This window comes from Corythoichthys intestinalis, chromosome 22 (genome assembly GCF_030265065.1).
Source record: "Corythoichthys intestinalis isolate RoL2023-P3 chromosome 22, ASM3026506v1, whole genome shotgun sequence".
Classification (NCBI taxonomy): Eukaryota; Metazoa; Chordata; class Actinopteri; order Syngnathiformes; family Syngnathidae; genus Corythoichthys; species Corythoichthys intestinalis.
Window position 1 is genome coordinate 7,100,539 of NC_080416.1, and position 72,089 is coordinate 7,172,627.

The 72,089-nt window shown below is 38.4% G+C and overlaps 4 protein-coding genes across 4 annotated transcripts in view; 3 read left to right on the forward strand and 1 right to left on the reverse strand.

The window, feature by feature from the left end:
• Nucleotides 1-4,590: 4,590 nt before the first annotated feature.
• On the reverse strand, nt 4,591-11,340 carry airim (AFG2 interacting ribosome maturation factor). Its single transcript, XM_057828569.1, has 4 exons — nt 10,880-11,340; nt 8,503-8,682; nt 8,316-8,434; nt 4,591-8,239 (listed from the first exon to the last, which is right to left on the reverse strand). Exons 1-4 carry the CDS (start codon nt 11,146-11,148, stop codon nt 8,199-8,201), a joined length of 609 nt encoding a protein of 202 aa, XP_057684552.1. The 5' UTR covers nt 11,149-11,340; the 3' UTR covers nt 4,591-8,198.
• Nucleotides 4,846-8,105, forward strand: cldn35 (claudin 35). The gene has a single exon (XM_057828568.1). It carries the CDS (start codon nt 5,769-5,771, stop codon nt 6,456-6,458), a length of 690 nt encoding a protein of 229 aa, XP_057684551.1. The 5' UTR covers nt 4,846-5,768; the 3' UTR covers nt 6,459-8,105.
• Nucleotides 11,341-11,393: 53 nt separating the features above from the next.
• Nucleotides 11,394-18,743, forward strand: cdca8 (cell division cycle associated 8). Its single transcript, XM_057828566.1, has 10 exons — nt 11,394-11,535; nt 11,727-11,828; nt 12,576-12,704; nt 12,829-12,936; nt 13,085-13,152; nt 13,221-13,285; nt 13,364-13,459; nt 15,032-15,161; nt 15,250-15,336; nt 18,164-18,743. Exons 2-10 carry the CDS (start codon nt 11,729-11,731, stop codon nt 18,197-18,199), a joined length of 819 nt encoding a protein of 272 aa, XP_057684549.1. The 5' UTR covers nt 11,394-11,535; nt 11,727-11,728; the 3' UTR covers nt 18,200-18,743.
• Nucleotides 18,744-34,118: 15,375 nt separating this feature from the next.
• LOC130910911 (ephrin type-A receptor 7-like) overlaps nt 34,119-72,089 on the forward strand; it is a 747,396-nt gene continuing 709,425 nt past the window's right edge. The window contains exons 1-2 of the mRNA XM_057828557.1: nt 34,119-34,172; nt 50,238-50,312. The gene's annotated coding sequence lies outside the window, so the exon portion shown is untranslated. The remainder of the gene's footprint in view (nt 34,173-50,237; nt 50,313-72,089) is intronic.

Genomic DNA, 72,089 nt, shown 5'->3' on the forward strand with positions numbered 1-72,089 from the left:
ACGAAATGCATTTGCATCGCTTTCTCTGGAGAGACCATCCCTCTGATGACATCGAGGAGTATGCTATCACCAGAGTAAACATTGGTGACCGACCTGCAGGATGCATTGCGCAACTGGCGATGAGGGAAACTGCCAAGTTACCTGCCTTCTCTCACCTGGTGGAGGAGCGTCGGGTCTTGGAGGAAGACAGCTATGTAGACGATATACTCACTTCCCACAACAGTCTGGAAACCCTCACCAAAATCACACAAGGAGTGGAGGAAGTTCTAAAAGCTGGGGGCTTCCTGCTCAAACCCTGGGTGTGGTCCAAGGAAAGTGGGAGGCAAAAGGGAGCAGAACAGGTCAGCTCAATCAGAGACCTCCAAGATCACAACCCAAGCAGGACCCTTATTCTTCCAAATCAAATGAAGGACAAAGACAACAAGGCACTTGGAGTTGGCTATGAGGCAGAAGAGGACAAACTGTACCTCCTTACCTCAATTAACTTCTCCAAGAAGAAGAAGAAAATGAGAACCGGCAGTAATCTCACTAAAGAGGAGATAAGGCTGGAGACACCTAACCCATTAACCAGGAGGGAGTTATTGAGCCAAGTAGCCGGACTCTATGACCCCATCGGTCTGGTTGCACCCTTGAAGCAAAAGGGTGCTATCCTTGTTAGACGGGCATTCCAAGAAGCTGGTGGTGGAAGGATGACACAAGAAACTTGGGACAGACCACTCTCAGAAGGCCTTAGAGAAGAGGCCATAAAGCTTTTTGAGGAGTACACAGATCTGACACGGATCATGTTCACCAGGAGTCTCACGCCAGCAGACTGGAAACATAAACCGTTAGGAATCACCTTCTCTGACGGAAGTGACAAAACATATGGTGCAGTGCTGTATCTTCGGTGGCACACAACAAGTGGTGTTGAAGTCCACTTTGTAGAGGCAAAAGCAAAACTAACACCACTAGATCAAAAAGGCGAAGCCGTCAAATCTGAAATCTGCGGAGCAGTGTTTGCAGCCCGACTTCGCAAGTATTTTGAGAAGCATGCAAGAATGCAAGTGGAGCAGTGGTTTCACCTCGTGGACAGTCAGACGGTGCTGGGAGCCATCCAAAGAGACAGCTATGGTTACCAAAGCTTTTTTGCTAACCGTGTTGGCGAGATCCAGAAGTCCACGCCTGCATCCGACTGGTGGTGGGTACCTGGTGAACTTAACATCGCTGACATTATGACAAGGGGAGGTTCAGTTGAGGAACTAAAGGAGGGATCTACGTGGCAGAGGGGACCCGATTTCCTGAAACTACCTGTGGATAAGTGGCCGATTAAATCACCTGGAGATGTTGCAGCTCAATACAAAGAAAACGTGGACAAACTCCAAAGAAAATCCTTTGCAGCTGCTATAACTAGAAGCCAGGCCAAGAAGAACCAACAGCAAGAAAAAGTGAGTCCACGTGTCAAAGCAGCAAGACCAACAGGTTGGGTCACAAAACTCATCACAATCGAGAGGTTCAGCACCCTCCAAAAGCTTGTGGATGTTGTTGCCTGGACCTGGCGGGCTGCTCAAACATGGTTAAAGAAAGACGAGGTAGGCAGTGTGGCTAAAGGGAAAATACCTGGTCTAACTGTCACCGAACGTAAAGACGCCTTCAGAGATCTTCTCCTTGCCGCTCAAGTTGGACAAGCATTTCCTGACCCAGCACTAAAAAGGTTGGCTGTGTACAGAGATGAAGATGGACTCCTTGTGTGTGGGGGACGGTTCCAATCGTTTGCCGAAGAAAGAACTGCTGTTCCAATCCTCCCATTCAAACATTGGATTTCCGTCCTACTTGCCAGAGAAGCCCACAAAGTCAACCATGAAGGAATTGCTGGAACACTTCTGAGAATAAGGAACAAAGCATGGGTAATCAAAGGTCGAAGACATGCTAAGCAGGTTGTTGACAGCTGTGTAACCTGCAAAAAGAACAAAGCAAAAACATGTCAACAGCAAATGGGTGACCTACCTCCTGTGAGGACAAACCCTGCCAACCCCTTCGAATACACCACTGTAGACCTCTTTGGACCATACATGGTTAAGGACGAAGTGCGAAAAAGAGTGACGCTGAAAGTATGGGGCATAGTATTCTGCTGTATGGCATCAAGGGCCATCCATACGGATGTTGTCAGTGATCAGTCCTCTGAAGGTTTCCTGCTTGCCTACCAAAGGTTTACTGCACTTAGAGGACACCCCAAAAAACTATGGTCTGATCCAGGGTCAAACTTTGTGGGAGCCAAGCCTGCACTGAAAGAGCTATACAAATACCTTGACAATCTGGACAAATCAGAGTTGGAACACAAAGCTGCAAAAGATGGAACTGAATGGTCCTGGAAGATTCACCCTGCAGACTCTCCTCATCGAAACGGTGCAGCTGAAGCAGCAGTCCGACTGGTGAAAAGAGCCCTGAACAACTTAGCTGGTGAAAACGTATTTACCTGGGGCGAATTCCAAACCTTTCTGTTCACGGCAGCCAACCTTGTGAACGAGAGACCAATAGACGCCAGTGTGCAAAGCAGAGAGGACTGTATCCACTACATCAGCCCAAATAGTCTCCTTTTAGGACGAGCCAGCCCAAAGGGTGACATCGCAAAATTTGGTTTCGAAGGATACTCCTACAAACGGCTTCAGAACATTCAATCAGAAGTCACCAGGTTCTGGAAGAAGTGGTCTGAGCTGGCAGGGCCAAATCTATTCATACGGAGCAAGTGGCACACCAAAGAGCGCAATGTTGCAATCGGTGACATAGTCTGGGTGGCAGATCAGAATGCACTAAGAAACCAGTACAAAGTTGGAAGGGTGGTAAAAGTTAACCCGGACAAGAAAGGAATCGTGAGGGACGCTCATATAAGAGTGTTCCCAAGTTACCCAATCCCGATAACCCCCACCAAGCAAGCCGGGAACAAGATCCCAACTACGATCCTCCAAAGGGATGTGAGGCGACTTGTTGTCCTACTGCCTGTTGAAGAACAAGGATCACCGAACCCCTAAAGAACTGTGTGACCTCCTTTGGTCCCCGCCAGGAGCTCAAGTGGGAGGTGTCGCGGCGAAGAAAGATCCACGGATCCAGCAAAAGCAAATCTTTTCACTTTCTCTATTTTTCTCTATTTTCCACGAATTTTCCTTTCCTGTCTTTACTACTGACTCTCATTTTATTTAGAACTTTAGTGTAGTCAACCCTGGTTCCACCAGATGGAGCCACCTAAGAGTTGGCCTCTAATGATCCACTAATGGGGGATGGAAGCCAGGTGTGTCTGTGAGCAATGTTATATAGGTAAGGGGAACCAGGTGTGTCTGTAAGCACCCAAACAACAGAGCACAGACGTTGCTGGTGAGTTGCAGTTTGCTTTCTAATTCCAAATTATGAATGATCAGGCTACTAGAATAAGCCTTTGTGAATGTAAAAATGAGACAGCTATGAGTTTAGAAGCTGGACAGCTGTATATGTGAATGTTTCAATTTAGGTGTTAATCAATGTAGGTGTTAGAGTGGCCTGAGAGGCTGCCCTTTGTAAGCATTTTCTGTTAGAAATTGAATTTGTTTAGCAAAGCATGAGTATATTTCAGTTTGTAAGTTAAAATATTGACAAGTCACTTCATGTTAAAATAGGCTTGACTGAATGAACTATTATCATTGATGATGATTAATTAAATAAGTAGATTAAGTAATCAATTGGTCTAGTTTAAGATAAGTTAGAAATTGTTTATGTTCATGACACCGATGTTTGATTATTCTGTAAATATTTCACTGTAAATAGTACACAAACATTTTCACTCTTTTTACTGTTTACTTTTTCTCAAGGTTTTCAACCTGCTTTTCTCCTTCTCAATATTCAAACGAATAAAAAATTGGAAGAAGCCGAGTTGGCCTCGCGTCATATGTGCTCGCCGTCCCATCAAGCGGGACAAACGTTTAAAAGAGCTTGACATTCGTCGAACATAACAACTAAGGCATCTGAGCAGTTCCTTACGTTAGCACACAGTACTGTGCGATTGCCTGCTGTTGTGATGTTGATGCTAATGATGCTAACAGCGCACACGCACGAGGTGCATTATGATTTGTAGTGCAGTGCATCGTAAAAATTCTACGCGACATCTTTGTTATGGATTTAAAAAAAAAAAAAAAAACTGTCACGGATATAATTTAGGTTGCACTGAGATGTTCTTCAAAATTAAAACCACGGCGAAAAAATTCCAGACTTACGACAGCTAATCTAATACTTTTAATACCTTTAATAATGGAAAACTAAATTCAATGCTTTTTTAATACTTTTAATAACCCGCGGGTACCCTGACGAGTATGGGCTAAGCTACTAACCGAGCATATATCTTGTAAGTTAATTTTATTGCTGACACATCAACATGTTTTGCCGCCCTCCCCCCTGCCACAAAACTCAAACTCCGCCTATAGTAGAAAGTACATAAACCTCCAAATAAAACCAAAATACAATATTAATTATAAAAGTAGATTTAGAGGTTGTTTAATCTTTGACATAAACCTCCATAGAACTAATCAAACCAAAACGTAACCAACCTGCACCATCACACCCATCCCGCGTCCCCCGCTTGTTGTCATGACCACTGTTACCTCGGTGGCTGCTCCGCAGAAGAAAGGAAACCCGAAACACATCTTGATGCCATTTTTAATTCATTAGCACAATCTGCTTAAGTATACAAAACACAGTAAATTTAAAAACTAAACAAATACCTTTGCGATTTCACAGACTTGTTAAAAAAAAAAAAAAAAAAAAAAAGAAAAAAAAAGACCCTCCCACTTCAAATGGATTGGACATCTAGCACCGTCAATTTCGTGTCTGACCACGCCATAGTAGCAATTACTTTACATTTGAGTATGCAGTAATTCAGAGTTAAAATGTTTTTTTCCCCCCTCCTCTTCGTAAAACGTGGTTTTCGGCATCGACCGATACCACACACAGCGTTGGAATCGGTTTCTGGTAGTCCCCCCCCCAAAAAATGATATCGGTGCAACATTTTTGATGTTGTGATATAAAATTATCCGTATCGTTATACTTTTTCCCAATAAATGCAATTCTAAGCTCTATTTTTCGCCAAAGCAACACCATTGTAGACACTCCCCCATCATGTTTTTGTCAACTGATCCACCGACCATCCATCCATTCCTACCTCCCTTTTTTCCATTCTCCTCCCACCCGCTACACATCTATTTGGGTACACGTTCATTGTTGCTCCCCTGCATCTGAAGACTACATTTTCCACTCTTCTCGACCTTCCAACATCATTTTTGGACGACCGTATTTGCATCTGCGACTGTTAATAACAGGGGGAAGGGAAACCCTTAGCAACAGTTGAAGTGTCCTCATCAAGGCGCCACGTCCACTCCATGTTTTCTCATGGAAATGTCTTCTTGAAGGCAGTTTTTCGAGGGAATTCTACACAAAACCATGTGAATATTTTCTTCTACAAACACGAGGCTTTTTTTTTCTCCTGGTACGAATCTGACCTAGTGAGGTAAAGTGACATTCTGAAGCTATCGCCTACTCAATAATGCATTGAGGTGAGCGCAGGTATGAGAGGGAGGAGAAAGTGTGGTTGTCGATTACCGGGAGAAAGTGGGAACGATTACTGCTTGTGGTTGTAACTGGAGAAGAAACGATCACCTAAGTGGGAGAAGGTTCACAAAAAATTAGACATTTGGAGACTTTAATACTGGAAAAAAGACTGATTTTAAGCTTGAAAGGTGCTGGCTGAACAACTGAATTAATTAACCGTCGCCATGGTGAACACGGGCATGCAACTGATTAGCTTCACCTGCGCGGTGACCGGCTGGATCATGGCGATAGCGGTGACTGCTTTGCCTCAATGGAAAGTGTCGGCCTTTGTGGGCAGCAACATCCTGACGTCAGAAATCAAGTGGGAGGGCATCTGGATGAGCTGCGTCTACCAGACCACCGGTCACATGCAGTGCAAGACGTACGACTCCATGTTAGCGTTGCCCCCTGACATCCAGGCCGCACGCGCGCTCATGTGTTTGGCCATTTTCATGGGATGGTTATCCTGCACCGTGTCTTGCTGCGGAATGAAGTGCACCACCTGCGCCGGGGATGACCGCCAAGCCAAGGCGGGCATCGCGCTGGCCGGCGGGATTCTTTTCATCTTGACTGGACTGTGCGTTCTCGTTCCCATTTCGTGGACTGCGAACACCGTGGTTCAAGATTTTTACAACCCAAACGTGCCGCTGATGCACAAACGGGAGTTGGGTCAGGCTATTTATCTGGGTTGGGCCGCAGCGGTTATTTTGATGATTAGCGGCGCGGTGTTGAGTAGCACGTGCCCGTTGGCGGATAGGGGGGGACGGTATCGCAGAGGATACGTGGGACGTAATTTTGCGAATTCGCCTGCTTCGGCGCCGAATCTTCCTAAAACTATTACATCGACCAGTTTACCGCTTAAGGAGTACGTGTAGAGACTAGAGTAGACAAGATGGCTGCCAGAAAAGAGAATTCTGGTAGTTGATTAATCTCATATTGGTCACAGATTAATCTCAGATCAGTCGGTACTCAAATAGAGATCAATCGTAGTTTAATCTCAAGGTGACTGCAGACTAATTTTGCATCAGTCAGAATTTGAACTTGGATCGAAGAAGATTAATCTCATCGGTCACAGATCAAACTGAGATTAATCGTAGATTAATCACAGAGCAACTGCCGACTAATTTTGTATTGAACATAGTTTGATTTCGGATCGAAAAAGATTAATCTCGGATCGGTCTCTGATCGAAATGAGATCAATCGTATATTAATCTCAGAGTGGCTACAGACTAATTTTGCATTGGCCAGAATTTGATCTCAGATCATTGATGATTAATCTCAGATCGGTTGCAGATCAAATTGAGATCAATCGTAGATTAATCTCAGAGCGACTGCAGACTAATTTTGCATGGGCTAGTTTGATCTCGGAATCGAAAAAGATTAATCTCAGATCGGTCGCAGATCAATTGTAGATTAATCTCAGAGCGGCTGCACACTTTTGCTTCGGCCATCGTTTGATCTCAGATCGAAGATGATTCATCTCAGATCAGTCGCAGATCAAATTGAGATCAATCTTAGTCTGCAGTCACTCAGAGATTGTTTGCATTGACCTTAGTTTGATCTCTGATCGAAGAAGATTAATCTCAGATCGGTCGCAGATCAAATTGAGATCAATCGTAGATTAATCTCAGTGATCCGAGACTAATTTTGCATTTGATTTCGGACTGAAAAAGATTTATCTTAGATTGGTCGCATATCAAATTGAGATCAATTGTAGATTAATCTCAGAGCGGCTGCAGACTCATTTTGCTTCGACCATTGTTTGATTTTTGGATCGAAGACGATTCATCTTTGATTGGCTGCAGATCAATGTCATATAAATTGTAGATTAATCTCAGAGCGACTGCAGACTAATTTTGCATTGGCTAGTTTGATCTCGAATCGAAAAAGATTCATCTCAGATCGGTCGAACATCAAATTGAGATCAATTGTAGTTGTATTGAGTTCATTTTCCTCTCCTCTTATAGATCAATCTCAGAGCAGTAGCAGACTAATTTTGCTTCGGCAATAGTTTGATCTCTTATCGAAGAAGATTGATCTCTGACTGGCTGCAAATCAATCTCATTTAAATTGTAGATTAATCTTGCTTCAACTGTAGAATAATCTCACTACGGTTTTGGATTTAACTCAGATTGGTTGTAGATTAATCTATCCAATTTTGTGTTGATTTCAAATAGGCCGTAGATAAATTCTTTCAATCCATCGACTGTGATAAATGTCCAAGCATGTGGCTCTTTTCTTCCTCCTGCTGTGAATTTAAATGTCATGAGTTGACGTCCAATCCATTTGAACTGGGATTAATTGAAAAAATCCAAGGGGTGACTAAACCTAAGAAGGTGTTATGAAATCTGCACTTTGCTTAATATGTGTTTATCAGTATTTAAACCTGTGCAGGTTCACTGAATTTTAAACCATTTTATGATTATTTATCCATTTATTTCCTGTTGTCTGTATTTTCATATTCCATTGAATTGTGAAATAAAAACATACTGTGTGAATCTCTTGATCTTTTTTTGCTTCACAATTATCAGACACTTAATAACTCTCTCTTTGTTTCACAACGTCCTTTTTTACGTCTTAGTCCTTTGACACTCACTCTTAATATCCTTTTGTCTTCACTTCGACTCCATAAAGAACGACACTTTACAAAGTGCATCTGAAATTGGAACAGGGATTAGTTTGTTAGCTTTACAAGTAATACACTACATTTAACTAACACAATAGACAACAACCTGTGATTTGATCCTCAGCACGTGGATTCTCCAAATCCTTCCATTTCGTGGTAGCGGATCCCAAGATCTTGAGGTTGTCTGAACTGAGCGCGTGAAGGAGAATCTTCCTCCTCATGAATCTGAAGACATGAATTAAGGAAGTGCAACACCTACAAGCATGATTTAATTCCATGAGCAATAAGGATACTGTTGTCGATAGTGGCGCTCGGCGTCCTGCAACCACTCCAGCATGTCAACGACGGATGGGATGACGGCGGAGCGCTCGGTTACGGTTGCCAAATCTAGACTATCAAGGTTCTGCTCGTACAGCTGGACGACTGTTGAGACCTGGTTGGATATGGAGTCTCTCAGAGACTGGAATGAAGCCCTGATGAAACGGAAATGAAAAGTAATTGAGACCATTACACTTTCTTCGTGATGCCGTATATATCTTTTTCCCAATTGTATTTATTTTTTAAATAAAAACATTGTCCGTTTTTCAAACATTAAAGTGCCCATGACAGCAAAAAGCATGTTTATTTCATATTCCACGTGATATTTTATGCTCCTGAATCAAATGGAACGCTTGGATGTGTGTGGAAGTGATCGATATATAGATTCAATTTTTTTAATCCCGCGCCATGAAAACGAGTGACTTCCTGGATTGAGGAGGAATGCGAATATGACATCACCCGGGTCAGCATCTCAAAATACAGCATTGCTTTATAGCATGCAGATGGAGTGCGGATTCAGCCGATTTTGCAGATTAATTTCTTTATTTTTCGCATCGCGCAAGCTAAATATGCTGCTGGGTTTTGTTGCTGCACCAGGGAGAGGCGTGTGAGCCTTTTTGGGTTTCAAAAAGTTCCCGATCACCCCAAGATTGGCCAAAACAAGTCATAAAACTGTGGGATCATTGGACTTACGAGGAAGTGAGTATATATCGTATTTTCTATTTTGTCAAATACTGGGATCATGGCACACGTTTTAATGCTTGCATTTTGTGGCTGACAATACTCCTTGTCCAACGAGAATGCCACTCGGGTGACGACCGGCGACTTGTTGCACCCCCCTTCGATACTCTTCGCGTGCCCGCCGGGAGAGCACAAAACTCTGCTATGCTCATGCGGTTCTCCATATCGTCCAGACTTCCAGCCCCCTCTGCCCTCTTCGTGTGCCTGACAATAGACCACTAACCTCGGGTTGGGCTTCGGCATCTAAGCGCTCTATGACGTCGGCTGGTTTGTCCCGCGGTCATTCTCCAGCTGCTTCCCTGGCAAACGAGCTGACCTGCCCGTAGCAGGGGAACGACGAGCTGTAACTTGCCGCCATGGGGGTTGCCGATCGGTAAAGACAATCGACAACCCCACCGCCTTGTGACGTGATCTGGAGTAGTTTTGTGGGATTTTTCGCTTCGAAAGGAGAGAATGAGACTTTGAAACGGTGCTCGGTTCGGTTAGCATGTCAGCTAGCTGTCACGCCTCCTGATTTGTTCACGCTCTCCGAAGCCAGGGCAGGGAACTGACAAAAGCCGGACTAACCCCAGTGGCATAAAATATCGTTTGGGAGGTGCAAGAAGTCGAAAGTTTTGACCATTATGGAGTAATTTTGTCGTGTTGTACTGAATCAATGCATTTTGCATATTTCATATTCCATTTAGCAATTAGCACAAGACTGTTATTTGTCATGACCATACCATTTATTTAGCAATTGGGGAAAAATACTTTGATAAAAAGAATATCCTGTAAATATATTGCAGTACAGAGATTGAAACAATGAGATTTTGCTGCTCTCTTTGTCGCTTATGATTGTTTTGGTATTATTGTGACTCAATCTTTCTTGTAAAGTTTCTTTGTGTGGCTTGAAAAGCGCTCTACAAATAAAATATATTATTATAATGTATTTATTATTATTATTTTTCCCTCATACGATTAATTCCCCCTCAATGGGCTGAATTCTAAATCAGATGAAATCGTGACCCTGCTGATGTCATCCCCCAGCTGGGGACACTAGAGCGCTATAATGACCGGCGGGGCTAAACGGCAGATTAAAACACTAATTTCTCGTCATCTGCGCTTTGCCAAATTGTTGTACTGTATATAGTTGAATCATCTCAAAATATGATTCTAATGCTATTTAAGATTTTTTTGAATGCTGTCACAGGCACTTTAAAACAAAAATGTTATTTCTTAAAAGGTTTAGTACGTTTTATCAAAAATATTTGTTAAAATTAAAAACATTTATAGCCTTTTGCCTTTTCTAAACAACACATTTAAAAGATAAAAAAGGGAACATTTTCTTTTATTCCTTTTTTAAAAACATCTGTTCATTTAATAGAAACAAAGACCTTTGTTTATTTTTAAAATTTAAAAATAAAAATGAACATGCAGAGTTTTCAATTTAAAAGTATGGCTTATTAGAATCATTGAAATGACTGCAAAAATATAATAATACATACAAATTAAATAGAAAATGCAATGTTGAAGGGCTCAAAAAAGAAGCTTTGGACATCAGTCAACTCTCAAAACAGTTGTCGATTAATTTGCTAGTCAATTAGTTATTGCACATCACTAATATTCACTTACATATTTTGGTGAAGTTTACACAAGACAGTATCCATAGCTTGTGAGAGTTTGAATCGCAACAGATCCTCCACTTCTGGAAAGTCTTTGAGCGGCGTGTCCGAGAGCTGGATGTTTGAAAGCGCTCTCGATTGTTCGGCCAAGTTCTCCAGGGATGCCATGAGAGGTGTACACTCTGCTAACACACTCGCCCATGTTTTTTGGTTGTTTTCCAGATTTTGGAAGCTTTTCCTCAGCGCTTGATGGACGGTTAATAGGGCAGGTTTCGACATCTTGAGGCGGATGTATAGACTTTGAATCGAAACGAACTCTTTGACATATGTAATTAATGTCGAGTTCGATGTAAAAAGTCACAAATCTTTTTAAATGAATTCTTCACTAACAATATTTGTATCATCTGACATATTTTCCACGTTTCCACGTTACATGGCATCCATTTCCGATTATTCATGTCAACAGATGACGTTTTACACGCCCATTGGTTTGTTCTTTATAGGACGTGACGTAAAAATATTCCGCAATCTGATTGGTTGATTTTGGGACTCGCTGCCAACAGCGGAGATTTGAAAACATTTGACTAACCGCCTTTAAACGAACGATTAGTCTTCGAGAAAGCTTTTTAAAAGGAAACAAAAACTCAGGAGTTATCAAGACTTGAGGTAATGCATGTTGAAAGAAGCATACGAACATTTAATATTGCCGTTGGAATGTAAATGTTTCAATCTAAAGTTAAATCCGCTTAAATACAGTGTCATTTAGGTTAGCACGCTGCACAAGCAAGCTACGTATTGTTAGCTAACTTCATTTCTAAGTAATTTCTCATATGTTTCTGTTCGTTTCTTACATTCAGTCATGGCTCCGACTAAAAAAAGAACTAACACCAAGCAAAGGAAAAAGGACCCCAAATTAAAGGCGAAACTCGAAGCGTTTCTGGAGGATTTCGACAGTGAAGGTAAAAACTAGGTCTTTTCAACCAACTGATGTTTTTTATGATGTGTTTGCCTTAACGTATTACTAATATACGACGGAGTGTTGGAGAATCGTAACGTTATGAGACTAAAGTAACGTTTCGAGAATAAAGTCGTAACGTTACAAGAATGAAGCCGTAACATTACGAGAATAATGTAATCTCACGTAAATTTACGTAAAATTACGAGTAGTGTTGCAACGTTTAATCGATAAACTCGAGTAATCAATTAGAAAAAAATACTTGAGTTAAATTTAGCTGCTTCGAGTATTCGTTTCATTAAAGTGGCATTGTAATGGTTTATTTTGAAAGTGTTTGCATTTTTATTGATTTGGGTGGATACATTGCCCTTTTGTCTGCCTCATTTCGTAAGGGTGAATCCAGCTGCTCCCTGTTAAGACCAACATTAGCTTTTATTTGCGCCAAGTTTTATTTTTTTAAATGCATTTGTAATTTTGTTTATAGGTATATTTAGCTGTTTTTTGTGGGAACATGCGGCTGAGCTCAGGTATTTTAATTTTCGTGTTCCTTATCCAATTACTTGAGTATTCAAACTAACTACTTCATCGATTAATCGACTACTAAAATAATCGATAGCTGCAGCCCTAATTACGAGTCAAAATATTACGTAGTTTTACGTAATGTTACGGCTTTAATCGCGTAATATTATGATTAAAATCTAGTTGGCCATTTATTAATGGACCTAATACGATTGATTAATAATTCTTACAGTGAAGACTAGACTTGGACAGCTGCAAGAACTAAAGAGCCAAATGTTAAAAGATGTTGAAAACAGCTATAATCTGGCTCTCATTAAGATCCCATCTTCTGTGAAGAAAATGAACTGGATGGCATGTTTCGGTAAGTATAGCACTCTTTGAAATTGGTCCTTTCCCCCTTAACAAATACATTTGTGTCAGTAATATCACATATCGACAATGATTTATGAGAATATATCGCCCAGTAAAATTTGTTATCACGACAGGCCTTGATAAAGGCCCGCAGGTAAATGACGGAAAGTCACAGAATGAAGAGGATGCTCCAGTCATTGAGAATGCTGATGACCACGCAGTTGTCATGAAAGCAGTCAAAAGTACGTTAGTAGTTTCTTAATTTATTTTTAACCCATTGGCTGTGATGGACGTCCAAATCCATTTGAACTGAGGGGTGGTAGCAATGTCAAATGGATTGGACGTCTATCAATGTACATTCACGAAAACTTCATTTATTCACACTTGTAGTGTCCAAAAAGAAGAGTACAGCCAAATCCACGTCAAATGATGAAACCGTCCCCAGAACTTTGAGGAAGGTAACATCCATTTTGATTGACATATACCGTAAAAGTCATCTGTATGTAACCAATTGTCCTTAATGCAGGGGAGAACCGCAAAGAAGCCCCCAACGACGTCAAAACGTGCCAGAGGAAACTCTACAATAAGAAGGTCACAAATGGGTTCCTTTACTATAGTTCCAAAGAGAAGCTTTCTTCGCTAGTAATGGATTTTGTTTTGTTTATTTAGATCGTCAAGGACTGCCATGGTGACTCCCGCCAGGGCTTTGTTGAACGCATCCATAATAGGCCAGACTCCCCTTATCACGCCACGATTTGACCCGAGGTGATTGCCTTATTGCAAGAATATTGAGTTTTTTTCATCCTTTTTAAGAGAATTTAAAAAAAGGTATTTCCTGTTTGTTTTTTACTTTTTAAGTTCAAATATATAAATTAAAGAGTATTTACTCTAATAGTGTAATAATTATTAATATTAATTTGAAATAGATTTTTCCCCTCGTAATTTAAAAAGAGAATATTTACTTTTAAATCTTTTTTTTAGAGAATTATTTTTAAAAGTAATTTACTGTTAATTTAAAAAAAAAATACAAAGAATATTATTTTTTTACTTTTATGTAATAATAATTTGAATAAGAATGAAAATCATTGGAATCAACTGAATTTAAAAAATCATGTGCCGTTTTTACTTTTATTTCATATTTTAATGTTTACCCCTTTTTCCTATTTTTAACAAAAAAGAAAATATTTACTGTAATTTTCGGATTATAAACCGCTACTCTTTCCCCTTCATTTTGAATCCTGCGGCTTATAGTCCAGTGTGGCCTATTTGTTAATTTATTTGGGTTATTAGGCAACACATGCCTCCTAGCATGCATTGCAGCGCTACAGATATAAATAACAATCAAATTTCATGTTCTGTGCTAATTAATTTTTGAGTTACTGTTCCAGTTCGTTCATTAATTGCTTGTTATGGTATTTGGTTACACTTTATTTGACAGTGGTGTCATAAGACTGTAGTAAGACGGTCCTATTTATGACATGACACTATCATGGGCATTACTAAATGCTTATGACAGATGTCATTAAGTGTCATCCGGCAAATTATGTGACTAACACCACTTATTTCCAGTTTAGATCTTTTATATCCATTCAAAAGTGAAATTATTTGACGGATGACGCTAAATGACATCGGTTATAAGTGTTCAGTAATGCTCATGACAGTGTCATGTCATAGTTATGATTGTGTAGTGACACTCTTATGGCACCATTGTCAAATAAAGTGTTACCAAATGCCATAACTAGCAATTAATGAAACAACTGTAACAGAAACGGAATAAATAATTAGCACAGAACATGAATTTTGATTATTTACATCTGTAGCGCTGCATTGTATGCTAGGAGGCATGTTGGACAACAACAGTGTTGACAGCAAGTGGCAGAAGAGTTGACTGTCTCCTCAAAGGGAGCAGTGATGGCCAGATGAAGCTCCTTAGGAAAAAAAAAAAAGCTTTGCAGCCAATTTGTTCAAAGCTTCATGGTGGTTCATTTGGTCTTATGACAGTCGTATGATGCCGCTGTCAAATAAAGCGATACCGTTTTTTTTTCTTTTCTTTCTTTTTTTTAAAACTCATAAGCTGCTGGCAAACGTGACGGAGTATGTGTTGTGACAGTTAGTAAAACAAGGAAATTGGTATTGAAAGCATCCATTGACAGCAATGGACGTCCAACCTATTTCAACTCTCCCAGTTGAAATGGATTGGGCGTCTATTTCCGTCAATGGCAGCCAAAGAGTTAAAACCTTTTTCTGATTTACCGACTAGCAAATGCACATTGATTAATTGTATGAGCCGAAGTTCGAGGTAAAAAAAAACTGGAAACGCATGATCTTATTTTTAAGGCTACCCAAGACTCCAGCTGTGCGAGGTCCTCGCCACAAGGAGCGAGTCTTCAGCATTTCCGCAAACGGCTCCCCCATCTCGGCAGCCGACGGAGAAGTTGTCTTAAATGTCCCGGTTGGCAACGGCGAGGTGAGGACACTTGACAATTTTCCATTCCTTTTTATGGGGATGATTCATGCTCATGAAGTGGACTAACAGCAAAGTGGTTTGTTTTCAGAGTATTCAGCTGCTGGCCAGTCAGCTGGATTCAGTCGATCTGTCCTTGCTGGACCAAACTGCTTTGAAAAGCATTCGCCAATTGCAGGTATTTGTATTTTTGTGGTGACAATTTTTTTTTTTTTTTTTTTAAATAAATCCTGTAAACCGTCCTCCTTTATCATCTGTATAAACTCTCAACCCTTTACATGGCATTCATTTTACTCATTGGCTGCTTGCTCCTTGGTGTACTCAAATACCCCTTAAAATGACCTAATTAGTATTCAATCTACTGATGTACTCTAACACTAAATAAAGGACAAAAATACTTCTAAAGCTACCAAAATTCGTTCTAAAAGTAATCAGAATACTTTTTGATGTACTCAAATACTCCCTAAGTGACATAAAAACTTTAAAAATCTCCTGCAATACTCTCTAAAAGTAATCAGAATAAACCTGGTTATACTCAAACACTCCCTAAATGACCTAATTGCTCTTAAATCGGCGGAAATACTCTCCAAAGGTAATCTAAATACTTCTAGATGTACTCTGATAATCCTTAAAGCTACTAAAATACTCCCTAAAAGTGACATAAATACTTTCAAATCTCCTGCAATACTCTCTCAAAGTAATCAGAATACACCGGGATGTACTCAAACACTCCCTAAAATGACCTAATTAATCTCTAATCTAATCAAAATACTCCTTAATGTAGTCTAATTATCCTTAAAGCTACTGACATACTCCCTAAAAGTAATGTAAATACTCATTGGTGTGCTCTAAAACTAATTAAAGGACGTAACTACTTCTAAGTCTACTAAAATATGTTCTAAAAGTAATCAGAATACTTTTTGCTGTACTGAAATGCTCCCTAAAAGTGACATAAATACTTCTAAATCTTCTGCAATACTCTCCAAAAGTAATCAGAATACACCCGGATGTACTCAAACACTCCTTAAAATGACCTAAATAAAATACTCCTTAATGTAGTCTAATGGTCTTTAAAGCTATTGACAGATTCCCTAAAAGCAGGGGTGAAAGTGGTTGGAATTTCTTGCCGGAACTCCCCCACGTGAAGGTCGCCACGGAGCCAGAAATGTTTTTTTTATTTTTTTTTTTTGTTTGGGTCAAAACTGCTGAAATTCAAAGAAAACCTTATTGGTCAGTCATTTCTATAACACATACATAAACTGATTTTCAATCAAAGTTGTATTTTTTTTTTTTTTCAATTATTTGCAAAATAAAAGTTTAAAAAACCCCGGCTATAACCCCAACCCCCACCTCCTAATCTCAATTTTAAATGAATAAGTAGCCTAACATAAATGAACAAATATAAGTCCAAAGTGCACATTGACAGCTAAGATGACCCCAGCAGAGCAAATAAAACTAAATATGATAAATAAGCCACTTTAACTCTTTCCTTGCTCTTAAAGATTTGATCCATTTTTCTGTTGCATTGCCCTTTTTTCTTGTTTTTTTGTATTTTTGCTGTTTCAGAAAACATGCACATTTGAACCAATCAGAGCTAATTATCGCTGCTGATCACATGGCAGTATGTCAGCCAATTGAACGGATAAATGAGTCCTGGCATTTTGTTTTGCTGCGTGCATTCGCACATTGACGTGACTCATCAGCGTCAGACTCAGAAAACTGTAGCAGCTGGGGAAACCTCCATGCCGTCCGTGGAATAAAGTAAATAATAAATATTGGTGGAAATGGATTATGCTACACAAGCACTTTATTATGCCTCTTGTTAACACTTGTGTATGTAAGTTGTGTACTGTTTTCTTGGAGATGAAATGCATGTGTGGCAGCTTAGCTTTTTTTTTTTTTTTTTTTTTTTAACATCGTGTTTTGACAGTTGCCGTGATATTTTCGGAATCAAAGCACCGTGTACCGGAACAGCATTGCGGCCCTGAATCTTATACCGGAACTGCGTTCTGGCCCTGAATCTTACACCGGAACTGCGTTCCTGACCGTTCTGGCCCACTTTCACCCCTGCCTAAAAGTAATCTAAATACTCATTGATGTACTCTTAACAGTAATTAAAGGACCTAAATACTTCCAAATCTACCAAAATATGTCCTAAAAGTAATCAGAATACTTCTTGATGTACTCAATACTCCCTAAAAGTGACAAATACTTTCAAATCTCCTGCAATACTCTCTAAAAGTAATCAGAATACACCAGGATGTACTCAAACACTCCCTAAAATGACCTAAATACTCTAAAGGTAATCTTTACACTCTGCAAAAAAAAGCACTTTCCGTCATTGCATGCGGTGTCAGTATAGATTTCTTCTTTTTTTTTTCCCCCCATTTTTTTCGTGTGCAAATGCTCTTAACCAGCGATTTTGTGTTACCTTTTAACTGCAAGTTTGCGTTCTGGAGAAGACTGCCAATGTTTTATAGCAGGTTAAAGTAGGTTGTCTTTTTTCCTCATTAGCCTCAATGGAGCAATGCTAATGCTTACAGTGTTTAATTTAAATGTGTTTCCTTATTTTGTATTTCTGGACTTTAATTCTACGGCGGTTTGATGACCAATAAACATCTGTGAAAGGAATTAGTTTTTTATGCCATCAACACACACGCACAAATGCACGCATGCACGCACACGGTGATAAAACGCAGCCGTGAAAATTACCGCCTTCATTTTTATTTACCGTGCGATAAATGGACTCATTGCATATTGCGACAGGCTTAGCAACTTCAATAAAACATGTTGTTAGTTAGTTAGATGGACTTTTGATCTGCCAGCTTTTGTCTCCTGTCGTCTTCAAAAATTACAACTGGTTGGAAAAAAAATTATATTCATCTTGACTTTAAAATTGGAAAAATTCTGTCAAATTACCCAAAATGGTCACTTGCCCGATAAAGGGTGCATGCACTATGTTATTATTATTATCTTTAAATATCTCAATTTTCCCATTTCAACAGCGTTGTCTCACATCATTTGGAGGACCTTCCACCTGACCCATCAGCTCCTTTGACATCGTTTTTGCATCCCTGAAGTGGAACTCTTGCCTCTCTGTTCTTTTTATTAAAGTCGTGTTTTTTCTTGTGACTCACTTGACAGCCATCCATGTCTCTCCCTTTTGTTGTGTCTAGATAAGGGTCCTAGCTCTTCTTGCAACTTAATCCCTGGGGGCACTCGGCCTTGTCTCTCATTTTTACAAATCCGGATTTTAGTCACACAGCTTTAGATGGCAAACGTGGACATGGTTGCTTGTCAACTTGGATGCCTCTTTATTTTTCATGTACGAAATGTTATTTTTTTGTACATAATACACAACCTAAACAGTTCAGTTCACTTTATTTGATGTGTCATTTGTTTAAGTGGATGACAGTTATTGTCTTGATTATGGTGGGAATTTTTTTTTCTTTTCTTTCGGACAGCTGTTTTGAGCAAATTTTTGGGGTGTTGAACCTGAAATTTTGCCTGTTTTTCTCCAAAAGTAATCATAATGTTTGTATAAACATTATTTTGTTAAATGCACATTGCTGTTTCGTTCATATTTTTTAGAATGTCGATATTTAAACTTTTTTTTTTTAACAAAAGTGGCTCAGACTGTTAAATGCAGTGTTCTACTTTCCTTATTTGTCCTCCCCCCGGTCATGCACTGCGCTTCGCATTCAAGTAGGGGGCCGCCCACATCAAGAGCAGCTATTCAGAAACACGCACGCAGCAATCTAACGCCGGATTGCTGTTGAAAAAAGACAAAAGCTGTACCACATACAAACAGGAAGGATTGTCTCAGCAGTGATTTGTTCGAGGATTCAAGGTAATTATTATATTTTTTCGTACCATGTGTGCATTTTGAAACGTGAAAAAAATGGGATAAATAAGCCACTACTGAATTGGCCTCATAGTTCGCAATATTTACGTAACATAAATGCTAACTGCACGGTTTGTTTGCTTTTAACCAAGAATCAAGACTGTTTCACGTCCATATCTATAAAGAATTTGTGGATTTAAGCATTTATTCACAAGAATTATCACCGGAACAGCTCTGTTTACTTCTGGTGGCCGCTAGCTACATTCACTAACAGACTAGCATTGTACTTTGACACATTCATGTAAAAAAAAAAAAATGCTAACTGCACATTTTTTTTGTGTGCTTTTAACCAAGAATCGTTTTTTTGTTGTTGCTTTTAACCAAGAATCGTGACTGTTTCACGTCCGTATCTATAAAGAATTTGAGGATTTAAGCATTTATTCACAAGAAATTTCACCGGAAAAGCTCTGTTTACATCAGGCGGCCGCTAGCTACATTCCCTAACAGACTAGAATTGTACTTTGACATATTTACGTAAAATAAATGCTAACGGCACGTTTTTTTTTTTTTTTTTTTGCTTTTAACCAAGAATCGAGACTGTTTTACGTCTATATCTATAAAGAATTCGGGCATTTAAGCATTTATTCCGAGAATTTTCACTGGAAAAGGTCTGTTTACATCAGGGGGCCGCAAGCTACATTCACTAACAGACGAGCATGGTACTTCCACATATTTATGTAAAATAAATGCTAACTGCATGTTTTTTTTTCTTCTTTTAACCAATAATCGAGACTGTTTTACGTCATTGTCTATGAAGAATTCGGGGATTTAAGGATTTATTCACAAGAATTTTCACCAGAAAAGCTCTGTTTACATCAGGCGGCCGCTAGCTACATTCACTAACAGACTAGCATTGTACTTCGACATACATATTTACGTAAAATAAATGCTCTCTGCAGGTTTTTTTTGTGTGTGTTGCTTTTAACCAAGAATCGAGACTGTTTTACGTCCATATCTAAAAGGAATTTGGGGATTTAAGTTTTTATTCACAAGAGTTTTCAACGAAAAAAAGCTCTTTGTCTGTGATTCAACTCTCAGCTTTCACGGCCTTGCCAACAATGCATGCCCCCCATTTATCGCCGTGTCCCGTCAATACATTATGAAGTCTATGCTGTATCCCAAATTTAGTTAGTTTTAAAAAAACAGAAGAAAAAAAAGAAAAATGATTTTTAGCTAAATAATTGCACTGAGCGACACATTTTTTTTTTTTTGGAGGTCTGAAAGCTTTATAAAGCAATTTTTTGGGTTCAGGATCCAGAACCGATACGTGTTTTTCATATTTTTTAAGCAAATGGGGAACCAAAAAAGAAAAACATCGAATGTGATTGGGGGAAAAAAAAAAAAATCTGATTAATTTTGGACTCCGCACCCCAAAAATTGTATCATTATTATTATTTTTTTTAACAAATAGTATATTGATTGTTACTAATCAGACTGAGAAACTTTTATTTCTGTTGTGTTGTAGGTCTGACAATAAATTTTTGTGTTTTTTTTTTTTTTTTTTTTTTTTTTGAAAAAAAAAAAAAGTTTTGGAATCCGTACCCAAAAATGTGTTGAAAACTGCTGCTAGACCTAAAACAAAATTATATTCCAAAAATTATCAACAAGCTACAATCATTTTTGTTTCTTGCACAACTTGGTTTCAGTCACAAGAGGGAGCTATTTAAATTAGAATGTATCACCTGTACTGCAACCATACTACCACTAGATAGCAGCATTTTTCCTTCAACGTTTTCTGCTAGGTTTGACTTTCACCTTCATGTATTATCTTTGCTCACTCATAGACGGTGATAGACGTCCAATCTATTTGCACTGTGAGGGCCTGACAATGATCCTCACTGTACAAATGGATTAGACGTCTATTACCGTCAATTAGTTTAATATCTTATTCATTAAACTAATTGACTTATCTCACAGTATCCCAAAATTAAACCGTGTTGCATGTTTTTTTTTCTCATCAGTAAACTTTTGTTCCTCCTCCAACTTCTCTTGTCCTTTCGTGACTTTGTTGGCACAGCAGAACTTTGGCAGGAAACTGCGGCCTCCCCCGCTGCTAGCACAGGAACACGCACTTTGACCTTCAGGGACACCATAAGTGCCAATTAGAAGCTCGTCGGGGATGAGGTGACCATTCTTATGCATCGTATGCTACCTAAACCATCTGTAGCCATCTTAAGCACTTGATCATTTGCTGTCACTCATTGGAAAAGTACTGACAAAAAATGGCCCGAACCGACAGATGTTGTGGTCAGCAGTGCATGGGCTTCAACTCCCTTGTTAGCCGAGTCTTTGCGCACCTGCTCATATCCGAATCTTCACAGTTGGGGCTTTTTTTTTTCTTGAAATTCTCTAGGTGGGTGGAAAATTGCCATATTGCACGGGTGGCTTGGTTTTTAGTAAGCGTGTGGGTAGTGGTGCGGTGACAGGTGCTGGAGGATTTTCAGCGGGTATATAAATCACAGAAGATGAGGGATGTGTAACTGAGATGTTTGGGAACAGAGACTTAATGTTTTTTACGTGAGATAAACACAAAAGGAGCGTTTGGTGCCATTGACGGATATACTGGTCAATTATGGTTTATGACAGGGGTCCCCAAACTACGGCCTGCGGGCCGGATACGACCCGCCTGCACATTTGGTTTGGCCCCCTGAACAATACCAGAGAGCATTTTGAATTTTTTCTTTTTCTCAATAGTGTTATTTATTTCCTGGCCTTTTTCTTTGAGGAACTCAGAGAGGGTTATTTGGTTATTATCTATTTAATTAATAGTGTTATTATTATTTATTATTAGGGTTGTTCCGATCATGTTTTTTTTGCTCCCGATCCGATCCCGATCGTTGTAGTTTGAGTATGCCGATACCGATATTTCCCGATCCGATTGCTTTTTTTGCTCCCGATTCAATTCCAATCATTCCCGATAATTTTTCCCGATCATATACATTTTGGCAATGGATTAAGAAAAAAAATGAATAAAACTCGAATACAGTATTTTCAAGTATTTTCAGTATATTCAACATACAGTACATAAGTACTGTATTTGTTTATTATGACAATAAATCCTCAAGATGGCATTTACATTATTAACATTCTTTCTGTGAGAGGGATCCACGGATAGAAAGACTTTTAATTCTTAAAGGATAAATGTGACTTTGTGTATTGTGACTAAATATTGCCATCTAGTGTATTTGTTGAGCTTTCAGTAAATGATACTGTAGCCATGCCCAAATGCATGATGGGAAGTGCAACCATGACTGTGCTTAGTGCTACCAATCTATATATCTTCTCTGCGTTGGGAAATAAAATATAGTGTTACGAAAAAGATCAATTACTCCCTTGCTTCCCCACATTGCTTCCCACGATATTTCTAATCGTAGGGAGAGGGATTGTAAGGCTTTAGCCATATAAAACAAGGCTCCAAAGGCTGCCAAAATTCACTCTACTCATTTTACACTGCCTTTTAGCTCTCTATATTGGTAAAACGGCGCCATTACAGATTGAGCGTGACAATGTTAAATATTTTAACGTGATACATTTTTTAAAAAATTAATTACTGCCGTTATCGGGATAAATTTGATAACCCTACCTTAAGCCTAAACTAAAGACTCTGGATAAGTGTAACATATTATGTCTGTAACGTTAAATACAATTAGAAAACGATTGAATTCAAAAATATATATATATTAAAAAAAGGCATGTCCGATATTTTTTTGCCGATTCCGATAATTTGAAAATGCCGTGATTGGACCCGATCAATCGGCATCTCTATTTATTATTATTATATTATATTATTATTTTTTAGGTCTGTCAAACGATTAAAATTTTTAATCCAGTTAATTACAGCTTAAAAATTAATTGTAATTAATCGCAATTCAAACCATCTATACAATATGCCATATTTTTCTGTAAATTATTGTTGGAATGGAAAGATAAGACACAAGATGGATATATACATTCAACATACGGTACATAAGTAATGTATTTGTTTATTATAACAATAAATCAACAAGATGGCACTAACATTATTAACATTCTGTTAAAGCGATCCATGGATAGAAAGACTTGTAGTTCTTAAAAGATAAATGTTAGTACAAGTTATAGAAATTTTATATTAAAACCCCTTTTAATGTTTTCGTTTTAATAAAATTTGTAACATTTTCAATCAAAAAATAAACTAGTAGCCCGCCATTGTTAATGTCAATAATTACACAATGCTCATGGGTGCTTAAGCCCATAAAATCAGTCGCACCCAAGCGCCAGCAGAGGACAACAAAACTCCAAAAAACACAAGTAACAAATGGACATGACACTGTGCTGTCATTTTAATCCGTTTGAGCGGGGCATGTGCGTTAATTGCGTCAAATATTTTATTGTGATTAATTAAAAAAAATTAATTACCGCCTGTTAATGCGATAATTTTGACAGCCCTAATTATTATATTATATTACATTATTATTTTTTATAGGGCTGTCAAACGATTAAAATTTTTAATCGAGTTAATTACAGCTTAAAAACTAATTAATTGTAATCAATCGCAATTCAAACCATCTATAAAATATGCCATATTTTTCTGTAAATTATTGTTGGAATGGAAAGATAAGACACAAGATGGATATATTCATTCAACATACTGTACATAAGTACTGTATTTGTTTATTATAACAATAAATCAACAAGATGGCACTAACATTATTAACATTCTGTTAAAGCGATCCATGGATAGAAAGACTTGCAGTTCTTAAAAGATAAATGTTAGTACAAGTTATAGAAATTTTATACTAAAACCCCTCTTAATGTTTTGGTTTTAATAAAGTTTGTACAATTTTCAATCAAAAAATAAACTACAGTAGTAGCTCGCCATTGTTGATGTCAATAATAATTATGGTGCTGACACCCATAAAATCAGTCGCACCCAAGCACCAGCAGAGGGCGGCAAAACATAAAAAAAACACAATTATCAAGTGGAAATGACACTTTGCTGTCATTTTAATCTGTTTGAGCGGGGCATGTGCGTTAAATGTGTCAAATATTTTAACGTGATTAATTAAAAAAATTAATTAACGCCCGTTAATGCGATAATTTTGACAGCCCTAATAGATAGATAATTACCTTTGGTAATTAATTAGTTAACTCCGAGTTAACTTGTCCTGCATTTAAAAAAATGAAACTATTACAACCTTGATACCTATTGAACATAACCAAGTTTTTTTTTTTCCTTTGTAAAGAATATTCTATACCTGAAGAATAAACTCTCACCTCAGAAAATTTCACTTCCACCGGGATATGATAATCACTTTAGTCACTTTAACTTCATGTTCAAATTCGGAATTGTTCTATATGTGCGTATTTTGCCCACTTGTTCCACTTTATACTTTTTTTTCTCCCTGCCGCCATTAAACGTGTATTCCCCCACAAATCCATTCTCTCCCCCTATGGTTAATTGAGCTCCCAACCCCGGGGAAGCTGCCAAATTTCCAGCCAAGACGGATGAACCCGGTGGGGGCACCTTCTCCCGGAGAAATGAATTCTCCGCTGCGTCGGAGGCTCCTACCGAAGCCATCTGTCAAACGTTCCGCTAATCGATTTATTCACGTGCTCGCCGCTGTCTCTCACTCAATTCAAACAACAGGTTGACATCTTTCTTTCCCTGTTTGTCAGCAAAAAAAGCCTCCGAAAATATCACTGGATGAGCAGAAAGCGATGAGGCGGTAAAACACGTGTCGGTCGGGTGGCCGGCGGGGTCCTGATGGTGTTTTGATGGGCCGCCCCTGATGACAGGTGGGATGGAAAAGAACATCTGCCGCCATTAAAAAAAGGCAGCGCAAATGAGGCTCCCAAGGAAGCCGAGCAGGAGGTTTGCTGATGGCACGGGGACCGCCGTTTCCTCGGGCGCCGATAAAAAACCAAATATTCGTCAGGAAAGGACATGATAGTGATTGTTGTTGAGTAATAGAAACATACGTGGCTATGATACTCACGAGGATTTACATTTATACCGTAATAACTTGCGTATGCAATGCCCCTCAAAAACTGTAGCCTATATAAACCTAGAAGATTTTAGAACTTAGAAGACCTTAAAGTACATCAAGGACTTATTGGATTACGTTTATGGAGTATTTCAGTAGATATTTAGGTCATTTTGCAGTATTAGAGTACATTAAGGTGTATTTTTGTTCACGTTTGGGAAGTATATGAGTAGATTTAAGAGTATTTATATTAATTTTAAGGCATATTTCAGTTGATAGGGTATTTCAAGGGGTTTTACAGTATTTAGGTCATTTTTTTTATTAGAGTAAATCAATGAGTGTTTAGATTACTTTTAGGGAGTATTTTTGTAGTTATTAAAAATGTCATTTTAAGGAGTATTAGAGTATATCAGGAGCATTTTGTTGACTGTTCGGGAGAATTTGAGTAGATTAATAGTATTTACTTTACTTCTAAGGAACATTTCAGTAGATATATTACATAAGTTTTAGAGTACATTAAGGGGTGTTTAGATTACATTTAGGGAGCATTTCAGATATTTTGGTCATTTTAAAGAGTATTAGAGTATATCAGGAGTATTTTGTTTACTTTTAGGGAGTATTTGTGTATATATTAAGGCCATTTTTAAGGTGAATTAGAGTTTATAATGAGTATTTTGTTTACTTTTAAGGAGTATATTGCCCCTTTCCCACTGAAACTAGTGGGTCAACGCGCGTTTTTTCCAAGCCGATGCAACCCACTAGCAATTGGCATTTGGCACCTTTCCCATTGACAAAAAAAAAGCCGTGTTTTTTTTTTGTTTTTTGTTTTCCACCCGTCTAACCCCCGACCCCTCCTCAGCCGTGCCTAAGGTGATGTGACGTCACCACGCTAAAATCAACGTCGACAAGTGCGACCGAATTCATTCAGTTCAAGGAAGTAAACAATGCAGAGCATTATGGAAGCCTCCTTTCTGTTTGTGTTCTCTGTTTTCATGCTTTTTACTGCCCTCACAATGGTCGAAATGCGGCAAAGGATCAACACTCTGCTTGTGCTGAGGCAACGTAAATTCTTCTTCTACTAGCTTTGTTGTTAGCATCGACGTAACTACGGTTGTGGGGCGTGTTAAATGGGAGGCGACTGGCATGTTGTTATGACGCATCACATAAGAGCCTACGTCACCACGTAGATTAGGGTGTTGACTGTTGACCCGGGGTTTTACTTTCACACTGCATGACGATCAGAGCTGAGGTGATTTTAATGCGGGTCGGTTGGCGGGTTGATTGACACGGGTCGAGGCGGGTCGCTGCACCTTTCCCACTGCCACCAAAAGCCGATTGTTAGTGGGTTGACACGGGTTTTTTGGCCAGTGGAAAAGGGGTATTAGAGTAGATTTATGAGTATTTACGTTACTTTTGTGGAGTATTTCAGTAGATTGGTTATTTCGAGGAGTTTTAGACAACATTAACGGCATAGGCGGAGTTTGACTTTTGGGGGGCACAACATGTTGATGACCCCGAAACGCACTGTCAGCAATAAAATTAACTTACAAGAATATTTATAATAATAAGTTGACAATGAGCGTTTTTTTGTTTGCCATCATTCTTGAGGGGAATTCTAAATCAGGCTGCTTAGGCAATACTTTTCGCCAACACTTTTTGTCATCCGTTAAATATGGTACGCCCGCCGGTGTTGTGCCGATGTAGTTACCACCGTCAAAAATTGTATCCCCTGAGCGGAGCCATATGGAGGTAGATTTGTGTCTTTATTATTCAATTAAAAAAAAGTTGCTTCAATCAAAATACATATTTTCAACCAAAAAAAAGACTAAAATCGCTTAAAAAAAAAAAAAAACCTTTGAATGTAAAAATAAATTTGAAACTCAAAAAACTATGATGATGACTATGATAAAATATGCATGTGAAAGCTATATTTCTTTGAGTTAAAAAAAATTGAAGCAACTTTTTTGATTGAAGTAATGTTGATTTGTGTTTGCGCCACATTTTGGCTAGGACATTTTTGTCTTTATTATTCAAAAAATAACTTGCTTAAAAAGATATATGCTTAAAAAAAAATCACTTCAAGCCAAACCCGTCTAAGGTGCTAGTCACATGATCTGTTCGAAAAATAATTTTGACCCATTATAGAAATATATATTTTTTGTTCATTTCATTCATTTTTGTTGCAGTTTTATTGCTTTACAATTTTCATATACAGTATATACTGTAGGAAAATCAATTACATGCAATGACACTTTTTGGCCACCCCTTAATTTAAGGGGTGTTTTGGTTACTTTTAGGGAGTACTTCAGCAGATATTTAGGTCATTTTAAGGAGTATTGAGTATATAAGGAGTATTTTGTTTACTTTTACGGAGTATTTCAGTAGATATTTTGGTCATATTGAGGAGAATTAGAGTATATAAGGAGTATTTTGTTTAATTTTAAGGAGTATTTAATTATATTTAAGAGTATTTAAATTACTTTTAAGGAATATTTAAGTAGATTTAGTTTTAGAGTATATTAAGGGCTGTTTAGATTACATCTAGGGAGTATTTCAGGAGGTATTTAGGCCATTTTAAGGAGTATTAGAGTATATAAGGAGTAGTTTGTTTCCCTTTAGGGAGTATTTCTGTAGATTGGATTATATAAGGAGTATTTTGTTTACCCTTAGGGAGTATATGAGTAGATTTAAGAGTATTTCCATGACTTTTAAGGAGTATTTCAGTAGATATTTAGGTCATTATTAAGGAGTATTCAGGAAATAAAGAATATTTTGTTTACTTTTAGGGAGTATTTCAGTTGATATTTAGGTCATTTTCAAGGAGAATTTCAGTATATGAGCAGTATTTTGTTTAATTTTAAGGAGTATTTGAGTATATTTAAGAGTATTTACATTACTTTTAAGGCATATTTAGGTAGGTAAAGTTTTAGATTACATTTAGGGAGTATTTCAGTAGATATTTACATCATTTTAATGAGTATTAGAGTATATAAGTAGTATTTTGTTTATTTTTAGGGAGTATTTAAGTAGACTGGAGTATATAAGGTGTATTTTTGTTTACTTTTAGGGAGTATATGAGTAGATTTAAGAGTATTTCCATGACTTTATGGAGTATTTCAGTAGATATTTAGGTCATTATTAAGGAGTATTCAGGAAATTATTTTGTTTACTTTCTGGGAGTATTTCAGTTGATATTTGGGTCATTTTTAAGGAGAATTTCAGTATATGAGGAGTATTTTGTTTAATTTTAAGGAGTATTTGAGTATATTTAAGAGTATTTACATTATTTTAAGGTATATTTAGGTAGATTAAGTTTTAGATTACATTTAGGGAGCATTTCAGTAGATATTTACATCATTTTAATGAGCATTAGAGTATATAAGGAGTATTTTGTTTATTTTTATGGAGTATTTATGTAGACTGGAGTATATAAGGTGTATTTTTGTGTACTTTTAGAGAGTATATGAATAGATTTAAGAGTATTTCCATGACGTTATGGAGTATTTCAGTCAATATTTTGGTCATTTTAAGGAGTATTAGAGTATACAAGGAGTATTTTGTTTACTTTTAGAGAGTATTTCTGTAGATATTAAGGTCGTTTTTAAGAATTAGAGTATATAAGGAGTATTTTATTTATGTGTGTTTTTTTTTTTTTTTTTTTTTTTTTTTTTTTACTTTTTGGAAGTACATATATGAGTAGATCTAAGAGTATCTCCATTACTTTTAAGTAGTATTTCAGTAGATAGCTTATTTGAAGGAGTTTTAGAGTACATTAAGTGTTTTTTTTGCTGTTTCTCCCTGCTATTTGATCGCTGTCGACCTGAATACATCGTCAACTTGTTTTCGGTGAGCCTTCTTTAAACCTTTCAAAGTGTAGTCAGTACAAAGAGTTAAGACTAAGGTGAACCCGCGCGGAGTTTGGCCTTTTTGCCAGGATGTGGGAGTCCCACCGGCCCGGGTCGTTGGAGCTGCGCCAGCGCGGGTCCGGCGGTTCGGCTGGTGCGATTCCGGCAGTCTGGCTAAAAGGTCAGATTCCTTTATTAGGTCATTTTATGCAGTATCTGAGAACATTAAGGAGTATTTGGTAACTTCAAGGCATATTGGAGTACATCAAGGAGTATTTAGATAACTTAAGAAGTATTGCAGTAGATTTAGGAGCGCTTAGAATCTTTTTACATAGTATTTCAGTTTATTTAAGAGTAATTAGGTTATTTCCAGAGAGTATATCTGTACGCATAGGAACATTTTGATCACTTTTTGAGAGCATTTCAGCATATTTATGCGTATTCAGGTTCGATTACGCAGAGTATGTATTGCGATAATTAGCAGATGCATGTGTGCATCATAAATTTAGCTTTGTTTTGAAAGATTAATTCAAGTCTTCGCAGACAAAATTGATTGGACATCTATCGTCATCAATGACATGAAGCTCAAACCTCAACCAAAAATTCTAGCTAGTGTGACAAAGCGTGGCGAAAAGCAAGTGAATTCTCACCTCATTAATTATCTCCATTACAGAAAGTGTAGGCGCCAGTCCAAAAATGAGTGGCGCTAGCTTGCAAGCATGCACGCCTGGATTGCCTTTGAGAAATAATTAAAGCCTTTTTGCGAGCGAGCCTCTGGAGAAAATCCCCGTCTTCTATACGGTCACACAATTGATGTTTGCTTTACCGGCTCCTCTGTATAAAGCGGACCTTCAATAAACTATATCGCCCTATTTGTGCGAGTAATGCAGCCCCGCGCGGCCTTCAATTAGGTATAAATGACACAGCAAATTGGAAAATTAGGAGGGGAGGGAAGGATAATTTGCTCCAAAACAGGCTCAAACCAATTCATTTGGACTCACTCTGTCCTTGAACACAACACTCTTTTTTTTCTTCCAAGTTCACCTCCTGCCTTATGCAGGTGGATTGTATTTATCGTTTTAGATGGGGGGAAAAAAATGTGCATTTGTCAAATTTTGCTGACACAAGCAACAAAAAACTATAAATCACCAAAGAGTGTAGCGGTGCATTTAATTGCCTATGGATTAAACCAGGGGTGTCAAACTCATCTTTGTCATAGGCCGCACCGTAGCTTAGCTTTTCTTGGGACAGCTAGTTGATGAACAAATGAATCGAGAATTATTTTGATGGTTGATGAATCGTTTAGTGGTATTGACCTAAAAATGTCTGTTTCGGGAGCCCAAAAAATCATATTGGTGTAACATTAGTATTCTAGTAAAGTTCATTACATGTAGGAGTGTTTAGAACAACTTTAAGAAATGTTTTTAGAGATTAATTCGTATTTAGGATATTGTAATGGGTCTTAGTTTGTGCTAAAAGAGTATTTACAGTGGCAATGAAAAAGTATCTGAACCTTTTGGAATTTCTCACATTTCTGCATAAAACCACCATCAAATGTGATCTGACTAGGGCTGCAGCTATCGATTATTTTAGTAGTTGATTAATCGATGAACTAGTTAGTTCGAATAATCGAGTAATCGGATAAGGAACATGAGAAATTAAAATACCTGAGCTGAGCCACAAACCGTATAAAAAAATAGGGATCTATGTACACCAAAAGAAAAACTGGCTAACTTACATAGCAAAATTCCGCTAGCTTAAATGCTATAAAATGCTAACTTTTTTTTTTTTTTTTTTTTTTACAATGCTGCTAACAAATGGTTTAGACACATATCCCCACAAAAAATGGCTACATATACCTATAAACTAAATTACGAATGCATGAAAAAACAAGCGCTCAAACAAAACTTAGCTTATGTTGGTCTGAACAGGGAGCAGTTGGATTGAGCCATGTGAAATGAGGCAGACCAGAGTGTAGTGTATCCACCCTAATCAATAAAAACGAAATGCAAACACTTTCAAAATAAACCATAACAACGCCACTTTAATTAAACGAATACTCGAGTAATCGGATAAGGAACATGAAAAATTAAAATACCTGAGCTGTGCCACAAACGGTACAAAAAAATAAGGATCTATGTACAACAAAAGAAAAATTGGCTAACTTACACAGCAAAATTCCGCTAGCTTAAATGCTATAAAATGCTAATTTTTTTTTTTACAATGCTCCTAACAAATGTTTCAGACACTTATCCCCACAAAAAATGGCTACATATACCTATAAACTAAATTACGAATGCATGAAAAAACAAGAGCTCAAACAAAAACTTACGTTGGTCTGAACAGGGAGCAGTTGGATTGAGCCATGTGAAATGAGGCAGACCAGAGTGTAGTGTATCCACCCTCATCAATAAAACGAAATGCAAACACTTTCAAAATAAACCATAACAACGCCACTTTAATTCAACGAATACTCGAAGCAACAAAATTTAACTCGAATATTTTTTTCCAATCGAATAGTCGAGTTAATCAATTAATTGTTGCAGCACTAGATCTGACCTTTGTCAAAATCTCACAGATGAAAAAACAGTGTCTGTTTTAATTAAAACCACCCAAACATGAAATGGTTTTCATATTTTAATGAGGATAGACTACAAACAATGACAGAAGGGGGAAAAAAATAAGTACGTGAACCCTCTGCCTAAGGAGACTCAAAGAGCAGTTGAAACCAATTTTTACCAAACAATTTAATTCAGGTGTGTGCCTAATCACTGATGAGTGGTTTAAAGCTGCCCTGCCCACTGTAAAACACACACCTGGTAAGAATTGTCTTGATAAGAAGCATTGTCTGATGTGCATCATGGCTCGGTCAAAAGAGCTGTCTAAAGACCTGCGATCAAGGATAGTTGATTTGTATAAAGCTGGCAAAGGATACAAAACCATCTCTAAAAGTCTGGATGTTCATCAATCGACAGTCAGAGAAGTTGTCTACAAATGGAGAGAGTTTGTTGCTTCTCTCCCAAGAAGTGGCTGTCCACCAAAGATGACCCCAAGAGTTCAGCGCAGAATACTCAGAGAGGTAAAAAAGAACCATAGAGTGTCTGCCAAAAACTTACAGAAATCACTGGCACAGTCCAATATCTCTGTGCACACATCAACTATATGTAAAACTGGACAAAAATGGACAGAGGAAGCCACTGCTGTCTAAAAAAAAACAAAAAAAAAACATTGTTGCTTGTTAAATGTTTGCAAAAAGGCACTTGGACACTCCACAGAAGTTAGGGCAAAATATATTGTGGACTGATGAAACCAAAGTTGAATTGTTTGGGAGTAACACACAATGTCATGTGTGCAGAAAACGAATTGATCCGCAAAATCAGCTGAATCCTCAGTCCATCTGCATGCTATAAAGCAGTGCTTCTCAATTATTTTCTGTTACGCCCCCCCAAGGAAGACGTAAATGTTTCGCGCCCCCCCCCAAACTCTGCCGCCACTGTAAATAGTATCATTTGTCTATAATATTACTATTATAAATACAAATAAAAATAAGAGATCAACTTATAAAGTACAACTTTATTAACATTGTTTTGTTTGTAACAGAAAAGACTTAAAGCGCATCATTTTGCCTGAATTAAAAAAAAAGAATAAAGTCACATCCAAACTGTAAAAATACACTCAAGGTACATTTTTTACCATTTGATACTGAAAAATAAAATCAATTAATAATCATAAATTCAAATTGATTAGAAACATTAACTCATGAAGACAATATGCCAAAAAATTTGACCGAAAAAACAAAACTGAATAGAAGAAAAAATAGTGTCTTTGGACAGAAGGACAGTTTTTATTTTCGCTGCTCGCTACTCACAATATCACCTCCAGTTTGCAATGCTATGGGGTTATTTTGCACTGAGCATGCTAACAGTGCTCACTGGTTTACTGATATAACACTGACAAAGCGGGACGATTGTTGACAATATTCGGCACGCTTTCGCTGAAAAACAACCAAGGGGCTTATCAATGAGATTGGGGTCTAATGTCTTTAAATGGCGTCTTAATTTATTTGGCTTCCGGGTGTCCGCTATAATCATTTTTAGACACAGTAAACAGTGGTCTTTCCTCATCTACCACTGTATTAAATGTCAAAGCCAGAAGGCAAACGGCCCGAAAAAAGCGCATTCTCGGCGGCCGAGGGAGAACCGTTGGTGAGGGCGGTCGTCGTGACGATCCCAAGCCGAAAATGGCACTTCTCGGACGGATGCGTGAGAACCGGAGAAGACAGTGGGTCGCTGCGTGAGTCCGGCGGAAAACGGCTTTCGAAAACGGCGCACAGCTCTCCAGCTCTTCACGAGTCTCTTCCGTGTGCTCTTGCTTACTTCAAAAATACTGTGCGCACTTTGAAAATGAGAGCGCCACTGCCACCCACTGAGTGGAAGTGCAAGTACACTTTATTCTAGTACGGCAAAAAAAAAAAAAAAAAGCATGTTCCCCGAGGTCACACGCGCCACCCCTGGCATTGCTCTGCGCCTCCCTGGGGGGGCGCGCCCCACTATTTGAGAAGTACTGCTATAAAGCAATGCTGTATTGCAGGGGTGGGCAAACCGGTCCTCGAGGGCCGCAGTGGGTCCTGGTCTTTGTTCCAACTGATTCAGCACAGACAGTTGAACCAATAAGTTTTCAGCAGAAACAAGAAGCACCTGACTGCAATCCACTAATTGCACTTTTAAGAAACCAGATTGGTGAAAGGCTGTCCTCATGATGGGTTTGAACAAAAACCCGCACCCACTGTGGCCCTTTGTGGAATAGTTTGCCCACCTCTGCTGTATTGTGAGACGCTGACCCGGGTGAAGTCACATTCGCACTCGTCCTAAACCCGAGACTGAAGCCGGAGTCACTCATTTTAATGCCGCGGGACTCAGATTAAAAAAAAATAATAAAATGATCACTTTCACACACATCTAAGCGGTCCATTTCATTCTGGAGCATAAAACACCGCGTGAAATATGAAATAAACATGCTTTTTGGTGCATATGTGCATATCGGGGAGTATTTAGACTAATTTTAGCGTGGATTTAAATGGACTTAGTAGTTTTTAGGTCATTTTAAGCAGTATTTCAGTACATCTAGGATTATTTTGATTGGTTTTACTAAACATAATTGGTTTGTCACTGTCACTGGGAACCAATGAGTTAATTCCCATTCGGACACTAATGCTAGGCGTTTAACGACCGCCACCTGCCTCGGTGCAACACACCTGAGATGACAAGCTTCATGCGTCCATTTTGGCAGCAGATTTCATGAAGTAAGTTCTTTATTTTGTTATGTTTTTTTTTCACAATACGACATAATTATGTTCGCTTTATGTGTGTAAGTTTCCTGTTGTGACAGGAAAAATTGTGTCTAATGATGTTTTACATTTGTGGGAGAAGATGCTTTTGTTTGGGGCAGCAATGTTTTTTTAGTTTTTCCGATTTTAATTTTTTTCAACAAAAAGAACTGAAAATGCATTACATGTTGAAAAAAACTAAAATAGCTGTCATTAAGAAAAAATGTCCATTGATTTTCTTTATCAATCATTAAAATATATTTTTTAAAGAATATTTCTGGGGTGATATATTTAGTGTATGAAAAAAAACTGCTGTACTTTTGTTCTACCATGACCTTTTTTTTTTTTTTTTTTAAAAAGAAAAACACAACTGAATTAAGTATTGTTTCGAAAAACAAAAAAGCAACTACAAAACCTGCTCGAAAGCATAATCGAACCTGCTTGATTTTGAAAAAAAAAACTCAAAATGCGTTGCGCTACCATTGACAGCAATAGACATCCAATCCATTTGAAGTGGGAGAGGCTGGCAGCGGATACTCATTGAACGACTTAAAAGTTGAAATTTTCACCACGCTTGAGTTCCATTCTCCCTTTTTTCCTCATTTTGGGTTGAGCCTGTGGCAAGAGATCTCCCGCAATCATGTCCAATTCTCCTTGACAAGCTATAAGGCTTTTTAATAAATGAAAATAAGAGGAAATTTCAGCCTCCCGACAGGAAGCCGGAACCTTTTTGCTGCTTGCCCGTCCAAAGTGTCTCACTCTGTATTATAGTGGCGTTTTTCAGGGACTGCTCCAGATAAGAGTAAATAAAGCTTTTATTGCCTTGATTCCTCCAAAGATAGAACCGGCGGTGTAATATAGCCACTGGGATATCAAGGGATTGCTGAAAAATAAGGACAAGGTATGATGATTTTTTTTTTTCCTCTTTCCTGCAGCAATACGGAACATCGTTTTTTATTATAGTGAGCACACAAATGTTGTCGATGATCATTTGAATGATGTTTGTCTAATTAAAAAACAACTCTCAATAAACAGAGCTCGTCGGAGTCTCCCGAGATGAGATTTAATTGAAAATGCATTGAGCCGGATGGTAAACATACAGCAAAACTATTAAATTAAGGTCATATGTGACAGTGTTGACATGTATTGAGCCGGTATTCAAAGTGCTAAAGACCTAGAATGTGATCAATGCTTTTCTGCTAATTCCTTTTGCTCAAAGATGGATTGCTCAAGTGGTTTGAGTCATTTCTGACAGCACAGCTGAGTGCTTTTTGAAAATATTTGAGTTTTCTGATATTATAGTTTGATAAAAGCATTTTAAAATGCTTTTCATTATAATTTTTGGGCTGAAATGCCTTCAAATTTAATGTAAAGGCCTTCTGACTTTGTACAAGGGCTGGTCACAGTTTAGCACAGCAGTTATGCTTATTGACCATTAGATGTCTCCAACATAAGATGCTTGCTTTTGTTATGTGAGCATTATTATTTAAGTATCCAGTGAGGTATTGCAATACCAATGAGCCTTAAAGTGCTCAAAAAATAGCATTATTATGTGAATTAAAATCATATTTTGAGACAATTCGACTATATGCAACAATTTGGCAAAGCAGAGATGACGAGAAATTAGTCTTTTAATCTGCAGTTTAGGGTCGCCTGTCATTCTAACGCTCTAGCGTCCCCGGCTGGTTATGTCGGGCAGGGTCACGATTTCATCTGATTTAGAATTCAGCCTATTGAGGGGGAATTATTCAGACAGAGGAAAATGCGACGGAGAGAGCCGCAAAATGTCGTTTCAATCTTTCCAATATTTTTACAGAATATTCTTTTTATCTAAGTATTTTCCCTAATTGCTAAATAAATGGTATGGTCATGACAAATAAGTCTTGTGCTAAGTGGAATATGAAATATTAAAAATGCATTTATTCAGTACCACATGGTAAAATTACTCCATAATGGTAAAAAATGTTGACTTCTTGCAGTTCCCGAACTATATTTTATGCCATCGGAGTTATTCCGGCTTTTGTCATTTCCCTGCCCCGGCTTTGGAGAGCGTAAACAAACCGCCAGCTAGCTGACATGCCAACCCGAACCAAGTGGCGTTTCCAAGTCTTATTCTCGCCTTTTGAAGCGAAAAATCACACAAAACTACCCCGGATCATGTCACACGGCAGCTGGGTTGTTCGATTGGCTTCATTGATCGGCAACCCCCCGGTGGTGAACACGTTACAGCTCGTTGTTCCCCTGCTACGGGCAGGAGTGCACGTTACTGGGGAAGGAGCTGGAGAGTGACCGCCGGACAAACCGGCTGACTTCTGAGAAGAGCGTAGCTGCCCGAGCATAGTGGTCTATTGCCGGGCACACCAAAAGGGCTGAGGGGGCTGGAAGTCTGGACGGTATGGCGAATCGCACGGGCATAAGCTGAGTACAGCGCTCTGCCGGCAGGCACACGAAGAGGATCGAGGGGGGTGTGCGACAAGAAGTGTACAGCAACAAAATGAAAGCCACCTCCTTATTAAAACATGTGTCATGATCCCAGTATTTGACATATTACAAAACGCGATGTTTACTCACTAAATCCAATGGTCCCACAGTTGTCAAACTTGTTTTAGCCAATCTCTAGTGGTGAACGGGAACTTTTTGAAACTCAAGGCTCACAAGCCTCTCCCTGGTGCAGCAACAAAACCCTGCAGCTTGTTTGGCTGGCGTGATGCGGAAAATAAACAAATTAATCCACAAAATCAGATGAATCCGCAGTCCATCTGCACGCTATGAAGCAATTCTGTAATGTGAGATGCTGACCAGGGTGACGTCACATTCGTATTCTTCCTTAACCCGAGACTGGAGCCGGAAGTGACTCATTTTCATGGCGCGGGATTAAAAAAATTGAATATATGATTTGATCGCTTCCATGCACACCCAGGCAATCCATTTCATTCAGGAGCATAAAATGTGTGAAATATGACAAAAAACAGGCTTTTTGCTGTCATAGGCACTTTATTAATATGTTAAGTCCACAACTGCATACAGTGATCCCTCGGTACTTTGCGCTTCAAATTTTGCGCCGTTAGTCCATTGCGAATTTTTCTTTCAATAAAAAAAAAAAAAAAAAACAGTATTTCATAGATCTGTCCCGATCCAATCACGTAGTCTCATTCTCCCTCCTGCTGCTTTTCTTGGTCAGGCAGTGCACTGGAGTTGCTTGTTAAAGTTAACGATGATTGACAGGCATTAAGGTTTGATCTTGCCGGACAAGCTTTGAAGCGGAAACTTAAGGCGTCGCATGCGTCAATCATCGCTTAACTTGTTAAGCAGTTGCTGTGGCAACTCAATGTGAGCCGCGTGAGCGGATTTGAGTGGACTCATTCAATGAAGTATTTAATAAAGTCAAGAATTTTTCTACGTTATTGTTTAGAAATAATTCGGTGGGTCAGTAACATTTAAAAATTATAATTATTACATTTGAAGTGCTTAATTAGTATAAATATATATATATATGCAAAATTTTAATGAATGTTTTTTAAAAAAATTTGGGGGGGGTCGCTACTTTGCGGTTTTTCACTTATTGCAGCAGGTTCTGGTCCTTATTAACTGCAAAAAACGGGCTCACTGTATATTGGTATCAAATTTTTGGAGTTGGACAATTTCAGGATGTTGATTATCGGTTAAACGTCATTATCCGAAACCCAACTTTTTTTTTTTTTTTTTTAAATTATAGGGCAGCTTTGCGTACATACATTTTTTTAGCTGTTATTGGCATTAATGTTATATATGTTTATGGCATTGACCTACATGGCCGTCTTTAATGAAGTACAGTGGGAAAACATGTTTTTGGGTAATTTTGATGAAACCCCCCCCCCCCCCCCCCCCCGCTAAAACAGTGAAAACCTTGAAAAATTGAGAAAGCACAAAAACTGATAAATTGAAAAACGCGTTTCTACGAAGAACAAAATGTTAGTCTGCCTCGATTTCCCAAATTTACCCGAAATTCCAGTCGGGTCGGGCCCAAAATGTTAATGTTCGGGCACAAGATCTAACCTCTAAGAGATAGGACATAACATAACAATGGCTGAAGCAGAGAAAGAGGGAGCGAGAAAGATTATTGATGCATCTAAGACATTGAAAGCAGACATCTGGAGACATTTTGGCTTCTACGAGGTTGGTGGGAAACTTGACCAGAGTTATGCGGTGTGTAAAAAATGAAACATGAGAAGAATAATACAAATGGGGAAACCAAATCCGTTGCATCACTGGAATTGCGCAGGAAAGATTTTTGAACATATTTATATATTTTAAAATGCGCTGAATCGATTCGGCTTGTTGGCCGCATCGAATCGAATCGTCCATGCCCCGCATCGGGATGCATCGCCGCATCGATTATTGTTGACATCACTAGGCGAAATGCAAAGTCCAAACACTTTGCAAATAGAAAAAAGCACAATCTCCAATTGCAAACGCTTTGCAAAAGAAAAAAACACGAATGCAAACTGCCACAACACAATCCCCAATTCCTAAAGCACGATTGCAAATTGGCAAAAGCACGAACCCCAATTGCCACAACACGACAGCACATGGCTCGCAGCACGAATGCAAAAGGCTCGAAAGACAATTGCAGAGACGATGACTCAGAAGTTAAAAAAAACAAAAAAAACAAAAAACATTCGTGCTTTTTTTTCTTTTGCAAAGCGTTTGCAATTGGGGTTCGTGCTTTTTTCTATTTGCAAAGTGTTTGGACTTTGCATTTCGCATGACACCGCTCGGCCACCGTACAAGACAACTACAGTTACCAACTGCGCCACAGCCGCCCATTATTGCTTATGTTACTTTAGTACCTGATAGAATAAAAGTATTAAACCCAGAGTGTAATCAACACACCGAAGAAATTTAAAATTTGATGCCTGATGGGAGAAATATAATATGACCCGGAATGAATAAGCATATTGTGACGATTCCCTTAGTGTGATGATTCCCCTTGTGACTGTATCAACATATTGTGATGATTCCCTTTTATGACTGTAACCTTGTTTTCCTCGCCACTTTGGCGTGTTTGCGATGTGTGATTGCAAAACATGTCAAAACACGTGTAACCCCTTTACCTTGTTTTCCTCGCCACTTGACGTCTTTGTGATGTGTGATTACAAAACATGTATCAAAACACGTGTAACAAGGGGCAAGTGGCTCGTCATCTGAGGGAAGGGATTGACCATCTCTGATCTCACATGATGCACCACTATAAGAGCCGGGATTTTTCCCTCTTCGGTTAGAGACAGCTACGGTTAGTATACAGACGCCTAGCTAATATTCCTCTGCAGCTCAACCGGGGTGTCGGCTCTCCGCCCGCTTATCAACGCTATGAGTTTTGATTGCTCAAAGGAATATCTTGTGTACTTTAACAGTAGCGCAGGGATTTTAGAAGTGACAATCTATATCTTGCGTTATTGTTGTTCTCGCTTTCTTCCTTTTTCTACATTAAACATTGTATATTACACAAAGTGTGCCTGTTACTGACTCACTGTGAACCCGGAAACTAGGGGTGTCAAACGATTAAAATTTTTAATCGAGTTAATTACAGCAAAAAAATTAATCGTAATTAATCGCAATTATTCGCAATTCAAACCATCTATAAAATATGCCATATTTTTCTGTAAATTATTGTTGGAATGGAAAGATAAGACCGAGATGGATATATACATTCAACTTACGGTACATAAGTACTGTATTTCTTTATTATAACAATAAATCAACAAGATGGCATTACCATTATTAACATTGTTAAAGCGATCCATGGATAGAAAGACTTGTAGGTCTTAAAAGATAAATAAAAATAATACATAAAATATATAAATAAATAAAATATATAAATATTTATAAAAATTTATAGAAAATAAAAAGATAATAACTAGTACAAGTTCTAGAAATTTTATATTAAAACCCCTCTTCATGTTTTCGTTTTAATAAAATTTGTAAAATTTTCAATCAAAAAACAAACTAGTAGCCTGCCATTGTTGATGTCAATAATTACTTACACAATGCTCATGGATGCTGAAGCCTATAAAATCAGTTGCACCCAAGCGCCAGCAGAGGGCGGCAAAACTCCGAAAAACACAACAAGTACACCTTTCATTTTGCTGTCCTTTTAATATGTTTGAGTGGCGCATTTGTGTGTTAATTGCGTCAAATATTTTAACGGGATTAATTAAAAAAATTAATTACCGCTCGTTAACGCGTTAGTTTTGACAGCCCTACCGGAAACAAAATTTCTTTCGCAAAAGTGTGGCTCAGAAGTTTCGTAAAACAATGCCTGAGAGGAATGCTCGTGGGGGCTCGTGGAATGCTGGCCTAGATGGCGCAGAGATAGCAGAGAACAGTGGATAACACACCCTTGCCTGGTTGGCGCGATACGACATAGAAGAGGAACAACTGTCGTCCTCAGCTGTCCTGGAAGCTGATAACATTATTTGAAGATAGCGTCGCATCCCTCCCTGGGCACTGCCCCGACAGCCCCTTCAATCGGCCTCCACGCCTCTCGGCACCTTAAAAAGACAGAACTTTTCCATCAGAAGTCGTCACGTCTCCAAAAGCAGAGAGGTGGGCTGCTAGAATGGGACTCTACGACAACATGAACGCCCAGCGTTAGGCCCAAAGGTCAAATTACCAACAGGGCGAAGTCAAAAGGAAGTCTGCGTTGTGAGCCTTTTTAGAGTATGTCGAAGTTGGAATGGTATCAATCGGTCAAAGAGTGTTGGCTGGGTTGCATGCTGAAAAAGTGGTTGGGGAAAAAAAAATTCCACTATTATATACGGGGAGCTTTGCAAAACATCCCCACAATTGACAAACAATTCCCCGACTTCAATCAACACTTCCTTGCAGAACAAGTGTTTGAAAAGACACCCGTCCCAGCGCGCCGGACTCTGATCTCGGCAATTTGACAGAATTGTTTAATCCTCCCGCCGCGGATGTACCGCTTAACAAGCAAATGTTAATTAGCCGTGCGCATTAGCCGCATTCTCTTGTTGACTTTTGACTTCAATTTGCACATCAGTGCATTGTGATTTACTAGTGTTTTGTGCGTGCGCTTTCCTGTAAAATAAAGGAAAGCGCTTCGGGCGTGAGCGCTAATAAACACCTTGCGCGCTATAGTCGTCACCCCGATGGGATGCGAAGGTCGAAAGCCGGGTGATGCACGGCGGCCCGAGTGCCGCTTCAGCGTTTTTACACGCGCGCGTCATCCTCCGACAGCAGAGATAAACATCGGGAAAAAGATGGGGACCGCCACCTTGACACTTGTGCCTCTTCATCTTTTTGACAGCACATCTTATTAGCTTCAGTGTTTTGCTCGTCTTTGAGTAACGGCTGAAGGGATTTACGCAGGGATCGGTCACGTTTCAGTGCTTGTTGGACTGAAACGATTTCAAATGCAAATCAATTTATTGAAATTTTGATACACGTACTTATGTTTAGTGTCACACCGATACTAGTATCGGAACCGACATAGCACTAAAATTTCACAGGTATCTGGGAGTACTGAGAAATAACGTGCCGATGCTGTGCAGTATGAAAAGTGTATCACAAAAGTGAGTACACCCCACGCATTTCTGCAGATATCTAAGTAATCTCTGCAGGAATGCTGACGGCACTCGAGTCACATGACATTTTGGATGGAAAATGACAGGCAGTACTCAATTTGGTCATTTAGGGATGTTGTTTCTAAGGGGTGTACTCACTATTGTTGCCGGGAGTGTAGATATTAATGGCTATATTTTGAGTTATTTTGAGGGGAAAATAAATTGTAATAATTTTCATTGTGTCATTTTGTCAGTGTTGTCCCATGAAAAGATAGACTTGAATATCTTCAGGAATGCGAGGGGTGTACTCACTTTTGTGATACTGTACTTTTCAACATCTAATTTCCAATCAGTGGTAGCTAGAGTTGTCCGATAATGACTTAACCGACAACCGATATCCCGATATTGTCCAACACCAAAAGTCTTATACTTAATATATTCATTATTTTTCAATCATTTATTGTTCATCTAATTTTCGCATCATTAATGCAAATGGTATGCTTACATAACAAATCTCAAGCATCGCAGTTTAGAGACATCTAATGGTGATTAAGCATAAATGCTGAATTAAGCTGCGACCGGCCCTTGTTTAAAGGTTGAAGGCTTCTACATTCACTTGAAGGCATCATGTATATTGGCCCTAAACCGATAATGATTAACGGATGTCTACATTATCTGATATCATTTTAAAATGCTTATATTGGCGGATTTTTATCAGGGACCCAATATTCATTTATTCAATTTCCATACCGCCTTTCCTCACGAGGGTCGCGGGGGTGCTGGAGCCTATCCCAGCTAACTTCTGGGCAGTAGGTGGGGTGCACCCTGAATTGTTTGCCAGCCAGTCGCAAGGCACAATTAGACATACAGCCATTAACTACACACTCATACCTACGGACAATGTAGAATATACCGGACAAATCTACTGGTCGCCCTATCCAAAATGGCCAGTAACTACGCACAATACTAAAAAAAGGAGCACTTGTCGCACTTCTCAAGATGATTATAGTTGTCCAATCCATTTAAAGTGGGAGGGTGATAGTTAGGGTTGTTCCGATCATGTTTTTTTGCTCCCGATCCGATCCCGATCGTTTTAGTTTGAGTATCTGACGATCCCGATATTTCCCGATCCGATTGCTTTTTTTTTTTGCTCCCGATTCAATTCCAATCATTCCCGAAAAATTTTCCCGATCATATACATTTTGGCAATGCATTAAGAAAAAAAATGAATAAAACTCGGATGACTCAACATACAGTACATAAGTACTGTATTTGTTTATTATGACAATAAATCCTCAAGATGGCATTTACATTATTAACATTCTTTCTGTGAGAGGGATCCACAGATAGACTTGTAATTCTTAAAGGATAAATGTGACTTTGTATATTGTGACTAAATATTGCCATCTAGTGTATTTGTTGAGCTTTCAGTAAATGATACTGTAGCCATTTAACTGTTCTGCCCAAGTGCATGATGGGAAGTACAACCATGACTGTGCGTAGTGGCACCAATTGATATATCTTCTCTGCGTTGGGAAATAAAATCCCACAATATTTCTAATTGATGAGAGAGGGGTTATAAGACTTTAGCCATTTAAAAAAAAGGCTCCAAAGACTGCCAAAATTCACTCTACTTATTTTACGCTGCCTTTTAGCTTTATATACAGGTAAATCAACGCCATACAGATTGAACGCGACAATGCGTGAGTGGGTCGTGCAGCGCATGCGTTAATTGCGTTAAATATTATAACGTGATTAATTAAACAAAAATTAATTACCGCCGTTAACGCGATAAATTTGATAGCCCTACTTTAAGCCAAAACTAAACACTCTGGATGAGTGTAAGACATTTTGTCTGTAACGTTAAATACAATTAGAAAAACGATTTAATTAAAAAAAAAAATATATATATAAAAAAATAGGCATGTCCGATATTTTTTTGCCGATTCCGATACTTTGAAAATGACGTGATCGGACATCTTTAGCGATAGTGAATGATCGTTTGCTGCAAATCTCCCCCAATCAAATGGATTGATTTCTATCGCTGTCAACGGCAGTCAATGAGTTGAAAAACATTGTTCATCCTCTGGCTAAGATGCACCCTAACACCAATGTGTTTATCACAAGTAGACGTCCAATCCATTTGAAGTGGGAGGAATGTCAGCGAATCATTCACTACCAACTGTTGGAATTTGACCTTTTAGCCAGTTTGCCAGCCAAACCGCCGGAACCGCCCTAGCGCAATTCCAATGATCCGGGCCACCAAATTCTGTGTGTTCACCTTAGTTTGAACCTTTCTACTGACTCCATTTTGAGAGCTAGAAGAAGGCTTCGAAACACAAGTTAACAATTTATTCCAAGTCGACAGCAATCAGACAGCAAGGCAAAAACGGCAAACAGACCCAAAGAGGAAGGCTGGATCTAGGGTCACCATATCACAGGTAAACAAAAGATTCCTTTGGGAAAAAATGACAACGATTAGTTAAACATTTAGTCTTATAAAGGCCCTGATGAAGCGGGCTCTGGTCCGGAAGAAGGGTGGGTTTGGGCGTAGTTTAGGGTTATTGTCTGTTGTGGATTGGGCAGCAGAGTTTGGGCGTTACTGTTGTCAGGGGCTACAAGATTTTGCCAGGCTCATTGCCACGTGAGTGCTGAGTGTCAACTTCAGTCGCGGGTTCCTCCGTTATCAGATGTTCCTTGTGTGAAGAGAGGATGTCCCTTCATGGTTCTGGACTGTCCATTTTTGGTTACCAGAAGAGGTGATGATGGAATTTGGTGGTCCAGCTGTCTTGGCCATCCTGTTTGTCTCGCTCTGTCAGCTGCATGACACGCACTTAGAGCCCCTCCGTCAGCGTGATGTTCTTGATGTTTATTCCCTTCAGAACCCTCCTGCTTCAATTGGATTGGATATCTAGCGCCCATAATATGTATACATCTCCCAATATATATATACTGTATATTTGGCTGAAAACACTCAGTTGACTTGTTCCGCTCTGAGACCCCCAATATGGCCAAATTTCAAAATTGTCCGATATGCACCTGTGATACATCATTAGAAAGCTTAACATCTCAATTTTCTGGGGTTAGGGTTAGAAAGCTCTTTGGAAAAAGCTCTTTGTTTCCATATGGCGGCCGCTAATTTCCTCACTGTCTAGCCTCATAGTTCACACTATTTACGTAAAATAAATGCTACCTGCACGTTTTTTTTTACTTTTAACAAAGAATCGAGGCTGTTTTGCGTCCATATCTATAAAGAATTCAGGGATTTATGCATTTATTCACAAGAATTTTCAACGGAAAAAGCTTTGTTTACATATGGCGGCCGCTAATTTCCTTACTGACTAGACTCGTAGTTCGCAATATTTACGTAAAATAAATGCGACCTGCACTTTTTTTGTTGTTGCTTTTAACCAAGGATCAAGACTGTTTTACATCCATATCTATAAAGAATTCAGGGATTTAAGTATAATTTCCTTAGTGACTAGCCTCATAGTTTTCAATGTTTTTATAAAATAAATGCTACCTGCAAGTTTATTTTTGCATTTAATCAAGGATCGAGACTGTTTTACGTCCATATCTATAAAGAATTCAGGGATTTAAGCATTATTCGCAAGAACTTTCAATGGAAAAAGCTCTTTGTTTATATATGGCAGCCGCTAATTTTCTCACTGTCTAGCCTCATAGTTCGCACTATTTACGTAAAATAAATGCTACCTGCACAGTTTTTTACTTTTAACAAAGAATCGACTGTTTGACGTCCATATCTATAAAGAATTCAGGGATTTAAGCATAATTTCCTTCGTGACTAGCCTCATAGTTCGCAATGTTTATGTAAAATAAATGCTCCCTGCACGTTTTTTTTTTTTTTTTGCTTCTAACCAAGGATCGAGACTGTTTTAAATCAATATCTATAAAGAATTCAGGGATTTAAGCATTATTCGCAAGAATTTTCAATGGAAAAAGCTCTTTGTTTACATATGGCAGCCGCTAATTTTCTCACTGTCTAGCCGCATAGTTCGCACTATTTACATAAAATAAATGCTACCTGCACGGTTTTTTACTTTTAACAAAGAATCGACTGTTTGACGTCCATATCTATAAAGAATTCAGGGATTTAAGCATTTATTTACAAGAATTTTAACAGAAAAAGCTCGTTGTTTACATATGGCGTCTGCTAATTACCTTACTAGGTATCATAGTCCGCAATATTTACGTAAAATAAATGCTACTTGCACAACTTTTTTTTTTTTTTTGCTTTTAACCAAGGATCGAGACTGTTTTACGTCCATATCTATGAAGAATTCAGGGATTTAAGCATTATTCACAAGAATTTTCAACGGAAAAAGCTCATTGTTTACATATGGCGGCTGCTAATTTCCTTACTGACTAGCCTCATAGTTTGCAATATTTACGTAAAATAAATGCTACCTGCGCATTTTTTTTGCTTTTAACCAAGGATCTAGACTGTTTTACGTCCATATCTATAAAGAATTCAGGGATTTAAGCATAATTTCCTTCGTGACTAGCCTCATAGTTCGCAATGTTTATGTAAAATAAATGGTACCTGCACGTTTTTTTTTTTTTTTTTTGCTTCTAACCAAGGATCGAGACTGTTTTACATTCATATCTATAAAGAATTCAGGGATTTAAGCATAATTTCCTTAGTAACCAGCCTCATAGTATGGAAAAAGCTCTTTGTTTACATATGGCAGCCGCTAATTTTCTCACTGTCTAGCCTCATAGTTTGTACTATTTACGTCAAATAAATGCCACCTGCACGGTTTTTTACTTTTAACAAAGAATTGAGACTGTTTGACGTCCATATCTATAAAGAATTCAGGTATTTAAGCATTTATTTACAAGAATTTTTAACGGAAAAAGCTCGTTGTTTACATATGGCGGCCGCTAATTTCCTTACTGACTAAACCTCATAGTCCGCAATATTTATGTAAAATAAATGCTACCTGCATGTTTTTTTTTTTTTTTTGCTCTTAACCAAGGATAGAGACTGTTTTACGTCCATATCTATGAAGAATTCGGGGATTTAGGCATTATTCACAAGAATTTTCAACGGAAAAAGCTTGTTGTTTACATATGGTGGCTGCTAATTTCCTTACTGACTAGCCTCATAGTAAGCGATATTTACGTAAAACAAATGCTACCTGCGTTTTTTTTTTTTTTTTTTTTTTTTTGCTTTTAACCAAGGATCGAGACTGTTTTACGTCCATATCTATATGAAATTAAGGGATTTAAGAATTTATTCACAAGAATTTTCAACGGAAAGCTGTCGGTGTTTCCACTTGGTCAGCTTTGACAGAGATGGGCCCGTATGAATCGGCCCTGTGTCCCGTTAATACATTATGAAGTCTATGGTTGGTGCATCAAGGAGTATTTTGATAACCATCATTTTTGGACTATAAGTCGTTTTTTTTTTTCTTTTTTCAGTTTTAGTTTGGCTGGGGGTGCGACTTATACTTTGGAGCAACTTATGTGTGAAAATATTAACACATTATATCATTTCACATGTTATTTTGGTGTTTTGGCGTGACACTGATGGTTTGGTAAACTTGTTAGCATGTTCTTTATGCTATAGTTATCTGAATAACTCTTAATAGGTAAGTTATGTTAACATACTGGCCACGTTCGCATTTTGTTGTTCATGCATCGTGTAACATTATCATACTGTACACTTATTCAGCATGTTGTTCTCTATTGTATTTTTATTAGGGCTGTCAAATGATTAAAAATTTTAGTCGAGTTAATTACAGCTTGAAAATTAATCAATCGTAAATAATCGCAATTCAAACCATGTATAAAATATGCCATTTTTTTCTGTAAATTGTTGAAATGGAAAGATAAGACAGAAGACGGATATATACATTCAACATATAACATTCTGTTGGCCTTGAAATATCAGTCAAAATCCTCTAAACCGGCCGTCTTTGGTTTCTTTAGCATTGCGTCCCACTAGAGTTCCCGGTTCGAAAATAACCTGGAATTTTGTCCCAATAAGTACTGTATTTGTTTATTATAACAATAAATCAACAAGATGGCATTAACATTATTAACATTCTCTTAAAGCGATCCATGTAGTTCTTAAAAGCTAAATTTCTATTATCTATTTTATATTAAAACCCCTCAATGTTTTCGTTTTATTAAAATTTGTAAAATCTTCAATCAAAAAATAAGCTACAGTTGACTCTCTCTGATTTTTCTCTGATGGAGTGACTGGAACAGATACTTATTTGTCACAAAAAACATTCATGAAGTTTGGTTCTTTTATGACTTTATTATGGGTTAACAGAAAAAGTGATCAAATCTGCTGGGTCAAAAATATTATACATACAGCAACAGGAATTAGCAATTTCTTGTGAGTGATTATTGACTTGAAAAATCATTGACTTGAACAAGTCAGGAAAGTCACTTGGAGCCATTTCAAAGCAGCTGCAGGTCCCAAGAGCAACAGTGCAAACAATTGTTTGTAAGTATAAAGTGCATGGCACTGCCACGATCAGGAAGAAAACGCAAGCTATCACCTGCTGCTGAGAGAAAATTGGTCAGGAGGGTGAAGATTCAACCGAGAATCACCAAAAAAGCAGATCTGCCAAGAATTAGAAGCTGCTGGAACACAGGTGTCAGTGTCCACGGTCAAGCGTGTTTTGCATCTCCATGGACTGAGAGGCTGCCGTGCAAGAAGGAAGCCCTTGCTCCAAAAGCGGCACCTTAAGGCTCGACTGAAGTTTGCTGCTGATCACATGGACAAAGATAAGACCTTCTGGAGGAAAGTTCTGTGGTCAGACGAAACAAAAATCGAGCTGTTTGGCCACAATGCCCAGCAATATGTTTGGAGGAGAAAAGGTGAGACCTTTAACCCCAAGTACACCATGCCTACCGTCAAGCACGGTGGTGGTAGTATTATGCTGTGGGGCTGTTTTGCTGCCAATGGAACTGTTGCTTTACAGAGAGTAAATGGGATAATGAAGAAGGAGGATTACCTTCAAATTCTTCAAGATAACCTAACGTCATCAGCCTGAAGATTGGGTCTTGGGCGCAGTTGGTTGTTCCAACAGGACAATGACCCCAAACACACATCAAAAGTGGTAATGGAATGGCTAAATCAGGCTAGAATTAAGGTTTTCGAATGGCCTTCCTAAAGTCCCATTGAGAACTTGTGGACAATGCTGAAGAAACAAGTCCATGTCAGAAAGCCATCAAATTGAACTGAACTGCACCAATTCTGTCAAGAGGAGTGGTCAAAGATTCAACCAGAAGCTTGTGGATGGCTACCAAATGCGCCTAATTGAAGTGAAAATGGCCAAGGCACATGTTACCAAATATTAGCGCTGCTGTATGTATATTTTTGACCCAGCAGATTTGATCAATTTTTTCTGTTCACCCATAATAAAGTCATAAAAGAACCAAACTTCATGAATGTTTTTTGTGACAAAGAAGTATCTGTTCCAATCACTCTATCAGAGAAAAATCAGAGTTGTAGAAATAACTGGAAACTCAAGAGAGCCATGACATTATGTTCTTCACAAGTGTATGTAAACTTTTGACCACAACTGTAGTCGCTCGCCATTGTTGATGTCAATAATTACACCATGCTCGCTCCCCAAACCCATAAAATCATTGGGACCCAAGTGCCAGCAGAGGGTGCCAAACAACAAAAAACAAGTAACAAGCGAACATTAAAACGGCTGTCATTTTAATCTGTTTAAGCGGGGCATGTGCGTTAATTGCATCAAATATTTTAACGTGATTAATTAAAAAAACTAATTACCGCCCGTTAACGCGATAATTTTGACAGCCCTAATTTTTATTTTAAATCACCTTTCAAGATGACATATCTGTTCTTTATGTTGGATTTTATCAAGTAAATTTCCCCCAAGAACGCAACTTACACTCCGGTGCGACTTATAGTCCGAAAAATATTTTTAGAAGTATTTCAGTTGATTGACGGCTGGCCACCTCCCGCTTCAAATGGATTGGATGTCAAGCGCCTTCAATGGCAGAAATTGAGTTAAGCAGTGTCTGACCAAACCATTTAAAAAAAACAAAACAAAAACAAAATCCTCAATAAACGTATCGATACAATTTCGGCATGGGGCGATACCACACATGGTATCGGGAGCGAAAAATTGTATTGGTGCAACAGTACTTTGTTTTATTTATAATTACTTGTAAATGTTGAAGTCTGAATCTTTTTTTTTTTCTGATGATAGAAGAGTCTATCCTTTCATTTGGTGTATTCAGTGTATATATTACCATACCATATAACATTCTGTTGGCCTTGAAATATCAGTCAAAATCCTCTAAACCGGCCGTCTTTGGTTTCTTTAGCATTGCGTCCCACTAGAGTTCCCGGTTCGAAAATAACCTGGAATTTTGTCCCTTGGAAATAACCGTTCTCGCCGTCTTTTCACGTCCTTGGAGTGTTTCTGTGAATATAACCTATTCTTTTCCCTTTCCCGAGCAGGATGACCGGGATCAGCGGCCTTCATGTAAATATCCCCCGGTGACGGCAGTTGAGAACAAAGAAGGAGCCTATCTGGTGAGCTAGCATCCCCAGCGGGTCTAATCTATCACCGTATGATTTATAAGCTTTACTCGGATGGGGGTGGGCTTGGGAAAATGAACGTGTGCGACTGTGGAGGGGGAGGGAAAGTTAAAACATAAAAGAAAAAAAGATAAAAACTAAAATTGCAGAGTAAAAATACCTGATGTAACCTTTTTTTAAAATTCCCAAGTCAGCACATGGCAACCGCTCATTACTCAATACCTAGTGTATGTGCTGCATATATGATGCGTTTAATGGATTAGGGTTGATTAATTTTACAACTGGTTCCGTTTGATTGTCCATCAGGATAAAACGCACTGAAGTGTTTGTAATGATGAACGTTTTGTGTCATAATGTGCCATTTCTGTGATGTCATTACGTTCAAAAGTGTGCTGGTTCAATATCAAACATAAGAATATCTATTACTCATTCATTCATTTTCCGAGATGCTTATCGTCAACAGGATTGCGGGGGTGTTGAAGCCTATTCCAGCTAACTGTGGGCAGTAGACAGGATACAACCTGAATTGGTTACCAGCCAATTTCAGAGAACGACAGGTAGTCCCCGTTAGGGATGCAGCTATCGCTTATTTTCGTAGTCGATTAATCTATCAACTAGTTAGCTTGAATAATCGAGTAATTGAAGTAGGAACATTTAATGCAGTCATGTCCAAAGTCCGGCCCGGGGGCCAAATGCGGCCCGTGGTCAGATTTCATCCGGCCCCCAGCCTCTGTCATAAAATCAATAACGTCTGGGCCCGCACACAGACTTAATAAATTGGTCAGCAGTACTGCTACAAGCATATGAAGTAGCTTACACACTAAATGCTGCTCCTCATTTACCCACTAAAAGGGAGCAGTACTCTAAGCAACATTACCACAAGTGACCCTTTACTCCCAATTTTCTAAAATGGCGACAATCAATCCCAAAAAAAAAAGTTGACTGCAACGGCTGGCGCTTCAAGGATAGGTGGAAACTGGACTATTTCGTCACTAAAATACGCAACGACTGTGTCTGCCTCATTTGCAAAGAGACAGTCGCTGTTTTTAAAGAGTTCAATATGAGGCGATATTACCAAACAAGACACGCTGACATGTACGACAAGATTACAGGGTAGATACGTAGCGAGAAATAGAAGCAACTTGAAGCTAGTTTAATTTCACAGCAGCAGTATTTCGCAAGAACCCGAGAGTCGAAAGAGAACGCCACAAAGGCTAGTTGCAAAATTCTTGAAATTATTAATAAAAAAAAAAAAAAAAAAAAAAAAAAAGTAGTGCTGCAACGATTAATCGATTAACTCGAGTATTCGATTGGAAAATAATATTCTAACAAAATTTTGTGGCGTCGAGTATTCGTTTAATTGAAGTGGCATTGTAATGGTTGATTTTAAAAGTGTTTGCATTTAATTTTACTGATGAGGGTGGATACAATGCCCTCAGGTCTGCCTCTTTCCACATGGCTGAATCAAACTGCTCCCTGTTAAGACCAACATAAGCTAAGTTTTTGTTTGAGCGAATGTTTTTTTTTTAATGCATTCATTTAGTTTGTAGGCATATTTAGCTGTTTTTTGTGGGAATATGTGTCTGAACCACTTGTTAAAAGCATTGTAAAAAAAAAAAAAAAAAAAAAAAAACTTTAGCATTTTATAGCATTTAAGCTAGCAGACTTTTTCTATCCAAGTTAGCCAATTGTTCTTTTGTTGTATACAGATTCTCATAAAAAAAAAATTATATCGTTTGAGGCTCAGCTGAGGTGTTTTGATTTTTCATGTTCCTTATCCGATTACTCGATTATTCGAACAAACTAGTCCATCGATTAATCGACTACTAAAATATTCGATAGCTGCAGCCCTATAATAAAGCAAATGTCACACACAGAAAGGCTTGTTAAAATTTGCTTAAATATATTGTTGTACATAAAGGACGTCAGCCAAGGTTGGCCTCCCACATTTTTACCATACCAAATCTGGCCCCCTTTGCAAAAAGTTTGGACACCCCTGATTTAATGCGTTGCGCTGGTTGCAGAATAAATTTTAGGAGATGTTAAACAAAGGCTTGGTAAGATTGCACTTTCAAATGAGCATTAAATGCGAACACATAATAAAATTCCTGAGTGTTTAGTCAAACTGCAGACTGGTACTTTCATTTTAATAATCAATAAAAATACCTGCGCTTAGCCTTAAATGGTATTTAAAAAAAATAAAAATAAATGTGGCTAACTTGCACAGCAAAAGTCCGCTAGCTTGAATGCTAAAAAACTCGAAATTTTTTTTAAACAATGCTCTTAACAAATCGTTCAGACACGTATTCCAACAAAAAAAGGCTAAATACAACTGTAAAACTAAATTATGAATGCAGAAAAAAAAAACAAAAAAAACTTATGTTGGTCTTAACAGGGAGCAGCTGGATTCAGCCATGTTAAATGAGTTATACCATATTCAGTGTTGCCACTCGAAGGCAATGTATCCACCTAAATCAATATAACTAAATGCAAACACTTTCAAAACTAACCATTACAATGCCACTCTAAGTAAACGAATACTCAAAGCGACAAAATTTGATTCAAAGCTTTTTTTCTAATCGAATTACTCAAGTTAATCGATTAATCGTTGCAGCACTAGTTCCCGGGTTACGACATACCCGATTTACGTGATTTTGACTTTACAACGGAGTCTTGTCCGCCATTTTGTCTCCGGGCATTTTTTTTTTTTTTGGTCGCGTAGACAGTACCTTATTGTACTTCACAGCATCCTATTTCATTCTTTATTAACTCATTCACTCCCAGCCATTTTCCCCGGAGCAAGGCCCTTCGCTCCCGGCCGTTTTACTGGATTTTGAATGATTTTGCAAGGCCCACAGAAAATTTTGTTCTATTGCTATATAAACATGGAACCCGCCAAAAGAAAGATGACGCTCTTCTTTCAGCAGAAAAAAAGTTAGTTCATATCTCTTTCCATTCTTTAGAAATCAGCATTCGAAAATAGCTTAGTTTGAGCAATTTTCCAATTTCTGATGTAAAAAGAGAAATTGAGCTTTTTGTAAAAGCATACATTTCAAACATAACGTTGACTTTAACACAGCTATTTTTCACTTTTGTGACATCCCAAACATCTGAATGTTTTCGTTCTACAAAATAACACAAACAACATGACAAATAGAGCTTTTGATTGCAAAGTAACAATTTATTTACACATAACTAAACTATTGAACTGTTGAACTATTTGTGCACATAACAACGGGGAAGGCTGCTCCCAGTTGAATGAGGTGGCTCCCAGTAATCTGATTAATCCGGATCAAGATTGGTCTCACTTTTTTCATCATCTTCATCGTTTGTTTCAACCTCGGGCTCAGGAGTAACGCAACGTGAGCTCCGCAGAATGCGTATGGAACCTGACGCTGTTGTGGCCGTCACCGTCTTATCAAGATAGATTTTTTAAAATTCATTCTTTGACGATAGTTTCGTTTTCTTTTCAAAACCATCCTCTAGTGTCGTTTGCCTTTTTTTCCCCGATCGTTCTCCACATTTTTCTCAAATTCTCACACGTCTTCACAAGGTCCAACTTCTGACTCCTGAATATTTTTCTTGACTTCATTTCTTGGCCCGAGATGAGTTCTTAAAAAATGCGCTACTGCCCTCCAGTGGCCAGTTTTATTGCTTTGAAATAAGTTTTGAGCATTGTACATTGCAGTTTAGGTGCAACAGAACCTAGAGATGCCTCTTATAAAAAAAATAAATAAAAACACGTATAAATACATTTTTGGGACACTGAAACAATTAAAATAGAACGTATTATACGTTTTTGGCAGCAAATGAGTTAATTAGACTTGTGACCTTTGGCGAAAAGTGCATTTGAATGTAATGTTAACTTAAAAAAATTTTTTATTTTATTTTGTCGCTTCCCACGACAAAATAAAAGCTCGCTGTCGAACTAGGACTTAGTGCCAATGTCTCGGTGAGGACAGTACAACGACGTATAATAATGTTTTTGGACAGTTATTTTGAGATTTAGGGGGTATTTAGGGGTACTTAAAGGGTTAATTCCGACCTATGCAGAAATTCAGGTTACGTCGCCAGCTAGGGACGGAACTCGTTCGTAACTCTGGGACTACCTGTATATCTATTATTAATCATTTTATTATATTTCGTGTATTAGTCATAAATTACTTACTCTGCTTCCTTTAATATTTTTGTTTTTTCAGTGGCCTGCTGAGGGTTTTTAGATTGGGGGATATCATCGTGTATCATTACGATTTTTAATTTGAAGATTTTTCTATTTGTATTGCCGTAATTTTCCGACTATAAGCCGCTACTTTTTAAACTTCATTTTGAATCCTGTGGCTAATATGTTGATTTATATGGGTTAATAGATAACACTTTATTTGACAGTGGCTTCATAAAACTGCCATAAGAGCGTCATAATCATGACGTGACACTATCAGGAGCAGTAATGAGTGCAAATTATATCACTAACTCCATTAATGTCCAGCTTGGATCAATTAATGAAACAACTGGAACAGTAACTGAAGAAATAGTTGGCACAGAACATGAATTTTCATTGTTATTTACATTTTTAGCGTTGCAATGCATGCTAGGAGGCAAGTTGGACGAAAACAACAGGTGGCAGCAGAGGTTGACTGTCTCCCACAAGGGAGCATTGATGGCCAGATGCAGCTTCTTGAAACAATAAAGCTTTGCAGTCAATTGGATCAATCATGGTGGTTCATTTGGTTTTATGACAGTCTTAGGATGCTGCTGTCAAATAAAGTGATGCCAGTTACTATCTTTTGGTGTAAATATCCCATAATACAGTGAAAACAGCTGCGGCTTATAGTCAGGTGTGCCTTTTTTTGTTTTGCTAAGCCCTCCTTTTATATAATTGTATATTTATCTATTCACTCTCTTAATATACAGAGTAAAGTAATATTTGAAGTGTGAACTGGGTGTTTGCCAAACCCTCTTTCATATGATTTAGGACAACATAGATAAACTTGACTATGACATATTAAACGCGACTATGAGAGGATGAGTTTGTATAATTGACAATCTTAATTGCGGAATACATTAGAGTAAGTTAATAGCCTTCACGCGCGATTTGTTTTCACCACTATGAGTTTCCACGAGCGCACGTTGCCGGTTGATAGAATTTGACATCATTCAACAGGCTGGTCAATATTGTCAAGATCGAGACCTGATTACATTTTGGCAGCCATAGATTGAAAAAATGGAGGGGAGATGAAAAGTCACTTGGATGGTCCTGACTTTCTTTTATTGGCCAGCAGAGGGCTAATATACAACTTTTGGTCATGACAACTTCAAATTGGTGAATAATCACGTGTGGGAGCAATTGATGGCGCTAGATAGATTGGACGTCTTGCGCCGTCAATGGCAGTCATTGAATTTAGAAGCATTTGAGTACATCTGGGAACATTCAAATTACTTCTAGGAAGTATTTTAGTAGATTTAAGCATTTTTAGGTCACTTTTAGGAGTATTTGATTCAATGAAGGAGTATTTCGATTACTTTTAGGAAGGATTTCCGTATACTTAGGTGCATCAAGGAGTATTTGGATTACTTTTTAAAGTATTTCAGTTGATTGAAGAATAGATTAACCCTTTTATGGAGTATGAAAGTCCATGGGGGGGTGTTTAGATTACTTTTAGGAAACATTTCTGTCGATTTAAGAGTATATCGGCTGTTTAGTGGAGTATTTATATTGGTTTTAGGAAGTATTTTAGTAGATGTAATAGTATAGAGGCCATTTTATGGAGTATTTGAGTACATCAAGTCATATTTAGATTAGTTTGAGGAAGTCTTTTAGTAGATTTAAGAATTTTTGTAGGGTCATTTTTAGGAGTATTTAATAAATGAAGGGGTATTTAGAATAATTTTAGGAAAGATTTTGTATATTAAGAGTATTTAGGTGCATCAAGGAGTATTTGGATTACTTTTTAAAGTTGTTGAAATCCGCCCCCCCGGCCATGGCGCACGGGGACAACGACGGCCGAACAAAGTGCCGCTCTGCCGATGCTGTCCCCGCGCGCGCCGACCGGGAAGGCCGAACCTCGCGCATTCTCTTCTTATTTTTAACCCTTTGTACTGACTCCATGTTTCAAAAGCTTGAAGAACACTCACCGAAAACAGGTTGACAATTTTTTCGTTTACAATGGTTAAAAACAAGGCAAAACAGACGACGGAGGGACAATTCTGGATCCAAAACAAGGCTACATGTTTCCGAGCAGCAAAAATCTGTGTTATCTCAGTGTCCAGTCTTTTTAAAGTCTTTGCTGAAGCGGGCCGTGTCGAAGGCGTGTCCGAAGGTGTGTCCGGGCGTTGCTTTTGGGTCTTCCCCTCGGTGGCCGGTTTTGGGCGGCTTAGTTTCGTGCGCGGATTGGGACGCCCGCTATCAACTTTGCTGTCTGGGCTGGCTGTACTTGTTTTAGGACAAAGCGCTTTGTCCTTGGAGTTTGCTGGGGGCGCTGATTGCAAGAGTTGGTGCGTCAAACTTGTGATAAGACGGCATTGTGTATCTCTTCTATTTCTTCTCATCAAACTATGGTGTGCTATTTATTTTATATTAGTAGTGTAGTCCCACCGTAAATATGAAAATGATACTATTTCCTGATTAATTATATTACGTGTGTTAGAGTAATGCAAACAGTTAGACGGTGCCTATGAGAACCTGAACCATATGTATGTGTTAGACTATATACGTGTTAGACTAACGCAAACAATTATATGGTGTGTGCGATGACGATATCTTTTCCCCTTCAAAGTATTTCAGTTGACTGAAGAATATATTAACTGTTTTATGGAGTATGAAAGTCCATGGGGGGGTGTTTAGATTAGTTTTAGGAAACATTTCTGTCGATTTAAGAGTATATCGGCTGTTTAGTGGAGTATTTATATTGGTTTTAGGAAGTATTTTAGTAGACTTAATAGTATAGAGGGCATTTTATGGAGTATTTGAGTACATCAAGTCATATTTAGATTAGTTTGAGGAAGTCTTTTAGTAGATTTAAGAATTTGTAGGTCATTTTTAGGAGTATGTAATAAATGAAGGGGTATTTAGAATAGTTTTAGGAAGGATTTCGTATATTAAGAGTATTTAGGTGCATCAAGGAGTATTTGGATTACTTTTAGAAGTCTTTCAGTTGATTGAAGAAAATATTGACTGTTTTATGGAGTATGACAGTCCATCAAGGAGAATTTAGATGACTTTTAGGAAGTATTTCAGTAGATTTCAGAGTATATCGGCCATTTAATGGAGTATTTGAGTACCTCAAGGACTATTTAATTACTTATATGAAGTATTTAAGTAGCTTGAATTGTATTTAGGCCATTTTAAGGTGCGTTTTAACTATTTTTACGAGTTCAATAGTCAATATATTCATAAAATATACAAAAGAATATGCTGATTTAATGGGTTAAGCACAAAATTTTAGCCACACTCTTGTAATTTTTGTTGAATGAAAAGTGATTGCAAATCAGCAAAAGTGTCATTTTTTTGTTATTGTTGTACAAAGCCACCTAAATTCGGCTATATTTGAGAAGAAAACACTAATATAGCATGTGTAATAAACAACCCATAGTGCAAAAATGGCTATATCAGCTCCCTCATAATAGTGTCATCCTCCATCCAGACCACCCCGACGGCGAGAGGACCCTCATAACTTTGACGTAGCTCTCCGATAACAAGGTTATCAGTCCCTGTCAGGCCACAGCGTCTGCCGTACCTCCGCTAAAAGTGGCGTCAATGGATTGCCTCTGCATCCCAACCTTCCCAATCCATCATACCTGGGATTTTCTATGGCGAAGGGGTTAAAGGTGATTCTCTTGGCGAAGACTGCCTTGAAGTCACTTCTCGAACAGCACTTGTAAACTTTTATAACAGACATCATTAGATGAGTGAATTTGAGAAATAGTGCGTTTTAATTGGCCGAGCTGGAACAAAGGCACAGCTCTCATTACGAAGTAATCACAGAGCACAAACGCTGCATTTTTCCCCGCTTTTCTTGGATGAATAAATACACGCCGGGGCTTTTTGCTTGTTATTAATCATGTTTTAATGCGATCAATGTCACACTGGAAAGTAGATTAAAGATGGAAATGTGTGTGGGGATGTATTCAATAAGTGGAGGTATTAAGTCTTGTGTTTTTAATGTATTTTATTGCTGTGACAGGTCTTGATAGCAGAGTTTGTATAGGGAAAAAAATGACTCATTGATTATTTTCCCTTTGTATTTCACTTATTGCAGCCATTGTTGGCGCAAGATGTCCAATTAACTTAAAGTAGGAGTTTTTGGGTGACTTGTGAATGTTTTCTGCATGTGAGATTTAAATTTTGTGAGGAATTTTATATGTATTTTTTTCTCCCAATTATTTTAGCCATTGACAGCGATAGACGTCTGATCTATTTGCATAGTGGTTGGCAATTTAATAACCACTGTCCCTGAAATACAGTAGGGCAAATAAGTATTTGGTCAACCACTAATCGTGCAAGTTCTCCCACTTGAAAATATTAGAGAGGCCTGTAATTGTCAACATGGGTAAACCTCAACCATGACAGACAGAATGTGGGAAAAAAAACCCCAGAAAATCACATTGTTTGATTTTTAAAGAATTTATTTGCAAATCATGGTGGAAAATAAGTATTTGGTCAATACCAAAAATTCTTTGTTATGTACCCTTTGTTGGCAATAACGGAGACCATTTCTGTAACTCTTCACAACCTTTTCACACACTGTTGCTGGTATTTTGGCCCATTCCTCCATGCAGATCTCCTCTAGAGCAGTGATGTTTTGGGGCTGTCGTTGGGCAACACGGACTTTCAACTCCCTCCACATATTTTCTATGGGGTTGAGTTCTGGAGACTGGCTAGGCCACTCCAGGACCTTGAAATGCTTCTAACGAAGCCACTCCTTTGTTGCCCTGGCTGTGTGTTTGGGATCATTGTCATGCTGAAAGACCCAGCCACGTCTCATCTTCAATGCCCTTGCTGATGGAAGGAGATTTTCACTCAAAATCTCTCGATACATGGCCCCATTCATTCTTTCCTTTACACAGATCAGTCGTCCTGGTCCCTTTGCAGAAAACCAGCCCCAAAGCATAATGTTTCCACCCCCATGCTTCACAGTAGGTATGGTGTTCTTCGCATGCAATTGAGGATTCTTTCTCCTCCAAACACGAGAAACTGTGTTTCTATCAAAAAGTTCTATTTTGGTTTCATCTGATCATAACACATTCTCCCAGTCCTCTTCTGGATCATCCAAATGCTCTCTAGCGAACCGCAGACGGGCCTGGGCGTGTACTGGCTTCAGCAGGGGGACACGTCTGGCAGTGCAGGATTTGAGTCTCTGGCAGCACATTGTGTTACTGATAGTAGCCTTTGTTACTGTGGTCCCAGCTCTGTAGGTCATTCACTAGGTCCCCCATATGTGGTTCTGGGATTTTTGCTCAACGTTCTTGTTATCATTTTGACGCCCCGGGGTGAGATCTTGCATGGAGCCCCAGATCGAGGGAGATTATATGTGGTCTTGTATGTCTTCCATTTTCTTATAGTTGCTCCCACAATTGATTTCTTGACACCAAGCGTTTTACGTATTGCAGATTCAGTCTTCCCAGCCTGGTGCAGGTCTACAATTTTGTCTCTGGTGTCCTTCGACAGCTCTTTGGTCTTGGCCATAGTGGAGTTTGGAGTGTGACTGACTGAGCTTGTGGACAGGTGTCTTTTATACCGATAATGAGTTAAAACAGGTGCCATTAATATAGGTAAGGAGTGGAGCCTCGTTAGACCTCGTTAGAAGAAGTTAGACCTCTTTGACAGCCAGAAATCTTGCTTGTTTGTAGGTGAGCAAATACTGTAAAAGTGCGGCTGTCTCGTTACCTTTGTTTCGATTTTTGTCGCGTTGTGCTGTAATTCCAAGTGGTTCCTTGAGTTAGATGTAGAGTTGTTAGTGGTCGACTGCCCTTTTGAGCCAGCGCAAAGTTTGCGACGCACGGAGATATTTTTGGTCATCTTTATTGGAGAGAAATGTGAAGTCATGGCCGTATGTCCAATAAGCAAATGCAGCCGTTTGTGGTTCTTCTCCTACATCTTCCACTGTTAGCATCCTGAGAGGTAGCCAGTTGTTTGTTGGCCGCCAGCAGCGCTCATAGCATGGTAATACACGTCACCCGTCCCCCCCCCCCGATGAGAAAACGTGACATCCGATGTCGCTGCCAAACTCAAGAGCAATATTTTCTATTCAGATTCTCTTCGTACATGACTACAGTATTCTTTATTCTACATACATCATAAGGAAAACAAAATAGTAACGCACAGACGCTAAGGAAAAAACTTTAATCAGATTACTGGCTTCGAAAAATGAACGCGTTAGATTACTCGTTACTTAACGAAAGTAATCACAACTCTGAGGTACTACCTGTATAGTATAAAGCTCATGCCCACAGGCAACCTATGAAAAAAGTGCGACTTATTGTCCAGAAATATGGTATTTTCCACCGATCAGTCCATAAAATAAACGTATTGTTGCACACTATTTTGATTGCTATTCTCCCAAAACACGAACACCTCGGCATACAAATCCCCAACCGGAGGCGGTTCCTCTCGACAGCCTGCCTGATATTTTATTAATACGGCTAAACTTTTCACCATCCGTATTAATATTTAACTCCGGATGTTTGTCACCAGAGACGAGCGTGTATGTTTTAATCAGCAGTCTGGCACTCACTTCAAACTCACTTACAAATTCATAACTTCTCCTTGTTTACGCGCAACATCTTTTTAATAATCTCCACAACAGGACGGGGACGATGTTGCTGAAGTAGCCGGACAGTAATGAGACGACGTTTTTGCTGACGCTCGGCGAATCCCCTAAAGTAATTAATAATCCCGTTCCATACGGCGCACCATTCCTTATTTAATTTCTGCTCGGAGGGCGTGACGTTCCCACATATCGGCCTACAAAAAAAGGTCAAACAAAGTTGAAAGGCAATCCGTCCCCAAGCTTATTCCCTCGCCGGTGATTTACTTCCTGCGGACCCCTGGGGTTTGGGTGACGACTTATTAAAATAAAAAATGGATGCAGAAACACCCTTGTAGCTGGGTTAACACTTTGATGTCTGAATTTACTGTACATTTGAGTCTTGTTTTGGTATTGACTGCCGTAGACCCCAGTCAAGAATTGACTGGCAATGACAGCCAATGAGTTAAAAATGGGGGAGTTCAAAATTTAGCCGAAAAAAAAGGTTCTGTGGTAATTTTATTTTTTTAAGGAGTGAAAAATGAAATGAAATTGGAAAGAGTGGTCATTTTTTAATTTTCTAACTCATAAAAAAAATAGAACAACGGTTATTTGATGTTTTATATTTTGTGTTTTTAATTGGAAAAATTCATTCAAAAAAATGATCGTTGCATTCATATATATATATATATATATATATATATACATATATATATATATATATATATATTTTTTCTTTTTTAAATCAATGAGTCAAAAATCATAACTCATTACCTAGCCTTTCAATGATGGAAAACATTAACAATTTAAAAAAAGAACGTTTCATGTTCTCAAATGTTTTTAATTAAAAATAGATTTTTTTTTTTTTGAATATTTGAAAGTATATAAAAAAATAAAAACAATGATCATGTGTTATGTTTCATAAAATTTGTGTTTAATTAAAAATAATAAAAACTACAATAAGGATAATCATGTTTCATTGCAATGCTATTGGCCTGAATGAACTATATCAGAAAGCCAGATGTTAAAAAAAAAAACAAGAAATTAGGGCTGTCAAACAATTAAAATTTTTAAACGAGTTAATCACAGCTTAAAAATTAATCGTAATTAATTGCAGTCCAAACCATCTATAAAATACGCCATATTTTTCTGTAAATTATTGTTGGAATAGAAAGATAAGACAGAAGATGGCTATATACATTAAACATACGGTACATAAGTACTGTAATTGTTTATTAAAACAATAAATCAACAAAATGTCATTAACATTATTAACATTCTCTTAAAACGATCCATGGATAGAAAGACTTGTAGTTCTTAAAAGATAAATGTTAGTACAAAAAGTTTTAGAAATTTTATATTAAAACCCCTCTTAATGTTTTCGTTTTATTATAAAATTTTCAATCAAAAAATAAACTAGTAGCTCGCCATTGTTGATGTCAATAATTACACCATGCTCACTCATGGTACTAACCCATAAAATCAGTCACACCCAAGCGCCAGCAGAGGGCGCCAAACACCAAAAAACAAGTAACAAGCGGACATTACACTGTACTATCATTTTAATCTGTTTGAGCGGGGCATGTGTGTTAATTGCGTCAAATATTTTACCGTGATTAATTAAAAAAATTAATTACCGCCCGTTAACGCGATAATTTTGACAGCCCTAAAAGAAATGTTAAAAAATATTGTCCCTTTAACATACAATCATTTTGAAGTGTGAGAGATAGAATTCGGCTATCGCGGGCTTCTAATGCCTAGTTCAATCCATTGCTTAATATGATAATAATTTAGTTTTTACCTCACATGCTGTGCTTGTGTCATTCACTTATCAGCGCACTCAGATTGTGACCGCCGTCGTGGATGCCTCAACTTCCCATTCATTTCGGCAGAACCGCTAGTAGTCGCCGTCATTACCCGATCGTCACGGGCGTGTCATAACAACGCCAGAGCTAACAAAACCACTGTAACGCACGCTCCGTAGGGTTTTCTTCACAACCCAAAACGAAACTAGTAGTGGCAACGAAGCAACATGCTAAAACAATGGACAGTTTGCGCACCACACCAGCGACGTGCAGCGATTGATTTTCAACGCACCCAGGAAAACAAAAGTCGGACTTTGAAGTGACGAAGGCAGCCAGATCTGTTCGCATGGGACAGAGCTAGTGTGAAGTGTGAAGCGGTACAGAGATCGTGAGTTTTTAACCCTGAAAAATAACCCATTACAATGGTGGTTTCCTCAAGAAAAATCTGCCCTTCAAAAAAAGATATAGACCGTGATGAGGAATAAAAAAATGTGGAAGCACAGGCATAAGTGAATGACTTTGCTGTGTATAAGGTTAAAGTAATGATTATAGACAGGGGTGCACATATTTTTTTTGCCCAGGTTCTCAGAGGAGGACCTGGAGATGTGACTTGGTCCTCATTGAGCTTGAGAGCCGACCCGCCTGATAAAATTATGACAAGCTTTACTTAGAGCCAATTAACTAATTAATTATATTAACAATTAATGCTTGATTAACATCAACTGGCACAACACAATTGCCATTACTTTGAAGTGAAATGTAAAGAAATAAAAGGCACCAATTCAAAATAAAGGGCATTATGCGGCTCCCACGTTAACTCCAAGCCTTTTTAAAAGTGGGATGTCCTCCTCATAAGACCTCATTGAACGTGCACGTTTATCTTTGTAAAATGCGAGCAAAAACGGGTTTGTCAGTGCATGGCGCTGTTCTTCATTACCTTTATTCCGCCACTGGTCCATAGCGCGAGTGGGGTCCTGTCTGACATCGATAGTTTGCTTAAATGCTACATGCTCTGTTTTTTTCATGCTTTTCAAAGTTTGGATGGCTGAAATTCTTTGACCCTACATAAAATGCGCTGCTCTTATCAGCGACATTGGGATTCTCACGGCACATTTTGTACCGCATTTCCGTGCGAGCATCATTTGCTTCTAGCCATGGTACCTCCTTCAGCCACTTTTCAGCAAAAGTACTTTTTTTCGGTAGCTCTGGTGACGTCTGTCGTCTGTCTGTCTTTTGACGGGGGTGGGGGAACACGGAAATAATTACTCAGTGGGGCCTGCCTCTACGACATTTTGAGAAGTTATTTTCTCGTGTCCGCCGCAAATACAGTGGTCAGCCATCGGTACACAAAAGCGTATGGAAGCCATTGAGGGCCAGCGCATTTGTCTACGTCCAATACGCATGCGCGCATGCGGACCACTTATGTGCACCCCTGATTATAGACCTATCTAAAATGACAAGTTTTTATTCCCCCAGTTATACCAGTGGTAAAGCATAATTTATTATTTATTTATGATACCACTAACAGGTTTAATTCTTTTTTTCAAGAGCTGCTGCATATATTTTTTGCTTGTAAGATGTTTACGTTGAAAGTTTGCACTTAAATTACTTACCTATTGTGTTCAAAACACCAGGAAATACAGTAATTAAATTACTGCACTTTATTGTTGTCTGTCACTGGAGTTTTATTGTATTATTAATCCCATCCAACAAAATGACGGTCATATAGTAAGCCTTATTTTTTTTTTCTCATAAAAAAATAAAACATAACATTGGTATGAAATTTTGTTGTTTAATTTTGTTATTTAAAAATGTGGTCTTTTTTTATATTTTTAAAATACTGTACGAACACACACAACAAATGTTTACTATCGTATCGTTTTCACTCTGTATTGAACCGTATCGAATCGCTCGGCCTAAAAAATGTATCGTTTTTTTAATCGAATCGTAACCTGTGTATCTAGATACATATCGAATCGGCTTCATGCCAGAGATTCCCAACTCTTGTTTTCAGCTCGCACTTTTAATTTAACAACATTAGGATCGGGTCCGATCATGTCATTTTCAAAGTATCGGAATCGGCAAAAAAATATCGGCCATGCCTTTTTTAAATATATATATATATATTTTAATTAAATTGTTTTCTAATTGTATTTAATGTTACAGACATAATATGTTACACTCATCCAGAGTCTTTAGTTCAGGCTTAAGGTAGGGTTATCAAATTTATCCCGATAACGGCGGTAATTAATTAAAAAAAAAAATGTATCACGTTAAAATATTTCATGCAATTAATGCATGCACTGCACGACCCACTCACGCATTGTCGCGCTCAATCTGTAATGGCGCCGTTTTACCTATATAGAGAGACAAAAGGCAGCGTAAAATGAGTAGAGTGAATTTTGGCAGCCTTTGGAGCCTTTTTTTAATTGGCTAAAGCTTTACAATCCCTCTCCCTACAATTAGAAATATCATGGGAAGCAACGTGGGGAAGCAAGGTAGCATTTGATCTTTTTCTTAACTCCTTATGTTATTTCCCAATGCAGAGAAGATATATCAATTGGTAGCACTACACACAGTCATGGTTCCACTTCCCATCATGCATTTGGGCATGGCTACAGTATCATTTACTGAAAGCTCAACAAATACACTAGATAGCAATATTTAGTCACAATATACAAAGTCACAAGTCTTTCTATCCGTGGATCCCTCTCACAAAAAGAATGTTAGTAATGTAAATGCCATCTTGAGGATTTATTGTCATAATAAACAAATACAGTACTTATGTACTGTATGTTGAATGTATATATATTTTATATGTTTTATTCATTTTTTTCTTAATGCATTGCCAAAATGTATATGATCGGGAAAAATTATCGGGAATGATTGGAATTGAATCGGGAGCAAAAAACCATGATTGGAACAACCCTAGCATTAACTCATTGGGTGCCACTAACAGCGCTAAACGTCCAATCTGTTTGATGTGGGAGCGCTGACAGCGCTGTCAGCCTCCCTCTTCAAACGGATTGGGCGTCTACTAATGGTAAACTCATTAAAATTCATGGATTAAACAACAACTAACAACAATATAAATAATACAACTTTCCTTTAAATCGTCAGTTTGCAACAACATGTTGATTCTCGACAAACAACAATGGATTTATTTAGTTAAGCCCCACATCAATTATTGAAGTCTTGAGTTGTAACACGGTCTTAAAGTTTTACAACTAACTTCGGGCGCCGAGAGACCCGATCGATCGCGGTTCACCGAAGGGACGCGTTCCCGATTGATTTCTTAAAATGATTTCGCAAAAGGGTTACGTGAGGAGATGAAGTTTGCAGGCTGGAGGTGGGCAAAAGAGAACAGCGAGGAGATTAAGTTTGCCGCCCCTTGATATGATGCTCCCAGTGCAGCAAACACGATATGGATGGATTAATAAATAATAAGGATTAAAAATAAAGCGCTTCATATTGCAAAGCAGCAGCGGCGGGCGTGCTGTGCGGTCTGCCATTTGGGCACGTGTTGGACGGCAGCAGGGCCAACGCGCTGAGTTTGCAGTCGATATTTTCTGCGAGCAGCCTTTAGGCTCTTAGCGAGGATGGCTAATGTTTTTTTAGATGGTAATGTTGAGGTTAGGAAGGCTTTTAATTGTCTTCCCGTGCTGGCATGTGCGATAAAGTCGACTTGTACGACTTCTTGATGGCTTCACTGTGCTGATGTAGTACATAAATGCAACGGGTGCGCGTAGGTCAGTTGTGTGCATTTTACAATGGTGGATGAAGTCCTCACTTTTTTTTTTTTTTCCAAACTTTTTTTTTTTTACTTTATTTTTTTTTTTAAAATAAAAAAAAGTACAAATACAGGTTAAAAAATAGGTAAAAGTACCTAAGAAAAGTATCTAACAAAAAAATTTAGTCAAGTAAAAGTACAACAGTACTTGCTTTATAATTTACAAGTAAAAAGTGAAAGTATTTTCTCCCAATGCAAAAATGTAATAAACATACGTACAGTATATACAGTGGGGCCAATAAGTATTTAGTCAACCACCAATTATGCCAATTAAGTTCTCCCACTTGAAAATATTAGAGAGGCCTGTAATTGTCAACATGGGTAAACCTCAACCAAGAGAGACGGAATGTGGGAAAAAAAATAAACAGAAAATCACATTGTTTGATTTTTAAAGAATTTATTTCCAAATTAGAGTGAAAAGTAAGTATTTGGTCACCTACAACTAAGCAAGATTTCTGGCTGTCAAAGAGGTCTAACTTCTTCTCACGAGGTCTCACGAGGCTCCACTTGTTACCTGTATTAATGGCACCTGTTTTAACTCATTATCGGTATAAAAGACACCTGTCCACAATCTCAGTCAGTCACACTCCAAACTCCACTATGGCCAAGACCAAAGAGCTGTCGAAGGACACCAGAGACTGTAGACCTGCACCAGGCTGGGAAGACTGAATCTGCAATAGGTAAAACGCTTGGTGTAAAGAAATCAACTGTGGGAGCAATTATTAGAAAATGGAAGACATATAAGTCCACTGATAATCTCCCTCGATCTGGGGCTCCATACAAGGTCTCACCCGGTGGCGTCAAAATGATAACATGAACAATGAGCAAAAATCCCAGAACCACACGGGGGGACCTAGTGAATGACCTACAGAGAGCTGGACCACAGTAACAAAGGTTACTATCAGTCAGGGGTCGCGTTAACCGAATATTTTCCGTCATTGACCGTTTTTTAAAAACGGTGACGGAAAAAATTGACGTCCATCTGTCATTTTGACAGGTTGCAATTCACACCCCAGACCACAGGGTGGCGAGTGAGCATATTAATTAGCTACTGTCTCTCTTGATGCATGTCGTCGTTGGCCTTACTCGGAAAAATGTCAAGGCAACTGAGTGTCCGAAGGAGCGCATGCTGCGGGATTTCCTTCCGCTGAAGCGGGTACTTGCGGGTTCAGGAAGCCCCTCGTTCAGAGAGTCTTGTCGACTTTTGATCAGGTCACTTGGAGAAATGTTCCCTGATTTCAAAACTTTGACTGAAGTGGCGCTTGTAATCCCAGTCTCCAGTGTGGCCGCAGAGAGCAGATTCAGCCTCCAGAACACCATCAAAACAGCCATGAGAAGTCGTCTGTCCGAGGCAAAAGTCCAAAACCACATGACAATAGCCTCTGCAGCAATCCCACTTGAGACATTTGATTAAGCACAAGCGGGCACGCAATTCAAGTCCATGCGCGCCAGGAGGAAGGTGTGAGACTGTGTTCAGGCCACAGCAGGTGAACTGTTAATTTCATTGTTCCATATGTAGCCTACCTACTGGGGCCACAGTCAGCTGTTTTTGTCACTGCGGAGAAAAAGTTACATATTCATCTGCTTGATGTGTGATGGCACGGTGTGGATTCTCTGTTAAGCTTGTTCGGACAGAATATTAATAAAAAATGAATGAAACTAAATACTATTGAATATGTCATTATTATCATTTTAAAAATTTAAGTGACGGGTAAAAATAGATTATGACCGGATTTTTATGACCCTGTCAGTCAAACTGACAGACAACGAAAAAGTCTAGTGCAACCTCTGCTATCAGTAACACAATGCGCCACCAGGGACTCAAATCCTGCACTGCCAGACGTGTCCCTCTGCTGAAGAAAGTACACATCCAGACCCGTCTGCGGTTTGCTAGAGATCATTTGGATGATCCAGAAGAGGACTGGGAGAATGTGTTGTGGTCATATGAAACCAAAATAGAACTTTTTGGTAGAAACAAAGGTTCTCGTGTTTGGAGGAGAAAGAATACTGAATTGCATGCGAAGAACACCATACCCTCTATGAAGCATGGGGGTGGAAACATCATTCTTTGGGGCTGTTTTTCTGCAAAGGGACCAGGATGACTGATCTGTGTAAAGGACATTTTATGTGTAGTAGCAGTGTCTGGTTATGTCATACATGAAGTGACCCCCCCCCCCCCCCCCCCCCCACACACACACACACCCGCCCCCACTCCTGCTTCACCAGTGTGTCGAAACCCTTTTGAATTAAAACTGTCAAGTTCTAGTCTAGTCCCACTGGTCAGGTCCCCCATAACAACTCATTCCTGAAAATACCATATTGGCTCGAATATAAGATGGTGTTTTTTGCATTGTAATAAGACTGAAAAAGAGGGGGTTGTCTTATATTCGCGGTCTAGACATTATACCCATTCATGACGCTAGATGGCGCCAGATATCATTGAAGCGATGTTCTGTCATGACATATCTCAGCTACTCTCAAGTTTGACCAGTTTGCATTTTTTTATTGCAATATTTTTCATTATTCAGATTTGTTTCAAGACTACAGTTTGACTTCACTTTGATGGTTAATGGAGTTATTGCAATTTTGTTGTTTTATCACAATAGATTGGTTTATTTACATTTCCAAAAACCAGAAGCCATTCATTTACGAATGTAATTGCACTTTACATATTTAAATGTTCAGATATTAAGATTTGAATGAGGCAAAATAACATCCTTTTTTTCTCTCAAATATATTGTTATAATCATTTGTTTCGGATGTACTGTTATTATTTTCTGTATAAAAATTTGGTGTTCAAAAAGTCTTTTTTTCAAACTTGAGTCTTGAAAAAGAGGGGGTCGTCCTATAATCAGGGCCGTCTTATATCCGGGCCAATATGGTAGGTGTCTTCTCATTCCATACTATAAGAAAACCAATTAAAAACTGCAACAAAAGATCTTCCAGCTGAGACCTCCACATCTTCATGACCTTGTCTCCCTGATCTGCATCAATCCCAGAGTTTCCCCTCAAACACCACCTGTCTGATCTCTGAACCACCAACAGTGTGCAGATTGAGCCGCGCCTGACAAGTGACACGTCTGCAGCTATTTTACCACCAAAGCCGATCGTTCCGCACCTGAGTAATGCTCAACCGTCTGACCCCGTCCTGCAATTGAGCGGCCCGCGCCGTGCTTTATTTCCTCCACCTGTCAATGCACGGATGGACAGTTGGACACGCCTGCGTTGGTGTTGACGGGTAGCTCGCAATTATTTTCCCTCTATCCGTCACAGGTAGCGAGGCAGAGGCTAGCTAGTGTGCATTTGAATCGGAGCGGCGGATAAATAGTGGCCTTGTATCTTCCTGGCAGCCTTGTTGTGACACTTATCTGCTTGTCATGGTATTTCATGTTTTCTTGACTTTATAGGGGTATCTTTTACGCCTACGTTTATTCAGCGCCTGTTCCAAGAATGTGCTTCAATACTCCCAAAGGACTCGTTTCAGTCTTGGTTTTGCATCCTAAATCAATGTCTTGACTTGGTCTCGGTGACAACTGGGTCTGATTTTGTTGTGGTTTTGAGCAAAAACAGATCAGAGAGTTATATATATATTTTTTGTGATAAATATAACTTTATTACAATTGCGATTGTTACGAAGGGTTTAAGTGACCAACTTCACAACGACACTATCGATTCTTTGGATGAATAAATATTTGCAGAGAGTCTGCAATGTTTCAATGGCATTCAATAGATTTAATACACAGATTTAATACAATCGGTTGTCACCAAACCCATACACTTCATAATGTTTTGACGGGACAGGGGGCGCGGGGCTGATTCATATGGCGCCTATCTCCGTCAAAGCTGACTGAGTGGAAACACAGACCAAGAGCTTTTTCCGTTGAAAATTCTTGTGAATAAATGCTTAAATCCCTGAAATCTTTATAGATATGGACGTAAAACAGTCTCGACTCTTGGTTAAAAGAAAAAAAAACATGCAAGTAGCATTTATTTTACGTAAATATTGCAAACTATGAGGCTACTCTGTAAGGAAAGTAGCGGCTGCCATATGTAAGCAAAGAGCTTTTTCCGTTAAATTCTCGTGAATAAATGCTTAAATCCCTGAAATCTTTATAGATGTGTATGTAAAACAGTCTCAATTCTTGGTTAAAAGAAAAAAAGAACCATGCAAGTAGCATTTATTCATTCATTCATTCATTTTCCAAGCCGCTTGCAAGTAGCATTTATTTTACGTAAATATTGCGAAATATGAGGCTGCTCAGTAAGGAAAGTAGCGGCTGCCATATGTAAGCAAAGAGCATTTTCCGTTGAAAATTCTCGTGAATAAATGCTTAAATCCCTGAATTCTTTATAGATATGCAGGTAAAACAGTCTCGATTCTTGGTTAAAAGCAAAAAACGTGCAGGTAACATTTATTTTACGTAAATATGTCGAATGTGTTGCTAGTTAAGTCACTGTGGCGGTCCCTTAGTCCAACAAAGAGCTTTTTCCGTTGAAAATTATTGTGAATGAATGCTTAATCCCTGAAATCTTTATTGATATGGACGTAAAACAGTCTCAATTCTTGGTTAAAAGAAAAAAGAACCATGCAAGTAGCATTAATTTTACATAAATTTTGCAAACTACGAGGCTCCTCAGTAAGGAAATTAGCGGCTGCCATATGTAAGCAAAGAGCTTTTTCCGTTGAAAATTCTTGTGAATAAATGCTTAAATCCCTGTATTCTTTATATGGACGTAACAGTCTCGTCTAGGTTAAAAGCACAAAAAAAAGAAAAACAAATAAAAATAAATAAATAAATAAATAATAATAAAACGGGCAGTTAGCATTTATTTTACGTAAATATGTTAAATGCTTAAATCCCTGAATTCTTTATAGATATGCATGTAAAAGTCTCGATTCATGGTTTAAAAAAAAAAAAAAAAAATAACGGGCAGTTGGCATTTATTTTACGTAAATATGTCAAATGTGTTGCTAGTTAAGTCACTGTGGCGGCCCCCTCAGTACAACAAAGACCTTTTCCCGTTGAAAATGCTTGTGAATAAATGCTTAAATCCCTGAATTCTTTTTACATACGGACATAAAACAGTCTCGATTCTTGGTTAAAAGCAACAAAAAAAAAAACAAAAAAAAAAAAACGGGCAGTTGGCATTTATTTTACGTAAATATGTCGAATGTGTTGTTAGTTAGGCACTACCTCAGCACATACTTTAATAACCAGTAACATTGCTTAGACAGCCAATACTTTTAAACAAAGAGCTCCGGCAGCAAATGATAGCATTTCAGAGCCACTGACGTCAGCAAACGTCCAATCCATTTTAACATGATATAATAATACGTTTCTATTTTGAGTTTGCCGTGGGCCTAGTTTCTCGTTTCTCCTTGTCTTTTTGACGGCGACATTTCCAACACTTGCTCTTCTCCCCGCTCTCAGCT

Excerpts from the sequence above, each read along its gene's own strand:
- cdca8 (XM_057828566.1), top strand. The coding sequence starts at position 11,729 with ATGGCTCCGACTAAAAAAAGAACTAACACCAAGCAAAGGAAAAAGGAC. Across the intron at positions 13,153-13,220 it reads TCCCCAGAACTTTGAGGAAG|GGGAGAACCGCAAAGAAGCC; the intron begins GTAACATCCATT and ends TCCTTAATGCAG. Across the intron at positions 15,162-15,249 it reads TCCCGGTTGGCAACGGCGAG|AGTATTCAGCTGCTGGCCAG; the intron begins GTGAGGACACTT and ends GTTTGTTTTCAG.
- airim (XM_057828569.1), bottom strand. The coding sequence starts at position 11,148 with ATGTCGAAACCTGCCCTATTAACCGTCCATCAAGCGCTGAGGAAAAGC. Across the intron at positions 8,683-10,879 it reads TGTAAACTTCACCAAAATAT|GGCTTCATTCCAGTCTCTGA; the intron begins GTAAGTGAATAT and ends CCGTTTCATCAG. Across the intron at positions 8,435-8,502 it reads GAGCGCCACTATCGACAACA|ATTCATGAGGAGGAAGATTC; the intron begins GTATCCTTATTG and ends TCATGTCTTCAG.
- cldn35 (XM_057828568.1), top strand. The coding sequence starts at position 5,769 with ATGGTGAACACGGGCATGCAACTGATTAGCTTCACCTGCGCGGTGACC.